Source organism: Pongo pygmaeus, chromosome 4, assembly GCF_028885625.2.
Source record: "Pongo pygmaeus isolate AG05252 chromosome 4, NHGRI_mPonPyg2-v2.0_pri, whole genome shotgun sequence".
Lineage (NCBI taxonomy): Eukaryota > Metazoa > Chordata > Mammalia > Primates > Hominidae > Pongo > Pongo pygmaeus.
Window position 1 is genome coordinate 161,888,933 of NC_072377.2, and position 52,381 is coordinate 161,941,313.

Below are 52,381 nucleotides of genomic sequence, written 5' to 3' on the forward strand. Positions count from 1 at the left end.
AGCACTTTGGGAGGTCTAGGCAGGCGGATCACCAGGTCAGAAGTTTGAGACCACCCTGACCAATATGGTGAAATCCCATCTCTACTAAAAATACAAAAATTAGCTGGGCATGGGGTGGCGCGTGCCTGTTATCCCAGCTACTCAGGAGCCTGAGGCAGGAGAATCACTTGAACCCGGGAGGCAGAGGATGCAGTGAGCTGAATCCCACCACTACACTCCAGCCTGGGTGATAAAGCAAGACTCTGTCTCAAAAAACAAAAAAATTAAAATTAAATAATAATACTAATAATATGCACATTTAAACAGATGAGCTCATACCACCACCACCACATGTGAATAGTTTAAATAGCCTTTTTTTTCCAGCCTCACTGCTCTCTTTGTAAAAAGAGTCACACCTTAAGCAGAACAAACTGGAATGTTAATTCACGAGAGATTCATGACTATGAGTAGGTGAGTTGCTTGGAATAACCGTTGTAAATGCAGTCTAAATGGCTGAGAAAAAGATACAAAGGCTCTATTAGGTTGGTGCAAAAGTTATTACGGTTTTTGCCATTACTTTCGATGGCAAAAACTGCAGTAATTTTTGCACCAACCTAATGGAAGCCTAAAATTAACATTTCTGATCGATATTCTCCCTTGAACAGCTTTTCCACTGAAAATCAAGCAAAATCCAAGCCCTCCTAAAACTTAAGGACCTCCCAGCCAAGTGGGTAGCTGCCTCTCTCCTCTGCCCCACTTTCCAACTGAGTTCCAGAAAATGATGATAGAAAATCTTGCAAATGACTACTCTAGGGCATCTCTACTTATCTCTAGAAGCATCCAGACTTTTTCAATCGAAATTAGGACACAAAATTAATTTGTGTTCCGTTTAATTTTTTAAATCAATAAATTATCATTGGAAGTAGACAGGAGGACCCTTTGAACTTCAAAATATATTTTGAGATGGTGGAAATGTTTTATATCTTGCTTGGGGTGGTATTTACATAGGTGTGTATTTGTGGAGTACAGAGTTCCTCCCTGTACTCTAGGTCATTCAAAGGAGGCAAGCTCCTTTGTCAAATCAGGAGCTCCATCAGCCGATCAGGAGCTCAGATGCCAGGGTGGGAGTTTCTTAGTGGGATCCAGTATTGCTAGAAAAGCCTTGCTTATACAGCAAAAGACAGGCACATGGGCCTCTTCCCTTAGAATGTATCTGTCTCACATGCTTGGGAACTGCTGTGCAGGAACACCTGGTGTGGCCTGAGGCAGTGTATACATGGCCCCCCAACACTGGTGTATATTGCACTGTTTTTAACTCTTTTTTTTTTTTTTTGAGACAGAGTTTACTCTTGTCCCCAGGTTGAAGTGCAATGGCACGATCTTGGCTCACTGCAGCCTCTGCCTCCCGGGTTCAAGCAATTCTCCTGCCTCAGCCTCCCAAGTAGCTGGGATTACGGGTGCCTGCCACCATGCCTGGCTAATTTTTGTATTTTTAATAGAGACGGGGTTTCATCATGTCGGCCAGGCTGGTCTCAAACTCCTGGCCTCAGGTGATCCACCCGCCTCGACCTCCCGAAGTGCTGAGATTACAGGCATGAGCCACCTCACCCAGCTGTTTTTAATTCTCTAAGTTATCATTTGCCATCTCCTTGGCCATTTGTAGTAATTCCCCTCCCTTTTTTGTTTTTCTGTGCCCATCTTTCCCATTCCAAATACTTGATGTAAAGGGAGATTCCACCTTGAAAACCAGGGTTCCAGTCCTGGCTTGCTGCTACACTCTACTGCTGACCTTGATCTTGACCTTGTCTTCATTTATTTCTTTGATGAGGAGGGCAGACAGAAAAACATTGCTATAGTGCTTAAATTTTTTTTATTACAAAAGAAAATGAAAATAATTCAAACTATAGCAGAAACATGAAAAAGGGAAAAGTGAGTCTTCCTTATTTGTCTTCATCAGTAACCATATTCATTTGGGTATATTCTTGCATGTTTTTAAGGCAAAAACAAATTCAACAGATATATATATATACTATTATGGAACCCTTTTTTTTTTTCCTTTGAACTTAACTACATAGCATTCTCTGATAAGTAATGTAAGCTCCATGACAGCAAGGATTTTTGACTGCTTCATTCACTGCTATATTTCTGGAGACTAGAATAGTGTTTGGCATAAAGTAGGTGCCAATAAATATTCACTGAATGCACCGGACGTGATGGCTCACGGCTGTAATCCTAGCACTTTGGGAGGCCAAGATGAGCAGATCACTTGAGGCCAGGAGTTCAAGACCAGACTGACCAACATGGTGAAACCCCGTCCCTATTAAAAATACAAAAATTAGCCAGGTATGGGGGCGCACGCCTGTAATTCCAGCTACTCCAGTGAGTATCTGGACAGGAGAATCGCTTAAACCCAGGAGGCGAAAGCTGCAGTGAGCCAAGATTGCACCACTGCACTCCAGCCTGAGCAACAGAGTGAGACTCTGTCTCAAAAAAGAAATTTAAAAATTTAAAAAAACAAAACAAAACAGAAGGGGACCAAATATACACATCCCTGGCTCCATGGAACTCCCAGTTGATCTGACAGGAAAAAAAAAAAAAAAAAAAAAGAAGAAGAAGTAGTGTATATATATATATATATATATATATATTTTTTTTTTTTTTTTTTTCACTGAATGAATGAAAAGACATGAATCCTCCTTCCTGTCAGATCAACTAGGAGTTCCATGGAATGGAGCCAGGAATGTGTCTATTTGGTCCCCTTCTGTGCTCCCAGCACCAAACAAAGTGCCTGGCACACAGTAAGCACTTAATAAGTATTTGTTGAATTAGCAAAAAAGCTTAATGATAAAACCACCTAATTCTTTTCACTTGCACCAGTGTATTGACATAACACTGTAATCAACAATTCCCTTATTGATTGTAAAAATCTCCGCAAACACCATTGCAATGATCAGCCTTGTACACATACCCTTATTTAAAGATTTTGGTAGGATAAGAATGTCTTTTGAGGGGGATCATTGGTCTGCTTCAAATGTGTCCTGAAGTTTCTTCTCACTAGGATTTCATGGCATTAAGACACTTATGGGCTGGGCACGATAACTCAACACCTGTAATCCCAGTACTTTGGGAGGCTGAGGTGAGTGGATCACCTGAGGTCAGGAGTTCGAGACCAGCCTGGTCAATATGGCAAAACCTCATCTCTACTAAAAATACAAAAAATTAGCTGAGTGTGGTGATGTGCACCTGTAATCCCAGCTATTTGGGAGGCTTTGGTAGGAGAATCGCTTGAACTCAGGAGGCGGAGGTTGCAGTGAGCCGAGATTGTACCATTGCACTCCAGCCTGGGCGACAGAGCAAGACTCTATGTCAAAAAATTTAAAAAGACACTTAAGATTAATTTTTTAGCCTGTATGAGAGTTGCTCCCTACAATTAATTTTGCAAAACGATCTCCCTTACGTATCTCCCTACAGAATGTCGGTCCCTCCCGAAACTATCTAGATGCAGCCCAACACTCGAATTCACACAAGACTGTCAGAAAGACTTCTAGAAACAAGCAGGCTGGGTACAGCCTTGCTGGCCAACATCTTCTGCATGCAACACAATCACAGCTTAGTCATCACCTGGGGAGGAGCAGTTTTTAGGCGGTGATAGGCCCATATTGTTAATTCATTCCTATGTGCTGAGGATGGCTCAGCAGAAAGAGGGAAATAGACAAAAGAGTAAGACCCCAACAAAGGCCTGAGCTGAACAATGTTGAGACTCAAAGGCCACTTTGGCCTGGATAAGAGTTTATATGGGGCTGGGCACAGTGGGTCACACCTGTAATCCCAGCACTTTGGGAGGTCGAGGCGGGCAGATCACACAGTCAGGAGTTTGAGACCAGCCTGGCCAACATAGTGAAACCCTGTCTCTACTAAAAATACAAAAATTAGCTGGGTGTGGTGGTGCACGCCTGTAGTCCCAGCTACTCGGCAGGCTGAGGCAGGAGAATCGCTTGAACCCAGGAGGCACAGGTTGTGATGAGCCGAGATTGTGCCACTGTACTCCAGCCTGGGCAACAGAGTGAGACTCTGTCTCAAAACAAACAAACAAACGAACAAAAGAGTGAATATGGGAGCTTCTGGGTATTTGTGAGTTCTCTAAGAAGTGAACTTGCAGAGTCACACTCTCTCTGAGCTGTCTAATGGAAGTCTTCCAGAAAGCTACCTCTCTGATTATTTATTTTCACTCCAAAAATATTTAGGCCAGGCACAGTGGCTCACGCCTAAAATCCCACCACTTTGGGAAGTCGAGGCAGGGGGGATTGCTTGAGCCCAGGAGTTTGAGACCAGCCTAGCCAACATGGTGAAACCTTGTCTCTACTAAAACTATGCAAATTAGCTTGGCATGGTGGTGCATGGCTATAGTCCCAGCTACTGGGGAGGCTGAGGCAGAAGGGTGAATTGTGCCCAGGAGGTCAAGGCTGCAGTGAGTGAAGATCATGCCACTGCACTCCAGCCTGGGCAACAGAGTGAGATTCTATCTCAAAAAACAAACAAACAAAGAAAAAACAGTAAAAAAATTTTTTTAGTAAGTTCCAATTGTGTGTCAGAATTGTGCTAGGCGCAGGGGGCAACAATAAGCAAGACAGATCAAGTCTATACCATCTTGAAATTTAACTATAGGGACCACTCTCTGTCAAAGGATCCAGCGCTGGCAATATAGATTGCTGAAGGCCTTTGCCTTCTTTCCACCAGGCAACAGAATTTGTGTCCCCGTCACTGCTTCTTCTTCTGTGAAAAATATAGCTTCAGTTTGGTCCATGAATACAGAGGTTGGTCAGAGATATTTTCTTTCAAGCACACAACAAGCAAAACTTGGCCAATACACACCAATTGAATGCACTTCCTTTTTCCCCAGGAGCTCCTGCCACATCTCAGCCCTGCAGGGCAGTCTTCATAAGGGAAACAAAAGAAGGGCTGTGCACTGGCACTGACAGTTGGACAGGTAGTGCTCAAATAAGCCTAAACCTCAACATTCCAAGGGAATCTTCAAGATCCAGGTAGACCTGGTCCAGTCATCTCTTAATCTTTTAAGGATCACTGGCTGGATGCGGTGGCTCACGCCTGTAATCCCAGTGCTTTGGGAGGCCGAGGTGGGCGAATCATGATGTCAGGAGTTCAAGACCACCCTGGCCAACATGGTGAAACCCTGTCTCTAATAAAACTACAAAAAATTAATTGGGCATTGTGGTGCATGCCTGTAATCCCAGCCACTCGGGAGACTGAGGCAGGAGAATCGCTTGAACCCAGGAGGCGGAGGTTACAGTGAGCCGAGATTGTGCCATTGCACTCCAGCCTGGGCAACAGAGCAAGACTCCGTCTCAAAAACAAAAAACAAAAAAGGGATCACAGACCTCTTTGAAAATCAGTGTCCCCTTTAGACTTTCTGTGCCAAAAAAGTTATGCTTTCACCTCAGCACCCAGTTTTCCCTAGTTTATCTGAAGTTTTATGGACATATGACGTGCCCAAATTTCCTGGAGCTCCAGAGACCCCACGTCAAGAATTCCTAGTGTATATAAAAGCCCGTTTGAGCTCTAACATCCATGATTAACAGTCTCTGGATTGAGTAACTCTGTTGGCTTAAATACAGAGGCAATGACATGCCTGTTTAAGTTCAGTGCAGGTCCCAGTTCAATTCCCATGTGAGTCATTATCTTCTGAAAATGGGAAAATTCTGCTCCATAGCAGTGGACAGAACCTCCAAAACCAGTCAGCTGACACAGCTCATAGTTTCTGAAAAAGACAACACCAAGCTCAAAAATAAGGTGGTTGGATCTATGGCATTGCAAAGCGACAACCCAAAGGTTGTGAGGGTTGCTGCCCGCTGCTGACATAGCAGTAATACTCATTGGGCTCCTCCACTTCATATACGTTCTCCTCAATGGTATAGATGTTTTCTTCTGAGCGAATTCCCTCTGCTACTGCATTTGCCAATCCTGAGGGAGGGAGGTTGGCCAAAGAGATGAGGCTGTGGAAATAAAGTGTTGCGGTTGAGTTAAGCGTTTCCCAGGTAACACGGAATAAAGTTAAGAGAATAGGCTTTCCCAAAGAGACAGCAACTAAATATAGTGCATGATCTTTGATCAGATGCTGAACAAGGGGAAAAGCCAAGAAACAGCAATAAAATACTATGGGGAAACAATTGAGAAAATGTCCACTAATTTTAATTTTCTTAGGTATAACAACAGCATTGTGATAGCTAAGAGAATATTTTTATTTCTAGGAGGTGCAGGCCGAAGTTTAGGTGAAGTGTCAAGATGTCTGCAATTATGTACACATTTAGATTTTTTAAAAATGGGCCGGGCGCCGTGGCTCACGCTTGTAATCCCAGCACTTTGGGAGGCTGAGCCTGGCGGATCACGAGGTCAGGAGTTTGAGACCAGCCTGGCCAACATAGTGAAACCCCGTCTCTACTAAAGATACAAAAAATTAGCCAGTGCGGTGGCATGCACCTGTAATTCCAGCTACTTGGGAGGCTGATGCAGAGAATCGCTTGAACCTGAGAGGTGGAGGTTGCAGTGAGCCGAGATTGCGCCACTGCACTCCAGCCTGGGTGACAGAGCCAAACTCCATCTCAAAAAAAAAAAAAAAATTATTAATGCTTTAGATAGCATTCAATGGACAGAGGTTTTGTTTTGTTTTGTTTGATGCTGGGTCTTTCTCTGTCACCCAGGTGGGACTGCAGTGGCACAATCATGGCTCATTGCAGCCTTCATCTCCTGTGCTCCAGCAATCCTTCCACCTAATGTTTCTATTTTTTGCAGAGAAGAGGTCTTATTATGTTGCCCAGGCTGGTCTCGAACTCCTGGGCTCATGTGATCCTCCCACCTCAGCCTCCCAAAGTGCTGGGCTTATAGGCATAGGTCACAGCACCTAGCCCAGAGTCATTTTTGTAATCCAAATATATTGCATTCCATTCATGTGCCAAACATCACTAAAAGTCTAAAATCTAGTAAGTTATGTAAGCCATACCTATTTGAAATGGATGTGTGTGTGTGCATAATCAGGAACGAAGGTCAAGACAGGAGTCTATAATAGACTAGCAGTTCTTAGCCCTGACTGTTCACTAGAATCACCTGGAGAGCTTTTAGAACAATTTCTATGCTTAGGCTTCATCCCCAGAGATTCTGATTCAGTTGCTCTGGGGTTGGCCCTGCATTAGTACACTTCAGTGCCCGGGTGATTCTAATAGGAAACCAAAGTTGAAAATGCCTGGGCTGGTTTACAGAAATGCTGAGAACAGATACTGGGTTTCTTGCTCACTTCTGTAATGCCTAAGTTCAGCCCAGACCCTGGATATAACAGGAGCTCAATCTGTTGACGTTTCAGTTCACTGGAAAAACCATTAATATCGAGATGAATAAGCATGTTGTATTATTAGGGTGATAAATTCTACACCTTAACTTTAGAACTAAAGACACTAGAGGTGTCAGGAAGTAAACACAGCAGCATGTTACATTTTCACTTCATAACTAGACCTAGAGAAAGAAGGAAGTATAAACTCAGATCTCAAAGCCCCAGGACAGGACTTCTCAGAGTAAAGATCAGACATGTTAGAGTAGGGACTTCCGAGATTCTCACCTTTTCCCAACCCCATTCCATTATTCGTACCTTAAATTCTGTATCTTCTCTTTGCTATGAGAATACCCTAGGTAAAAGGGGAAAGAAAAGCCAATAAAAATGCCTTCATAAAATAAATGAGACAAGAAATCAAATAGGATCACTGGAAGCACGCATTGTTTAGGGTAATCTGGTCTCACCTTAGATTGAGTTAAATGAAACTCTCAACGTGTGCCTTAGATAATTATATGGACTGTGCTAGAAAATAATAATAAAGATGCATTTTTCTTATTTAACAAATATTATGAGGCCTCTACTACGTGTCTGGCAGTTTGCTTCGCACGAGGAACACAGGAACATAAAAGTGAATTGTGAGACCTAATTTCATGAAGCTTGCGCTCTCCCGCGGGAGACCAAAGAAATAAAAGAAAACAGTACCCCAGACCCAAGACCAGCCTGACCAACATGGAGAAACCCCGTCTCTACTAAAAATACAAAATTAGCTGGATGTGGTGGCCCATGCCTGTAATCCCAGCTACTCAGGAGGCTGAGGCAGGAGAATCGCATGAACCCGGGAGACTGAGGTTGCGGTGAGCCAAGATTGCACCATTGCACTCCAGCCTGGGCAACGAGAGCGGAACTCCGTCTCAAAAAACAACAACAACAACGAAAAGGAAATAGTAAATAGGAAAACAAAATAATTTCAAATTATGATGTATTATAAAGGAAACCAACATCATATTGAAACAGATAATAGAGCGGGTGGTCAGGGAAGGACCCTCAGAGATGACCTTTAAGCTCGTTTCTGAAATGAGTCAGCCAAGCAAAGAGCCAGAAGGAGCATTCCAGGATGAGGGAACCCCTTGTAAAGATCTTGCTGAGTGCCTGAAACTGAAAACATGGCTGGATTAAGGGAGCGGCCCAAGATAAGGTCTGAAAGGTAGGCTGGGGCTAGGTCCAATAAGACCTTTCCAGCCATAATCAGGAGTCTGGATTTTATTCTAAGACCTGTAGGAAACCTTAGATTTCCTTGAAGGGCAGAGATGTGATCCTTATTTGTTTTGGGTTTCTTTTACCCGCTGAAAACAACTACATTATCTCATCATTTCTGTGTTGTGGGTCAGGAATCCAGGTGTGGCTTACTGGGTACCTCTGGATCAAGGTCTTTCAAGGTGTCTTCTGGGGATGCAGTTTCAAAAATTTGAAACTTAAAATTTTTCTTTTTTTTTTTTTTTGAGACAGGGTCTTGCTCTGTTGGCCAGGCTGAAATGCAGTGCAAGATCATATCTGATTGCAACTTTGAATTCCTGGGCTCAAGGGATCTACCCGTCTCAGCTTCTGAGTAGCTAGAACTATAGGTGCACACTACCACAGCTGGATAATTTTTTTAAATGTTTTTGGGCTGGATGCAGTGGCTCACGCCTGTAATCCTAGCACTTTGGGAGGCAAGGCAGGCAGATTTCTTGAGCTTGGAAGTTCGAGACCAGCCTGGGCAACATGGCGAAACCTCATCTCTACTAAAAATACAAAAACTAGCCAGGTATGCTGGCACATGCCCGTGGTCCTAGCTACTTGGAGGCTGAGGCAGGAGAGTTGCTTGAACTCGGGAGGTAGAGGTTGCAGTGAGCCGTGATCACACCACTGCACTCCAGCCTGGGTGAATCTCAATATGTTGCCCAGGCTAGTCTCAAACTCCTGGCCTCAAGTGACTCTCCTGTCTTGGCCTCCCAAAGTGTTAGGATTATAGGTGTGAGCCATTGTGCTCAGACATTGATTTGGGTTTTAATATTGGATTCGAAGGAGGAATAAAGAAATGAGAAGATAAATTAGGTAGAGATAATGGTGTCTTGGAGTAAGGAATGGCCAAAAGAGATGCAGAATAATGAAAAGACTTTAGATATATGTTGGAGGAAGACTGCAGGAATCTTTTGTTGTTTTTCTCTGACAGAGTATCCCTGTGCTGTGTCACCCAGGCTAGAATGCAGCAGCAAGATCATAGTTCACAGCCTCAAACTCCTGGGCTCAAGTGATCCTCCTGCTTCATTCTCCTGAGTAGCTGGGATGATAGGCGTGCACCACCATACCCAACCATAAGGAATCTCAACATCTAAGGATCAGGCAGAAGAAGAACTGAAAAGCAATGGATCAAATAGAAGAACGTCATTTCAGAAGCCAAGAAAAGGAAGACTTTCTAGAATGAGTGATCAATTTAAAAGGTTGACCATAATAAAGATAAAGTATCATGCCTATAATCCCAGCACTTTGGGAGGACAAGGCGGGTGGATCATCTGAGGTCAAGAGTTCGAGACCAGCCTGGCCAACGTGGTGAAACCCCCGTCTCTACTAAAAACACAAAATTAGCCAGGCATGGTGGTGCATGCATGAAATCCCAGCTACTCAGGAGGCTGAGAGGGGAGAATCACTTGAACCCGGGGAGGCAGAGGTTGCAGTGAGCCAAGATCGCACCACTGCACTCCAGCCTGAGCAACAAGAGTGAAACTCCGTCTCAAAAAAAAAAAAAAAAAAAAGGTATCTGTTAATATTTAATTTAGAAAACTTAAGGTCATTGGTGAGCTTGACCATTTCTGTCATGCTTTGGAGCAGAAACTAGATGATGGTGGGTCAAAGAGTGTAGATGGGTGAAAAGTAGAGACAACTCCTTTGAAAAATATGGCTGGGAGAACGAGTTGAGAAATGGGACTAGCTGGAGAGGAATGCATGGACTAGAACATATATTCTGCTAATGAAAATAGCATAAACAGAAAAGGAGAGAGATGACTCAGAAGAAAGGGATAAAAAGAAGGATGAAGTCTTGGCCTAGGCAATGGAGAATAAACAGCCCTTTCTTATTTCATCAGTTAGGAGAGGGGCAAAGAAGGTTTGAGCAGCAGTGAGGTATGGATGGTCATCTCAGAGAGTACACTAGAGAGATGGAAGATTGTGGGGCATTAGTGAGTGTCAGTTTGTTTTTGTGAGGTCATGACTTAAAAAGCTGTCACCTTGATTTTAATATTTTCTCCAGCAACTTCCAGGGAAAAGATTGGAAACTAAACAGGACTTTCTTATCTGTACTTCTCAGTAGCCATGTTTTTTGGAGTGGCATATATGTGTGTGTACAAAGCATCAGGTTTCCTCTAGATCCCGTTACTCTTTATACAAACTAGAATAATTGCTAATATGTATAAATTATGGTCATATATATATAAAGTGGCCTCTAAAATATATAATAGTAAAGTTCAAAGTTTTACTTTGAGCCATGGCAGAAGTCAAAAAAGTAGTGAGTGTTATCAATGCTCCTTAACATTCCCTAGTCTGTTTTGAAAATACTCAAGTGAGGCTAAGCACAATGACTCATGCCTATAATCCCAACATTTTGGGAGGCTAAGGTGGGAGGATTATTTAAGCCCAGGAGTTTGAGACCAGCCTTGGCAACATAGCAAGACCTCATCTCTATTTTTATTTTATTTTATTTTATTTATTTTTTGAGATGGAGTTTTGCTCTTGTTGCCCAGGCTGGAGTGCAATGGCACGATCTCAGCTCACTGCAACCTCCGCCTCCTGGGCTCAAGCGATTCTCCCACCTCAGTCTCCCGAGTAGCTAGAATTATAGGCATGTGCCCCCATGCCCAGCTAATTTTGTATTTTTAGTAGAGACAAGGTTTCTCCATGTTGGTCAGGCTGGTCTCGAACTCCCGACCTCAGGTGATCCACTCACCTCGGCCTCCCAAAGTGCTGGGATTACAGGCGTGAGCCACCGTGCTCAGCCTCTATTTTTAAATATGTATATATTCATCACACCTGTAATCCCAGCACTTTGGGAGGCTGAAGTAGGAGGATCGCTTGAGATCAGGAGTTTGAGACCAATCTGGGCAACATGGCAAAACCCCATCTCTACCAAAAAAAAAAAAAAAAAAAAAACTAGCCAGGTGTGGTGGCACCTGCCTGTAATCTCAGCTACTCAGGAGGCTGAGGCACAAGAATTGCTTGAACCCAGGAGACAGAGGCTGCAGTGAGCCAAGATCACACCACTGTAGTCCAGCTCCCAGGTGACAGAGTAAGACTCTGTCCCAATAATAATAATTATATATATATGTGTGCATACATATATACATTATATATATATAAAAATATATATATATATAAAAATATATATATTCATGTGATCAATTCAAAAATTCCATGGCTATCTCTGAATAAACCCAGGTAAGTGTGGGTGGGGTAGTTTCTTTTTCTGAATAATCCATTTAACAATAATAGCAGAAGCCATAATGATGAGGAGCAGGACAGTACTGGTTTCAAATCCTGTATCTATCAATTAACTGTGTAAATGCAGGCAAGTGACCTAACCTTTTAGCATGCTGATTCTCCATTAGAAACATATTAGTACCTATCTCATAGGGCAGTTACGAGAATTTAATGCACATAAAGCACCTGGCAGCTTCAGTCCACAGTTAGTGGGGTGACCAGCTCATCCCTGTTTTTCTTGGACTGTTCTAGTTTTAGCCCTAGAAGTCCCATATATCTTAGGAACACCCTTTAGTCTTGAGCCAGTCTGAGGTGATTGCTCACTCTACACGCACAGTCCCTATTTGTGTATTAGTAAGAAAGGCTGCTATGTTGTATTACGCTTTGGGGCATAAGGACTTGGTTTCTGCCCTAAAAGAAAATAAAATAGACACAATTATAAAAGGGTGTGAGTGGCCGGGCACAGTGGCTCACGCCTGTAATCCCAACACTTTTGGGAGGTCGAGGTGGATGGATCACAAGGTCAGGAGATCGAGAACATCTTGGCCAACATGGTGAAACCCTGTCTCTACTAAAAATACAAAAATTAGCCGGGCTTGGTAGTACATGCCTGTAGTCCCAGCTACTCTGGAAGCTGAGTCAGGAGAAACACTTGAACCCAGGAGGCAGAGGTTGCAGTGAGCTGAGATCGCGCCACTGCACTCCAGCCTCCATCTCCAAAAAAAAAAAAAAGTGTGTGAGGTTTTTGGGGTACTGGAAGTATTTAGATCTTGATTGTGATGATGGCTTCCTACTGTAATTCTCCATCAAAATTCATCAACTTGAACACACTTTTTTTTTTTTTTTTTTTTTGGAGACTGTCTTACTCTGTTGCCCAGGCTGGAGTGCAATGATGCAATCACAGCTCACTGCAGCCTCCTGGGCTCAAGTGATCCTCCCACCTCAGCCTCCTGAGTAGATGGGACTACAGGTGTGTGCCACCATGCTCAGCTCATTATTATTATTATTACATTGTAGAGGCAGGATCCTGCTTTGCTGCCCAGGCTGATCTTGGTCTCAAACTCCTGGGCTCAACTGATCTTCTTACCTCAGCTTCTGAAAGTGTTGAAAATACAGGCATGAGCCACTGCACCTGGCCATTGTATTTATTTATTTATTTGCTTATTTATTTATATTTTATTACTTTATTTTTTTAAGACAGTTTCACTCCGTCACCCAGGCTGGAGTGCAGTGGCACGATCTGAGCTCACTGCAACCTCCACCTACCAGGTTTGAGTGATTCTCCTGCCTCAGCCTCCTGAGTAGCTGGGATTACAGGCATGCGCCACCACACCCGGCTAATTTTGTATTTTTAGTAGAGATGGGGTCTCACCATGTTGGCCAAGCTGGTCTCGAACTCCTGACCTCAAATGATCCACCCCACTCAGCCTCCCAAAGTGCTGGGATTACAGGTGTGAGCCACCGCGCCGGGGCCTGTTTTTTTTGTTTTTGTTTGTTTGCTTGTTTTTAAAAAAAAAAAAAAAGGATAAGTAACTTAGAAAAAGCTATGTGCTAAGTACCGTGATGGAGCAAAACATTCTCTAACCCTAATCATGACCTAGTGTTAAAGGGACTTGCAGTCTACTCCCAAAGAGGTATGCCTGAGAAACCAATAACAGAAAAGTGCACAGAAGGAAGTGTTTTTTGTTGTTGTGTTTCCTAACAAATCTAGACATATTCATGAATTAAAGAAATTAGTTTACTGGAATCAGCCTGCCTGGATTTGAATTCCGGTTCTGCCAGGTACTGATGTTGAAACCTTGGGAAGGCAGCTTACTCTAAGCTTGACTTCCCTTCACTGTAAAATGGGGATGGTACTATTCCTTATCTCATAAGACAGTAATGATGATAAAATGTATGTAAAACATTTAACGCAGTGCCTGCCTGACACACAATAAATATTAAATAAAAATTAGCCATTATTGTTAGGATTTGGATGGACAAAAGGGTATTTAGTCTAATCATCTTTGGGTATAAACACGAATTTGCATTTCTATCTAGGTTTTTACTGGTTCTCACTGAAGAATTTGTTATCAGAGGGAGAGAGAAACAAAAACACTTACATTTGAAAATTAAAGCGCCGAAGATAAGAGCCAGAGCCAGCCCAGCAGAGATCCCTGCTCCGATGTAGATGCCTATTCTGATAGTTGCTCCAGAGTCCCGTAACTCATTGGCCAATCCAGAGTCCCGTAACTCCTTGTCCAATGTGGGTATTTGCTATGGAAACACAAACAGGATTTAAGCAGAAAACAGCTAGAAATCGCTTGTGTAATCAGTTTCAAGATTTGTGAATTGGACCATCCCTTTTACAACATCACAGGATGGCAGAGTCCTTCAAATCACCTTTGATCTGTCACCTTGTAGCCAACACTCAAGCCAACCCAAGAAAGGGACTCCCTTAACCTTTGGAGTTAGCAAGGAAACAAAATGTGCCCTTCTGTGTTGTGGTAGAGAAGGAGCTCTTAAGACCCTTTCCCTGCCCCTGCAAATATTGGCTTTAGAGTTGAGTCTTGTTGGTTCAAGATCCCCTAAGATTCCCCAGAGAGTTTTCGAGTAGTTTACATTTAGTGCCTTGCTATGAAACCTCTATTTTTCACAAAAAGACAGTGATTCAATAGCCAAGACTTTACAGCCAGACAGTCGTGGATTCAAATCCCAGCTCTGAGGCCAGGCGCGGTGGCTAATGCCTGTAATCCCAGCACTTTGGGAGGCCTAGGCAGGCAGATCACCTGACATCAGGAGTTTGAGACCAGCCTGGACAACATGGTGAAACCCTGTCTCTACTAAAAATACAAAACTTAGCCAGGCGTGGTGACACATGCCTGTAATCCTAGCTAGTGGGGAGGCTGAGGCAGGAGAATCACTTAAACCTAGGAGGCGAAGACTGGAGTACTCGAGTTGAGATCATGCCACTGCACGCCAATCTGGGCAACAGAGCGAGACTCCCATCTCAAAAAAAAAAAAAATATTCCCAGCTCTGACACTAAGGGCTGAGTAATCCTGTAGAGTTATCAGGAAAACTAAGTGAGAGAAAATATAAAATGCTTAGTACAGGGTCTGGTACATAATAAATGTTCAATCAATCATAGCTATTATTGCTATTGCTCTAGTTAACTTGATTTTCTGATAACTGAGAGCCACACAAAATAAATCCTGTTTCTAAAATTTCAGTCTATGGGTTCTTTCTTTTTCTCTCTTTAAAAACAATGATTAGGCCAGGCGCGGTGGCTCACGCCTGTAATCCCAGCACTTTGGGAGGCCAAGGTGGGCAGATCACAAGGTCAGGAGTTCAAGACCAGCCTGGCCAACATGGTGAAACCCCATCTCTACTAAAAATACAAAAATTAGCTGGGTGTGGTGGTGGGCACCTATAATCCCAGCTACTTGGGAGGCTGAGGCAGGACAATTGCTTGAACCCGGGAGGCGGAGATTGCAGTGAGCCAAGATCGCGCCATTGCACTCCAGCCTGGGCGACAACAGCAAAACTCCATCTCAAAAATAAATAATAAATTAATAAATAAATAATAATTATAGGCCAGGCTCACACCTATAATCCCAGCACTTTGGGAAGCTGAGATGGGAGGATCACTTGAGACCAGGAGTTAGGGACCAGCCTGGGCAACATATTGAGACCTCATTTATACAAAACACACACACACACACACACACACACACACACAAATAATTATAAGCATTTTTAAAACAATGAATTTAAGGAAGTTAAATCTTCCATTGATTCAATGTACATTTACAAATTGATTCAATATACCTTACTCCTGCAATAACAGGAGTCCTATATGCAAGATATTGTGCATTAAGCATTGTGAGCACATACAGGTCCTTAAAAAGCACTGTCTGATTGCAAAGAGAGAAGGAGCAAATACAAGATGCTGAGCATCAGTTGTGAATACACAAGCAAGAAACTGAGTCAAATAAATGTGGGCTCCTGAATATGTCCTCAAGTAATTTTTTTTTTTTTTGAGACAAGGCTTTGCCCTGTCACCCAGGATGGAGTGCAGGGGCATGATCACAGCTCATTGTAGCCTCAACCTCCTGGGCTCGAGTGATCCTCCTGCCTCAGCCTCCCAAGTAGCTGGAACTACAGGTTTGCAGCACCATGCCTGGCCAAATTTCAAAAAATATTTTTTGTAGAGACAGGGTGTCACTATGTGGCCCAGGCTGGTCTCAAACTCCTGGTCTCAAGCAATCCTTCCACCTTGGCCTCCTAAAGTGCTGGGATTACAGGCACGAGACACTGTGCCCGGCCTCCACAAAGAATTTTTAAGTCATTGCTACAAGCTTGCCTTCTAGTGGTTTTTCTTTTATGAGGGAGTTTCGCTCTTGTTGCCCAGGCTGGTGTGCAGTGGCGCGACCTCAGCTCACTGCAACCTCCAACTCCTGGATTCAAGCGATTCTCCTGTCTCAGCCTCCCGAGTAGCTGAGACTACACAGGCACACACCACCACACCTGGCTGATTTTTTGTATTTTTAGTAGAGATGGGGTTTCACCATGTTGGCCAGGCTGGTCTCAAACTCCTGACAGGTGATCCACCCTACTTAGCCTCCCAAAGTGCTGGGATTACAGACGTGAGCCACTGCACCTAGCCAGTTTTTCTTTTATTCTAAGAAGGTAGCAGGGAGAGTAAAATTGAGGTTAATTAAGGTATGGCTTTATTTATAGTTAAATACATAAAATCGGCTGGGCGCCATGGCTCATGCCTGTAATCCCAGCACTTTGGGAGGCCAAGTCGGGCGGATCACCTGAGGTCAGGAGTTCAAGACCAGCCTGACCAACATGGAGAAACCCTGTCTCTACTAAAAATACAAAATTAGGCCGGGGGCCGTGGCTCATGCCTGCAATCCCAGCACTTTGGGAGGCCGAGGCAGGCGGATCACCTGAGGTCAGGAGTTCAAGATCAGCCTGGCCAATGTGGTGAAACTCCATCTCTACTAAAAATAAAAAAATTAGCCGGGTGTGGTGGCTCATGCCTGTAATCCCAGCTACTCGGAAGGCTGAGGCAGGAGAATCGCTTGAACCTGGGAGGCGGAGGTTGAGGTGAGCCAAGATCACAGCATTGCACTCCAGCCTGGGCAACAAGAGCGAAATTCTGTCTAAAAAAAAAAACCTCTTCACTTTGAATATTCCTGACTGGTGTCTTGTCATATTTAAAGAGATAAATGTGAATACTTTTTCCCATTAGGGTTGCAATGGAAGCAAGAAGAATGGTATTCTAGGGAGATGAAGAATCTTTGAACCTTCCACAGGGTAGACAGTTGTGAAATTGAAGAATAAGAGGGACAAAATGCTGATGTTTCTTCTTTGTGGTTTTCAAGCTCTTACTATATGCCAGGCACTTTACACGCATCACCTCAGTCCTTCATTACAACAGGCCTATGAGGTTAGAACTGTCATCGTCAACATGTTACAGCCCAGGAATCTGAAGCTAAGGGAACTTAAGGCTTTTTACCCCAAGGACAAGGTGAGTATGAAGGAAGTCTAAAGCCATACTTTTCCCCTCCAAATTGAGCACAACATCGCTCACAAAAAAGTTACTTACTGTTAGATTTATATCACGGAGGCTCCACGGTGTCTGTGTCTCTGCTATAAAAAGAGAGAATGAGAGAGAGAGGAAAAATAGCCAATAGTATAGTTAAGAACATTTTCTTTTATCTAAGTTTTTAAAAAATCTTAATGGTGCCTATAATCCTATTTGAAATGAATTCTACTCCATACTTGTCACAATAATTAACAGAGAGACAGACAAAATTTACTGAACACCCAGGAATCAACTTTAGGATGGCCACATTTTTTCATCTAGATAATGAACCGTACTGTTTTCTGAAATAGAGACTTCTGCCAGGAAGTCCTACATTAAACATGTGCTTTGTTTTTTTCACAGGACCCTAATGAGTTCTACAAAAATCTAGGAATATTGATAAGACTCAGGCATTATTTATTTATTTATTTATTTAGAGACAGAATTTCACTCTGTCACCCAGGCTGGAGTGCAGTGGCATGATCTCAGCTCACTGCAACCTCTGCCTCCCTGGTTCAAGCAATTCTCATCCCTCATCCTCCCAAGTAGCTGGGACTACATGCATACACCACCATGCACAGCTAATTTTTGTATTTTTAGTAGAGACGAGGCCATGTTGGCCAGGCTGGTTGTGAACTCCTGACCTCAGGTGATCTGCCCACCTCAGCCTCCCAAAGTGCCGGGATTACAGGTGTGAATGACCAGGCTTGGCCTCAGGCATTATATTCTAATTAGATTTTAAAAGACAACAAAAATTCATTTCCTTCTTTTTTTTTGAGACAGAGTCTCACTCTGTTGCCCAGGCTGGAGTACAGTGGCACAATCTCAACTCACTGCAACCTCCATTTTCTTTTTCTTTTTTTTCTTTTTGTGAGACAGAATCTCACTCTATCACCCAGGCTGGAGTGCAGTAGCATGATCTCGGCTCACTGCAACCTCCGCCTCCTGAGTTCAAGCGATTCTCCTGCCTCAGTCTCCCTAGCAGCTGGGACTACAGGGGCGCACCACTGCACACAGCTAATTTTTGTATTTTTAGTAGAGACAGGGTTTCGCCATGTTGGCCAGGCTGGCCTCGAACTCCTGACCTCAAGTGATCCACCCGCCTCGGCCTCCCAAAGTTCTGGGATTACAGGTGTGAGCCACCGTGCAGTGCCCAGCCTCCATTTTCTTAAATAAGTTTTGCGTTTACTCATGAGAAGGGAGACACGGTTGCCTACAAATGAAAATAATCACTGTGGCCACAATGTAATAGGAGCCAGGCCTTGTGCTAAATAAACTCTTTCAGTGAAGAAGCTCATTTTAGAGATACTTAGAAGCACTTACTTTAGAACTACTCTTCTAAAGTAGAGACTGTTAGTCCCATTGCACAGATGAAGAAACTGAAAATTAGGGAAGTGAAGTGACTAACCCAAGGTCACACGACTTAGCAAATGACAAAATGGCCTTCCAATTTAGGTCTGCCTTAAATGCACATTCTTAATTATACTGCCTTCACCAGCCTTTACCTCAGTGCTGTCATTATGAAGAGGGTCACGTTGCCCAGCCACCCGCTCACCATCTTTCCTTCCTGTTCATTTGTTTATCTCTTCATCTGCTGATCCATTCCGTGAATATGCACTATGCCCGTACTCTAGGCACAGGGGTCAGAGCAGGGAACAAGAGGGGCACAGGCCCTGACCTCATGAACACTGAATTCTAAAAATAAGTACGTTGCCAGCTTTTGGGAAACTAAGCACGCTTACTCATTTTTATGGCAGAGTCAGAGATGTTGAAACTTCTTAAATGTCACTGTCACCTTCTGGAAGCCTTAATGTGTATAAAGGGTTTGACTAAATGCTGGTTTAACAAACTATAGTTTATCACGAAGGCATAGCCTCAGCCTAAAATCATTGAAGAAAAAAAGATTATGTTCCAATTACTTTTGCCCTAATTACCAGAAAAAAATTTAAAGTATAAAAACCACAGGCCTGACGCGGTGGCTCACACCTGTAATCCCAGCACTTTGGGAGGCCGAGGGCAGGTGGATCACAAGGTCAGGAGATCGAGACCATCCTGGCCAATATGGTGAAACCCCGTCTCTACTAAAATACAAAAAATTAGCCGGGCGTGGTGGTGTACGCCTGTAGTCCCAGCTACTCAGGAGGCTGAGGCAGTGGAATCACTTGAACCCAGGAGGTAGAGGTTGCGGTGAGCCGAGATCATACCATTGCACTCCAGCCTGGTGACAAAGCAAGACTCCATATCAAAAAAAAAAAAAAAACCCTCATCAGTACAACTGCTAAGTAAACACGAATCTTAAGTGCACATAAGATTTTCAAATGTAAATCTAGTTTCAGCCTCCTTATAATTATTTTTCTTGATAAAAATGGTAAAACTAACTTTTTAAAAACTTAATTTTGCTATGAAAATAATCAGTAAAATCAAGCACTGTTGTGTCATTACAGCTTTTTTACACACAGATTTGGCCACCAACCAAGATGGATGGGACAGTTGAAGGGAGTGGCAATGTTCTTTCTGGAGAAACCAAGATTTGCCTGGTGGGGCAGGAAGCAGTGGAGGTGAGATGTGATGGCCTTAACAGTGTATAAATTTAGTAGTTACCATCTATTTGGCACTTATTAGGTGCCAGACATGGTGCTTAGCACCGTATACATACAATCTCATTTAATCCTCAACCACAATAAGTAGGTACTACTATTTTCCCCATTTTTCAGATGAAGATACTGAGTCTGAGACAGCCACTTTGCCCAAGATCACACAGCTATTAATTAGGAAAGCTAGGATTTAAAGCAGATCTACTCTAGAGCTGAGGACTCACCTGTGACCCCGTCCTTACTCCTTCAGGTAGAAGGCAAGTTGCATTTGTTCTGTGTTCAAATTCCAGGCCCTTGGATCTCTTACTTTTAAAGGCTCTACTCCATTTTTTTTTTTTTTCTGAGAAAGGGTCTCGCTGTGTTGCCCAGGTTTGGAATACAGTGGCACCAACTCGGCTCAGTGAATCCTCAACCTCCTGAGTTCAAGCAATCTTCCTGCCTCAGCCCCGCCAAGTAACTGGGACTACAGGCACATGCCACCATGCCTGGCTATTTTTTTTTTTTTTTTTTTTGAGATGGAATCTCGCTCTCTTTTCCAGGCTTCAGGACAGTGGTGAGATCTTTGCTCACTGTTCCCAGGCTCAGACAATTCTCCTGCCTCAGCCTCCTGAGTAGCTGGAATTATAAGCATGCACCACCATGCCCAGCTAATTTTTGTATTTTTAGTAGAGACAGAGGTTTCGCCATCTTGGCCAGGCTGCCTTAAACTCCTGACCTCAGGTGATCCATCTGCCTTGGGCTCCCAAAGTGCTGGGATTACAGGTGTGAGCCACTGCACTCAGCCTAATTTTTTGTATTCTTAGTAGAGATGGGGTTTTGCCATGTTGCCCAGGCTGGTCTTGAACTCCTGAACTCCAGTGATCTGCCTGCCTTGGCCTCCCATAGTGCTGGGATTACAGGTGTGAGCCACTGTGCCTAGCCCCATTTTTATATTAAATGCTCCACATCCCACATTTAGAGTTGGTTTGCCAGCAGCCAATTTACATAATGTTACATATTATAGACAAACCATTAAATATTCATTCGTTTCAATTTTTTTATTTTATTTTCCTATTTAGGAGCTACTGACCTATTTTTGGTTGTTTCAATATTTTTTCTCAGTCAGGCCTTTGAGAAGCTCAGAGATTCGAGGTATTATTCCTATATTCCCATTTTTGTTGCCCTAGAGGGAAGGAACTAACAAGCAAAAACTAAAGGGAAGGCTGGGCGTAGTGGCTCACGCCTGTAATCCCAGCACTTTGGGAGGCTGAGGCAGAGGGATCACCTGAGGTTAGGAGTTTGAGACCAGCATGGCCACCATGGTGAAACCCCATCTCTAATAAAAATACAAAAATTAGCGGGGCATGGTGGCGCGTGTCTCTAATCCCAGCTACTTGGAAGGCTGAGGCAGGAGAATGGCATAAACCTGGGAGGCAGAGCTTGCAGTGAGCCAAAATCGTGTCACTGCACTCCAGCCTGGGTGAGAGAGTGAGACTCCGTCTCAAAAAAAAAAAAAAAAAGGAAAGAAAAACTAAAGGAAAGAAGACTTCTGTCTGTGGTAGAGACAAGTATAAGGAAATGCACCACCTCGACAGGGAGTAAACTCCGTCTACAGCAAATGCCCATTCAGTGGTGATATAGTAAAAAGTACTGGCTGGGCGCGGTGGCTCACGTGTGTAATCCCAGCGCTTTGGGAGGCCGAGGCAGGTGGATCACAAGGTCAGGAGATGGAGACCATCATGGCTAACACGGTGAAACCCTGTCTCTACTAAAAATACAAAAAAAAAAAAAAAAAATTAGCTGGGCTTGCTGGTGGGCGCCTGTAGTCCCAGCTACTCGGGAGGCTGAGGCAGGAGAATGGCGTGAACCCAGGAGGCGGAACTTGCAGTGAGCCAAGATTGAGCCACTGCACTCCAGTCTGGGTGACAGAGGAAGACTCCGTCTCAATTAAAAAAAAAAAAAAAATGTACTGAAGCACAGAATGGGAAAGTGAGACTAAATGACCCTTGAAGTCCCTTCTAGCACTACGGTTGTAAGATTCTTTAAAATATAACAATGGCATACAATAAGTGTCTGGTATAACTTTATTAGCCCACAATGTGGATGATCATCTGTCCCCACCATATTTAGTTTCCTCTCTAATTGCATAAAAGATGTTGGCTACCAATCACTAAAGACTAACCAAAGACTGAACCTTTGGAGAGCTAAAACTAGTAACTATAGTAATAATAAACAGTTGAGTGCTTTTTATGGGCCAGGTACTAGGCTGAGCATTTTACATACATTATCATGTTTATACATTACAACAACCTCATGACATGGGTGCTGGAATTATCCTCATTGTAGAGATGAGCAAACTGAGCTTCAGAGAATTTGAGCAACTTGACTGAGGTCACAGAGCTAGCAAGAACAGCTGAAATTAGAATCCATTCCACCTGTCACTGAAGTACTTTAACCACAATCTCACTCTGCCTCCTGATCTTATAATATTAACGACAACAGCTAACATGTACAAATTGTGGTCAGACATTGGGATAAACGTTTTAGACATTTTCTTATTTAAAGCCCATAAGGTGTGATTTATGAGATTTATGATATTATGAGGTGGGACTCACCTATTAACCTCATTTTACAGAAGAAAATAAAAAATGGAGCTCCAGAGAGATTAGGAGAGACCAGGACACTGACAAGAAATAACTTCAAATGAATCTTCATGATCAATGTGACGTGACTTCTGCTTTCTGCCCAGTGTTCTCTTCTGGAGCACCCTGAGTACGTCCTTGCTGAGTTACATGAAGAATTTAACTACTCCTTCTGTGGCTGGAATCCAGGGAAGCTGATGGGCTTTATTCTAGCTAGAAGGCATCCTAGAAATCACCTAATCCAATGTGTCAGTTCCCAAACACAGACTGGCACCAGTTCATGACGAAACATCACCAGTCCAGGGTCAATCAGAAAATGTGGACAAAGTAATGAGCATTTCGTTCAATTTAGTTAATATTTAAGTAAAATTAAAGACTCTTGCCGGGCGCAGTGGCTCACGCCTGTAATCCCAGCACTTTGGGAGGCTGAGGCGGGCAGATCATGAGGTCAGGAGATCGAGACCATCCTGGCTAACACGGTGAAACCCCGTCTCTACTAAAAATACAAAAAATTAGCCGGGCATGGTGGCGGGTGCCTGTAGTCCCAGCTACTCAGGAGGCTAGGGCAGGAGAATGGTGTGAACCCGGGAGGCGGAGCTTGCAGTGAGCAGAGAGATCGCGCCACTGCACGCCAGCCTGGGCGACAGAGCGAGACTCCGCCTCAAAATAAATAAATAAATAAATAAAGACTATAAAGTTTATTAACTTTTTTTTCAAGTTAAAATTTAAGTAAAATAATCCTAAGCCAGACCATCTTTTTCCCAGGTGTGTCTCCACCACTTCCCTCTTTTCAAACACTATTTCAGGTGCACAGAGACATCCATGCCTCCACTCTCACACTGTTTTCTCATCTTTTTTTCCCACATTCAAAATCCTCTGAATTCAGAGCCAGCTAAAGATTCCCTCCTCTGCTCCATGCATAGTTACCTGGGCCATGTCCCCCGGTGGTAAGCATCCTTGGAAAGGCTGCAGTAAAGTCTCTCTGCAGAGTCGGTGCAGGGGTGACCTTGGCTAATGTCAGAAACAACATAAGGATGAAAATTATCTGAGAGCAGAAAGCTTATTTTAGGGAATCAAAGGGGCAGCAAGTAAAAAATTCGAAAGACAATTAAGAAAGAGAAATACACCCTCAGCTTCCAAACCTGCCTGGATACCTACGTTGAGAGTGTATCACACACTTCAAATGTTTGACAAAGGTAAGATGCAGTCATCATTGTTACATTCTGATTATTAATAGCAGCAGAACTAACAGCCACACAAATGGCCATAATTACAGGTTGAAGACTCCTTATCTGAAATGCTTGAGATCAGAAATGTTTTAGATTTTGTATTTTTTTTTTTTTTTTGAAACGGAGTTTTGCTCTTGTTGCCCAGGCTGGAGTGCAATGGCATGATCTCGGCTCACTGCAACCTCCGCCTCCCGGGTTCAAGCAATTCTCCTGCCTCAGACTCCTGAGTAGCTGGGACTACAGGCATGTGCCACCACACCTGGCTGATTTTGTATTTTTAGTAGAGACAGGGTTTCTCCATGTTGGTCAGACTGGTCTCGAACTCCCGACCTCAGGTGATCCACCCACCTCAGCCTCCCAAAGTGCTGGGATTATAGGCATGAGCCACGGCGCCCAGCCATTTTTTAATTTTTTTATTTTTTAGTATCTGCACTATACTTATGCTCCAATGAGCATTTCCTTTGAATGTCATGTCAGTGTCCAAAAAGTTTTGGATTTTACAGCATTTCAGATTTTGGTGCATTTTAGGTTTTAGATTTTCAGATTTGGGATGCCCAACCTATAAAGGCTTTTAATAAAATATTATCACATAAAATCCTTCTAATGGCCCACATGATAGGTATTATTGTCATATTTTATAGAGGAGGAGGTCACAGCGTTTCAATAACTTGCTCAGGATTATATAGCTAGTAAGAGGCAGAGTTAGATTTAAACTCAGCTCTATCTGGGCACAAAGTACATGTTATAGAAATCTTAAGTCTGTTCACCTCCCAGCATACATGCATAACCCAGCAGTTCACCATGCTGGCTGCACCTGGGGTAAAATCACCTGAGGTAGACTCTGTAAAAAGCTAATGCTTAGCATCTACCTCCAGAGATGCTGATTTCTCTGGTTTTTGGTAGTGGGGTTTTTTCTTCTGCTTTTTAAGAGATAGGGGTAGCCACACTACATTGGCCAGGCTGGTCTCAAACTCCTGGCCTCAAGTGATCCTCCTGCTTCAGCCTCTCAAAGTATTGGGATTATAGGCATGAGCCACCATACCTGGCATCTATAGTTGTTTAAAAACTCCCTGTGATTCTAATGAGAGTCAGGGTCTCTAACCACTGATCTAGGCCTTTCTTCCCATCTATACATTCCACCCATGAGTTTTGGCTTTTCTGGTTTTTTTGAGACAGAGTTTCACTCTTATCAGCCAGGCTGGAGTACAATGGCGAGATCTTGGCTTACTGCAACCTCTGACTCCCAGGTTCAAGTGATTCTCCTGCTTCAGCCCCCCGAGTAGCTAGAATTCCAGGCTCCCGTCACCATGCCCGGCTAATTTTTTGTATTTTTAGTGGAGACAAGGTTTCACTATGTTGGCCAGGCTGGTCTCGAATTCCTGACCTTGTGATCCACCGGCCTCAGCCTCCCAAAGTGCTGGGATTAGAGGTGTGAACCACCACACCCAGGCACACCCATGAGTTTTAAAACAGAGAGAAGGTGTTAAGTATCACTGAGTATCACCGATGGGGCCTGTTAAACTTTAGGTCTTGGCGGCCCTCCTCCAGGGCTATAATTAGGGAAGTCAGAGGTGAGAACAATCAGTACCTTTAATATGATCCACAGATAAATCTTATTCATAAAGAAGGCATGCAAAGGTCCACTCACCTGGTTTGATGACCAACTTCAGGTTAAATTTTTCATCATTCATTATGCCTGGGATTTGGATCCGGCAGCAGTAGATCCCACTGTCTGCGAGAGTCACATTCTTTATGGTCAGGGACACATCTCCTTTGCGGAAATCCCCATTTAGCCAGTATCTGCTGGACGTCCGATGATTCACATCCCTTTCATCAGTCCTGAGCACCACGTTGCCACATTCAAACACAGGACAGGCTCCTTTGCCCCAGCAGACGGGCACGAGGTTCCCTGGGGCAGCTGGGGTGTAGAAGCAGGGCAGATAGGCATTCTGACCCACCTCCGCTATGTATTTCACTTCTGAGGACCCTGAATAGAGAGAGAAGGAGAGCCAAGACTCAGGTGGTGAGTGAGGTTACTCCATTTCAGGAAAGCTGCAAGCCATGTCTTACAGAATAAAGAGGAAGCTACTGCTGCAGTCCTGTTTGGAGGACGATTCGCTGTGACAATGCTTCTCAGATGTGAAGGCCATCAGAATCACTGGGAAGCCTTGCGAAAACACAGATTGCTGGGCTCAACTGCTAGAGTTCCTGACTCAGTTGGCCTGTGGTAGAGCCTGAGAACTTTTATTTTTAACAAGTTCTCAAGTGTTGCTGAAGTGGCTGGTCCCAGAACCTCACTTTCAGAAACACTGCCCTAGGAGAGAATTGTGGCCCAATTCTGTGAACACAGGAGAACAGGGCTGATGGAAACAGACAATCAGAAAATTGGTCATGGTCAGCCAGGAAATGGCCCGCCCATCTGGGCTACTTGCTTGTTCATCAACAAAGGGAGGCTCTCCTAACATACTTCTCTTTTTAAGCAGCAAGTGCACAGTAAATAAAAACCCTTGGTTAAACAAGAATCTTCTGTATTTGAAACTACTCATGGAGTTGTTTTAAGGTTTAAAGTTGTGAAAAGAAATTAAATTTTGGGACCCCAAACTCATTTAGTCAAAGGGAAAAGTCAAGCTGGGAACTGGGTCACAGAAACCTGCCTCCTCTTTTTCCTGAATAAGATGGCTACAGGATGAAAGGCTGCACGCCTCCCCCATATTTTGCCCACAAGGAAATTCCTGGTCAGCTGCACAATGCAGATTGATAGCTCATCTTTACTGGCGCGGTCACCCCGGCCAGAGACAAATGCGTATCTGATGGTTTCCCTACCCCATTTTGTCCGTGTTATCTAATGTAAAATGCAGATTCCCCACATTTTTCCTCTGCGTCCCTTTTTTTATGTGAAAACTAAGTGCTTCTCAATATCCCACCTTGTCCCCTTTAAATTTGGAGCCCTCAAAATCATCTTCTGAGAAAGTCATAGACCTGTCTCCCAGGTTCCTCCTTAACTTTGGCAAACAAATCTCCTAAAATGATTGAGACTTGTCTCGTCATTTTCCTCAATTGAGAAAGTTAATTCCATTAAAAAAAAAACTATACATATTTTATATATGATAAAACATTCATTATATATTTTCTTTTGACTTTTTTATGTCCCCTTTGTTTTCATCTGACTCAACTACAGTAAAAACATTCAAACACTATCAAAGGTGTATGAAAAAGTGGCCGGGCACGCGGTGGGTCACGCCTGTAATCCCAGCACTTCGGGAGGCCGAGATGGGCAGATTACTTGAGGCCATGAGTTTGAGACCAGCCTGGCCAACATGGTAAAACCCTGTCTCTACTAAAAATTAAAAACATTAGCTGGGTGTGGTGGTGCATGCCTGTGATCCCAGCTACTCGGGTGCCTAAGGCAGGAGAATCACTTGAACCTGGGAGGCGGAGATTGCAGTGATCTGAAATGGCGTCACCACTGCACTCCAGCCTGGGCAATAGAATGAGACTCCATCTCAATTAAAAAAAAAAAAAAAAAGAAAAGAAAAGAAAAGAAAAAGAAAAAAAAAGGAAGAAAAGAGAAAAGAAAAATATGCCTTACTCTCCCAACTCTTTACCATTCCCTGGTTCCTTTTCCTAGAGCCTATACATTAAGAAATGTCCACACATTCCTGCTCCCCGACAACGCACACACACAAGTAGAAGCCTAATATATGCATTATTCTGCAACTTTTTTTCTTTAATAACACTATAATTTTGAGACATTCTATACCAGTATGTTTTGTCAGACTCACTGTTTGTATCATGATTATATCACATTTATTTACCCACTCCCTCATTGACGAACATTTAGGTTGCTTCCAAGCTTTTGCTATTACAAACAACATTACAATGGCCATCCTTGTATCTCTCCCTTGTCCTCTGTACAGCACCATTATCTCATTGTAAATATCCATGCCGAGACTTACTTGTAAGTAGCAGCAGCAGCAGCAGCAGGACACAGTCAAAGGGAAGATGTGAAAACATGGAGCTTGCAGAAGAAAAGTCAGAGGACACCTCTGTAAGGCACAGTTTTAACTCTCCAAATGGACTGGGTACTTCTTCCAACTGTCTACTCCACAATCACATGAGCAGTGGCCGCCCCCGCTGAGTGCTAGCTCAGCACACCCGGGTGTCTGATTGCCAATGATTCTTATAGTAACACTGCCAGGTCTACAGTCACATTAAAGGAAACCAAAGTTCTCTGTCATGCCACACTACACACATCCTGTAAGTGTTCTGATATTTGTCCTGTGATATCAACAAAGAGGAAGCAATACTTCAGTGGAAGAAAACGCTACTCAGTCAAGGCACGTAAAGAGAACCCTCTAATAATATCTCAGATGAGATAGACTGGAAATGGAGCATGTCCGAGTCCATCTGACTAGCAGGGAACACAAAGTACAGATGCATCATCCATGGATTCATTCACTCAAATCAGTGCCTTCATCAGGCCTGTGACCAATGTTTATGAAGCCCCTACTTTGCACCAGGCACTGGACTAGGAGGTGGAACACAACAGTGAATGGCATGTTCCTTATTCTCACATTTACAGACCATCGCAACTCCCAGCATAAGCCTCACTCTCATCCTTCTTCTAACACAGATTAGGTTGTATCCTATAACCTTGCTGGGTCTCAGTTTCCTTATTTATATAATTTATAAAATGAGAAAATTGTATTAGATAATACATGCATGGCTCTCTGTTCTAATATTCTGACTTTGACCTTCAAACTTCCAACTCTTCAATTTAGAAAAAACATGTTCCTTTTGGCAACACTTCCTTTCTTCTACTCTGAGTGGAATTAAGGGGATCTTGGTATCCTGTTTCATCTCATGCATACATCTCCCCTACCCCAGGAGGCTTTGGCCACGAATGATCAGAAGGTGTTGAGTTCCAGCCACACTCCCATTACTGAGGTAACAGCTTAGACTCACATAGCCTCAGCTCTGGGAGTGTGACCTTTATCTGGACACCTTAAAAGCAAAAGCTTTTTTTCATAAAAGGGAAGTGAGCTCACAGGCTGAGTGGTTTCTGAAAAGCCAGTGGCCTTTCTCTATGTCTTGCCTTCCTGAGTTTCTTTGTCGTTCACTTTTATGCCATTAAATGCATTGGGTATAAATACCAAATTTGTTCAATATAAACAAATGGCATTTAATATAAATATGCAACTTGTTCAATGTGTGTACTTCCCATAGCATCGCAGAGTGGCAGTTACTCAAGAGATCATAATCAATTTCTCATTTTATTTCATTGTATTTTTATTTATTTATTTATTTATTTTGAGATGGAGTTTCGCTCTTTTTGCCCAGGCTGGAGGGCAATGGCACGATCTCGGCTCACTGCAACCTCTGCCTCCCGGGTTCAAGCGATTCTCCTGCCTCAGCCTCCTGAGTAGCTGGGATTACAAGCATGTGCCCCCACCCCGGATAATTGTGTATTTTTAGTAGAGACGGGGTTTCTCCATGTTGGTCAGGCTGTTCTTGAACTCCCGACCTCAGGTGATCCACCCGCCTCGGCCTCCCAAAGTGCTGGGTTTATAGGCATGAGCCACCGCACCAGGACAATTTCTCATTTTATAGACAAGGAATCTGAGACTTCAGAAAATTGATTTGCCGAAAGGCACGATTGGTGATTTAGAATGAGAGCATAAGCCCCCTAAGTGTCAGATTTTTTTCCACTATAAATTATGTTTTATTAATTTAATGTTTGTCTTTCCACATAACTAATAACCAGCAAATGCCCATATTTAAGTGTAAGGTAGAATAGATTAAATATGGGGTCTGGGGTTATGTTTATTAGCAGCATGAACTTGGTCAAGGCTCTTAAAAGCATCAGCCCTCAGTTTCTGTGTTTCATTTTGTTTTGTTTTTGTTTTTGTTTTGAGACGGAGTCTTGCTCTGTCGCCCAGGCTGGAGTGCAGTGGTGCGATCTTGGCTCACTGCAAACTCCGCCTCCTGGGTTCAAGCAATTCTCCTGTCTCAGCCTCCCAAGTAGCTGGGACTAAGGGCGCACACCACCAAGCCCGGCTAATTTTTGTATTTTTAGTAGAGACAGGGTTTCACCATATTGGTCAGGCTGGTCTCGAACTTCTGACTTCAGGTGATCCACCTGCCTCGGTCTCTCAAAATGCTGGGATTACAGGCATGAGCCACCGTGCCCAGCCATGTTTTGTTTTTACCAGTTTGTTTTCTGCTCATTTCTAGAATTGCTTTATAAAACATTAACAATTTATTAGTTCATTAAAGTCTAGATATGAAGGGGTCTAGAGATCTACTTTAACTCTTCTGTGTGTAGGGAGCTGGTTCTGAACATTTTCATGTTCACTTAACTTTTATTTCCTGTTTATTTTCTTAAAAACTTTAGATAATACATTCAAATAGTTAAAAAGTAAAAGGAATATAAAAAGCTCAAGAAGCCTTGATCCCATGATCCCATCCTTCCATGTTTACCCCCATTTCTCCCACCTATGCTACAGGTTTTCTTTTTTTTTTTTTTTGAGATAGAGTCTCGCCCTGTCTGTCATCCAGGCTGGAGTGCAGTGTCATGATCTCAGCTCACTGCAACCTGCACCTCCCAAGTTCAAGCGATTCTCCTGCCTCAGCCTCCTGAGTAGCTGACATTACAGGCACCTGCCACCACACCCGGCTAATTTTTGTATTTTTAGTAGAGACGGGGTTTCACCATGTTGGTCAGGCTGATCTCGAACTCCTGACCTTGCAATCCGCCCACTTCAGCCTCCCAAAGTGCTAGGATTACAGGCTTGAGCCACCGCACCCGACCAGGTTTTCATTTTCGTAAGTTTCTTGTGTATACTCCCAATGCAAACCCAAGAAAATAAAATATATATTCTCATACTCTCTTTTCTTAGACAAAATACCTTATACCTTTTTTGAACCTTGCATTTTCCTATTGTTATTTTATTTGCTGAAATATTTATTTTTTTAAATTGTATCTATTTTATTTTATTTTTATTTTTTATTATTATTATTATTATTATTTTTGAGATCGAGTTTCACTCTTGTCTCTCAGGCTGGAGTGCAATGGTGCTATCTCGGCTTACTGCAACCTCTGCCTCCCCTCAGCCTCCCAGGTAGTTGGGATTATAGGCAACTGTCACTATGCCCGGTTAATTTTTGTATTTTTAGTAGAGACAGGGTTTTACCATGTTGGCCAGGCTGGTCTCGAATTCCTGACCTCAGGTGATCTGCCCGTTCTGGCATCCCAAAGTGCTGATTACAGGCAGGAGCCACCGCACCTGGCCCTTTATTTATTTATTTTTAATTTGTTTTAGTTTATTTTTAGAGACAAGGGTCTCACTAGGTTACCCAGGCTGGTCTCAAACTCCTGCGCTCAAGGGATCCTCCTGCCTCAGCCTCCCAAAGTGCTGGGATTACAGGTGTTAGCCACCATGCCAAGTCTGCTGAAATATTTTTAAACGAATCCCAGACATCATGCTATTTCACTTTTACGTACTTTAGTGTGCAATCTTCCTTTAAAAAAATGGGCATTCTGAGGCCGGGTGTGGTGGCTCACGCCTGTAATCCCAGCACTTTGGGAGGCCGAGGCAGGTGGATCACCAGAGGTCAGAAGATCGAGACCAGCCTGGCTAACACGGTGAAAACCCCATCTCTACTAAAAATACAAAAAATTAGCCAGGCATGGTGGTGGGTGCCTGTAATCCCAGCTACTTGGGAGGCTGAGGCAGGAGAATCACTTGAACCAGGGAGGCAGAGGTTACAGTGAGCCAAGATCATGCCACTGCACTCCAGCCTGGACAAGCGCAAAATTTCGTCTCAAAACAAACAAACCAACAAACAAAAATGGACATTCTGCTAATATAATCATAATATCATTATCGCACATAACAAATTTAATGATGCCTTAGTAGCACCTAGTACTTCAGTCTATAGCCAAATCTCCCTGATTATCTAAAAAATGTCTTTTTTTCAATCAGTTTGTTTAAATCCAGACCCAAACAAGCCCTAGCATTGCATTCGTTTGCTATGTCTCTCAAGTCTCTTTTAATCGAATACAGTCTTCCCTCCACCCCCTTGCCATTGGTTATACAAACCAGTTATACAGACCAAGTTTTGTCCTGTGAAATGCTCCACATTCAGGGTTTGTCTGTTTCCCTGTGGGGTCATTTACATTATTCCTCTTTTCTTTGAATTTGCTGCAAATGAAACTTTGCTCTAGAGGTTTAGTTGGAACGTGGTTTGACTTCTTGGCAAAAACACGTCACAGCTGGTGCCCTGTGCTTCACATTTCATCACAATTGTCTGGTTGCTCCACAGCATGCAACTTTCTTTTTTAAATGTATTTAAATTTTTTTTTTTTTTTTGAGATGATGTCTTGCTCCGTCTTCCAGGTTGGAGCACAATGGTGCAATCTCGGTTCACTGTAAACTCTTCCTCAAGCAGTTCTCCTGCCTCAGCCTCCTGAGTAGCTGGGATTACAGACACGAGCCACCACGTCCAGCAAATTTTTTGTATTTTTAGTAGAGATGAGGTTTCACCGTGTTGGCCAGGCTGGTCTCGAACTCCTGACCTTAAGTGATTCAACTACCTCGGCCTCCCAAAGTTCTGGGATCACAGGCATGAGCAACCGCACCCAGCCTAAAATCTTTTGTTTCAGCTCATGTAGAAAGTCCTCATTCTTTTTTTTTTTTTTTTTTTTTTTTGCTCTGTCCCCAGGCTGGAGTGCAATGGCGCGATCTCAGCTCACTGCAAGCTCCGCCTCCCGCATTCATGCCATTCTTCAGCCTCAGCCTCCCGAGTAGCTGGGACTACAGGTGCCCACCACCACACCCAGCTAATTTTTTGTATTTTTAGTAGAGACTGGGTTTCACCGTGTTAGCCAGGATGGTCTCGATCTCCTGACCTCGTGATCCATCCACCTTGGCCTCCCAAAGTGCTGGGATTACAGGCATGAGCCACCACGCCCGGCCGAATGTCCTCATTTTTTATTACAGCTACATAGATTCCATTAGATGAACTCACTGGGCCAGGCACAGTGTGCATAGAGTGTAACTCTAATTATGCAAAATTAGAGTTACACCTTTATAGATAACTAAAGGGCTACTTGACAAAGTTCATAAAATGGAAGTTAGAGCCAGATCAGGAGACAGGAAAATATGGGTTATTTAGATGGCAGCACCCGGAAAATCTCAGTCCAACTAGAATCTTCCCTACACAATTGGGAAGTGCAGTGGAGTAGATACTGGGGAGTAACCACAATGACCACTTAAGGTGGGGACCCTATAAGTACTCAAATTGAGTTGATAATTAACTTAGTTAAATCACATCTCAGGTTACATAGACCTAACTGAGATTAGTTCAAAATTTTGCAAAGGAAGAAACTGAGGTTGAATATTAAGGGTAAGAGGTTAAATTAAGCAATTGTGAGCTAGATGTTCTGACTTCCAGATTGTAACTAGCCATGTGACTTCCCATGAAGCGTACTGTGTTTGTATAGTACTTTAAAAACCTTTTTTTTTTCGAGACGGAGTTTCGCTCTTGTTGCCCAGGCTGGAGTGCAATGGCGCGATCTTGGCTCACAGCAACCTCCGCCTCCCAGGTTCAAGGAATTCTCCTGCCTCAGCCTCCCAAGTAGCTGGGATTACAAGCATGCACCACCACGCCTGGCTAATTTTGTATTTTTAGTAGAGACAGGGTTTCTCCATGTTGAGGCTGGTCTCGAACTCCTGACCTCAGGTGATCCGCTCGCCTCGGCCTCCCAAAGTGCTGGGATTACAGGCGTGAGCCACCGCGCCCAGCCTTAAAAACCTTTTTAAAAAATTATATAAATCATATTCACTGCAGAAAATTTTGAAAAATATGAATTAAAAAATAAACAAAAGAAATGTCATAATCTCAGTACCATGAAATAGCCACTTTCAACTTAATGAGTCTTCTTTCAGTTTTTTTTTTTTTTTTTTTTTGTAGAGATGGGAATCTCACTATGTTGCCCAGGCTGGTCTTGAACTCCTGGGTTCAAGTGATCTGCCCATCTCAGCCTCCCAAAGTGCTGGGATTATAGGTGTGAGCTACTGGGCCCAGCTTAAGTTAACTTTCAACACTTTTGCCCTCCTCACCAGGTCCCAGCACTAAGAGGGCTACGTCAGACCACCAAGATCCTGGGCATACCTGGAAGAAACTTCAGATTTTTCAGGATCTTCAGAATAACGTGTTTACAAAGATAAATAAATTTCCCCTTTGCCATTGACTACCTCTCACAGCATGACTATGGCGTGTCCTTATACTGATTTTGATGCACCCATATGCCAACAAAATTCTCTTACCAAAGACCCCATACGTTATTATGCTGCCAATGAGAGAAAACCCAGCTCAAGCTGGCTTCAACTATAAAGTTAATTTATTAACTGACATGGAAAAATCCAGGTTCAGGCAAGGCTTGATTCAGTGGCTCTCAGGTCACCAAGAATCTAGTTTCTGACTGATGTTAACATTCAGTTGCCTCCAGGGCTGCCTCTTTTCTCAGATTCTACACAGTGCCCCTCTCTCGCACCCACAGAGCACACATCTGTGTGAGTCACTCCCCTATTGGTTAAGGGATGTATACTCTTTCAAAGGCCCAAGTCTGGGTCTGAGTCACAGACTCATTCCTGAAAAATCACTGTCCCCAAAGGGTCAAAAAACATTAATAGGCTTAGGCCTGGGTCACCTCCCCACACTTCATGTTCTGAAAGTGAGAGAAGAGTGATTCCCCCAAATAAAAACTGCAGTGCATTTCAGAAGGAGAGACAGAAGTTGGGCAACAAAAACAAACATCCACTAGAGACCCCTTACACAAAAAGGGATGAGGCAGGAGATGGGGAAAGAAACTTTCTCCTCCAAGTATATATGGTTCTTTTTCTTACCTAAAATTGACATTTTACTAATGCAGTGTTTTTTAAGTTACAAGGACATGCTCTTCACAACCCTGAAGAGACGATAAAGAGCTCCTGTGTTTACAGAGAGTTTTTTATTTAGTAACCATCAATGGATGCCAGAGAGATTAAGCTTGAGGTCACACTCAAGTGAGTGCAAGGCCAGCTTAAAGCCCCTTTCAATATAGAAAACAGTGGCCCAGGAAGGACAAGTCAGCATTCTGAGCTATCACAACATTTATCAAGCAAGTAATTCTTAAAAAATTATTTTAGAGACAGAATCTCTCTCTGTTGCCCATGCTGAAGTGCAGTGGTGCAAGCATTACTCACTGTAGCCTCAAACTCCTGGGCTTAAGTGCAATACTTACCGTTTATAAGTACTTACAAACTATAAATTTATGTTATGTAATGTTCTTTATTCTGTTATATTTTTCCATTAAACAATAGTTTAACCTTAAAGCCATATTGTGATATCTACATATCCATTGTTTTAGAAAAAATTAAAAAGTCTGATGGTAGTAATACTGGCAGTGGCATGGAGCAAGATAAATACTTATCTTCCCTATTCAGCCTCCTGAGCTGCTGAGACCACAGGCATGAGCTACCACACCCTGTTTGTTATTTTTATTTTTGTACAGAAGGGGTCTCACTTTGTTGCCCAAGCTGACCTTGAACTCCAGGATTCAAGCAATCCTCCCACCTCAGCCTCCCAAAGTGCTGGGATTACAGGCGTGATCCACCACACCCAGCCTTATCCATTAAGTAACTTCTAAGGGAGATTGATGCTGCTCCTGCCTGAGTAACTAAATGTCTTTAGAGCAGAGGAAATGGAGAGGGGTGTAGAAATACTACACCCTTAATAGCTCAGCTAGGCTCCCAATGATGAAAATGAAAAGAATGAAAAGGGGTTCCTCACCGAAAAAATTCAGCTGAGCTATGTGAGTCACGGTGGGAAATCTTATCTGCAGTCTCATCTTGAAAGTGAAGGTCCCACAACCTCCTACAGAAGCCCCACTGGTTGGGGAGCAGCATGAGTGGTCTCTCATTCTGAGCATGTTTTCCAGTGGGGCATCGCCCTCATCTTTCTGTTTGCTGATTATTAGCCTTTTACCCCGGGTTCAGATAGTTAAGCTTATCATAGTCTTCAATACATAGACGTACTCATTGTCCGTCCCTTGAGGTCCTTTGCTTGTTTTTTTTTATCTCTTTACTATTTCCCCTGCATTGTCTCTGACCCACATTCTCATTTTTCTCTTCTCAAAGGCATCCACCTTACAGGGGAATGTTGAGCAGCTTTCAAAAGCTCACATTCCCACCGACAGTGAGAACTCTTTTGATGTTCTATGCTGCTGCCAATATCAGTACCATAAGGCTTTTTCATTTTTTCCAAAACAATGGATATGTAATGATGTCACAATATGGCTTTAAGGTCAAACTACTATTTAATGGAAAATAACAGAATATAAGACGTTATATAAACATAAATTTATAGTTTATAAATAATTTGAAGCAAAAACTCAAGTAACTAGGATTCCAAAAAAAAAAATAAAACACTGCTAGTCTCCAAAAGTCTCTTCTATTCCCCATGCCAAGACCATGTACTTCTTCCTGATCACAAAATCCTCCCAGCTTGGCACAGTGGCTTATGCCTGGGAGGCTGAGGTAGGAGGATTGCTTGAAGCCAGGAGTTCAAGGCCAGCCTAGGCAACATGGCAAGACTGTCTCTCCAAAACAAAGTGGCTGGGTGCAATGGCTCACACCTGTAATCTCAGCACTTTGGGAAGCCAAAGTGGGAAGATTGCTTGAGGCCAGGAGTTCAAGACCTGGACAACAGAGTGAGATCCCATCTCTACCAAAAAAAAAATTATTTATAAAAATCTTCCCTCTCGAAGTGAGGAGCGCCTCTGCCCGGCCGCCACCCCATATGGGAAGTGAGGAGCGCCTCTGCCTGACCACTCCGTCTGGGAGGTGAGGAGCGCCTCTGCCCGGCCGCCCCGTCTGGGAGGTGAGGAGTGCCTCTGCCCGGCCGTCACCCCGTCTGGGAGGAAGTGAGGAGCACCTCTGCCCGGCTGCCCCGTCTGGGAGATGAGGAGCACCTCTGCCCGGCCGCCCCGTCTGGGAGATGAGGAGCACCTCTGCCCGGCCGCCCCGTCTGGGAGGTGAGGAGTGCCTCTGCCCGGCTGCCACCCCGTCTGGGAGGAAGTGAGGAGCACCTCTGCCCGGCCGCCCCCTCTGGGAAGTGAGGAGCGCCTCTGCCTGGCCGCCACCCCTTCTGGGAGGAAGTGAGGAGCGCCTCTGCCTGGCTGCCCCATCTGGGAAGGGAGGAGCACCTCTGCCCGGCCGCCACACCGTCTGGGAAGTGAGGAGCGCCTCTGCCTGGCTGCCCCATCTGGGAACGGAGGAGCACCTCTGCCCGGCCGCCACACCGTCTGGGAAGTGAGGAGCGCCTCTGCCTGGCTGCCCCATCTGGGAAGGGAGGAGCACCTCTGCCCAGCCGCCACACCGTCTGGGAAGTGAGGAGCGCCTCTGCCTGGTCGCCCCGTCTAGGAGGTGAGGAGCTCCTCTGCCCGGCCGCCCAGTCTGGGAAGTGAGGAGCGCCTCTGCCCGGCCGCCCTGTCTGGGAGGTGAGGAGCGCCTCTGCCTGGCCGCCACCCCATCTGGGAGGAAGTGAGGAGCGTCTCTGCCCGGCCGCCCCGTCTGGGAAGTGAGGAGCGCCTCTGCCCGGCCGCCCCCTCTGGGAAGTGAGGAGCGCCTCTGCTCGGCCGCCCCAGTGAGGAGCGCCTCTGATCGGCCGCCCCGTCGGGGAAGTGAGGAGCGCCTCTGCCCGGCCGCCCCGTCTGGGAGGTGAGGAGCGCCTCTGCCCGGCTGCCACCCGGTCTGGGAGGAACTGAGGAGCGCCTCTGCCCGGGCGGCCCCGTCTGGGAAGCGAGGAGCGCCTCTGCCCGGGCGGCCCCGTCGGGGAAGTGAGGAGCGCCTCTGCCCGGCCGCCCCGTCTGGGAGGAGAGGAGCGCCTCTGCCCGGGCGGCCCCGTCTGGGAAGCGAGGGGCGCCTCTGCCCAGCCGCCCTGTCTGGGAGGTGAGGAGCGCCTCTGCCCGGCTGCCCTGTCTGGGAGGTGTACCCAACAGCTCCGAAGAGACAGCGACCATCGGGAGCGGGCCATGAGGACGATGGCGGTTTTGTTGAAGAGAAGGGGAGGAAGTGTGGGGAAAGGAAGGAGAGATCAGATTGTTGCTGTGTCTGTGTAGAAAGGGGTGGGCATAGGAGACTCCATTTTGTTCTGACTAGGAGAAATTCTTCTGCCTTGGGATGCTGTTGATCTATGGCCTTTCCCCCAGCCCCCTGCTCTCTGAAACATGTGCTGTGTCAACTCAGGGTTAAATGGATTAAGGGTGGTGCAAGATGTGCTTTGTTAAACAGATGCTTGAAGGCAGCATGCTCTTTAAGAGTCATCACCACTCCCTAATCTCAAGTACTCAGGGGCACAAACACTGCAGAAGGCCGCAGGGTCCTCTGCCTAGGAAAACCAGAGACCTTTGTTCATGTGTTTATCTCCTGACCTTCTCTCCACTATTATCCTATGACCCTGCCATATCCCCCTCTCCGAGAAACACCCAAGAATGATCAATAAATACTTCAGAAATTAAAAAAATAAAATAAAAATAAAAAAAAAAAGATGCATCTAGATTGTGCAAGAATGCTAAATTGTGAAAAATTAAAAATCAATAAAACACAGAAGCTGAAAAAAAAAAAAAAAAAAAAAAGAAAAATCTTCCCTCTCTCCTACAGGAAATCACCCTGAATTTTGCAATTATAGTCTTTTTTATAGCTTTACCAGCTATGTGTGTATCCCAAAATTATATGTATAAGTTTTCCTTGGGTTTGAACATTATGTGAATAAAATCATATAGTCTGTAGTCTTTTGTGTTTTAACTCAATAGTATATTTGTGAAATCCATTCATGCTGTTTGTATCCCTGTAGGTTATGTATTTTTACTAAACAGTTTTTCTGGGAATGAATATACCTCATATTCTTTGTTCATTCTAATTTATTTATTTATTTAGAGACAGAATCTTGCTCTGTCTCCCAGGCTGCAGTGCAGTGGCTCAATCTTGGCTCAGCACTACCTCCACCTCCCAGGTTCAAAAGCAATTCTTCTGCCTCAGCCTCCCGAGTAGCTGGGATTACAGGTGCGTGCTACCACGCCCAGCTAATTTTTGTATTTTTGGTAGAGATAGGGTTTCACCATGTTGGCCAGTTGGTCTCAAACTCTTGACCTCAGGTGATCTGCCCACCTCGGCCTTCCAAAGTGCTGGGATTACAGGCGTGAGCCACCATACCCGGCTATGTTCATTCTACTTTAGAGGGACACTTTATCTTCTGTTTAGTTATCATAAACAATGCCATTCTGCACATTCTCGTAGATGAATCCTGGTACACAAACAGAGAAGCTTCTCTGGACTACATTTCTAAGAGCAGAATTACTGTGTCAGAAGGTATAAACATCTTGAACCTTACTAGAGAATGCCTAATTAGTTTCTAAGACTCCCAGCAGCAGTATACAGCAATTTCTTTTATCCTACATTCTCAGCAACACTTGGTATTATCAAAGTTGGCTTTTTTGTCTTTTTGTTTGTTTGTTTGTTGCCAAATTGGTAAGGGTATAATAACATCTCACTGTGGTTTTAATTTGAATTTTCATAGTTATTAATAAGTTAAGAATCTTTTATTTTTATTTTTTTAACTTTTTTCATTTTTTATTTTTTGAGACAGAGACTTACTCTTTTGTCTAGGCTGGAGTGCAGTGGCACTATCTCGGCTCACTGCAACCTCCACCTCCCAGATTCAAGCAATTCTCTTGCCTCAGCCTCCCAAGTAGCTGGGATTACAGGGGTGTGCCACCACATCCGGCTGGTTTTTATATTTTTACTAGAGACGTGGTTTCACCATGCTGGACAGGCAGGTCTCGAACTCCTGACCTCAGGTGATCCACCCACCTCGGCCTCCCAAAGTGCTGGGATTACAGGTGTGAGCCACTGTGTCTGGCCATTTTTTTTTTTCTTTTTGAGACAGAGTCTTGCTTTGTCACCCAGGTTGGAGTACAGTGGTGTAATCTTGGCTTATTGCAACCTCTGCCTCCTGGGTTCAAGCGATTCTCCTGCCTCTGCCTCCCAAGTAGCTGAGACTACAGGCACCCACCACTACACCTGGCTAATTTTTGTATTTTTAGTAGAGATGGGGTTTCGCCATGTTGGCTAGCCTGGTCTCGAACTTCTGACCTCAGGTGATCCACTCACCTTGGCCTCCCAAAGTGCTGGGATTACAGGCATGAGCCACCGTGCCCAGTCAGGATCCTTTATTTTGATTAGGAACTATTTGGACTTTTTTTGACAAATGCTTATTCAACTCTTTTGCCCATTTTCCCATTGAGTTTCTATATTTTTCTTATTATCTTATACAAATAATTTATATATTCTGGTACTAGTTATCTTCTGTTTTAATCCATTGCAAATATTTTCTCCCACACTGGGCTTTTCACTTTACACTGTGTTTTCTTTTCTTTCTTTTTTCCCTTTTTACACTATCCACTTGGAGATATACGATATGTTTTCTTGAACTTTCTTAATTTTAATATAGTAAAGTTGACTAATCTTTCCTTTTCTGAGTAGTACATTAGCACTTTTTAAGAAATTCCCCTCTTATCCAGAGATTATAAAAATATTTGCCTACATTAACTTAAATCTTTATAATTTTGTCTTCCATGCTTAAGCCTTTAATCTTCGTGGAATTTATTTTTGCATGTTTTATCCCAGCCCCATTTATTGGAAATTTCATCATTTTCCCACTACTTTGCAATGACATCTCTATCCTATTTCAGAAATCATATAGTGCAAGATGACTGACTAGAGATGCCTGGCACTCATCTCCCCCAAAAGAAAGGACCAAGGCAATAAATAATAGCTGAGATTTGACCAGATGTCAAAGGGAGAGCACTAGAGTATAGCGGGAAAGTAGAGAGGCACCTGTGATGACTAGAAACCCAGGAAGACACTATGGATGCACCCAGCTTCTGTAGCCCCCATCTCCCCAGCCCAGACTGGCCAAGAAACAGAAGAGACTTTCCCTTACAAGGAAACGGTAAGCAGAAGAACCCCAGCAGCCCCCACTGCCACCAAAAATACCTACAGTCTTTACTACAGGAGAAACCTACAAGGTCACCACAAGCCCTGAGCCCAGTTAGGAGAGGTGCAGGGAATTAATGCAGCTGTGTGCTCTGGATTAGGATACAAGGTATGCACTCCCCCACCCCCTACTCAGTCCCCCGACCTGGTGTGAGCCAAACTGGTGCAGCATAGTGCCATCTTCAGACCAGAGCCACATCTGGAGTGCATCCTCCTCTGCGGGCCAGTAGCCACTACATCTCTCCAGCTAGGGCTCCATCTTCATTCTGCCAAGCCCACACAGGTGACTAAATGTCACAACCCCAACTCTGCAGAGGCTGGGCCCAGGATTAGCTCTGACTATGGCCTTGCCCAGCAGGGAAACCAACCCCTGCTGCTCACATATTCAGCTAGAAAAATAGTCTGGCAGTCCTGCCCCTGGCAAACCCACCCTAAAGCCAGCCAAACGACTGTAGGCCCTCCCCTGAGCAAGAGAGGTCCCTGAGCCACCCAACAGCTGACACATCTGTAAGCTAGCAGGGTGGCTACATGCCTGCATCCAAAGCCTGAAAAACAGTCCTGTGGCATCTAGCACCCCCTCCTACAATTGCAGACATACCCCTAGCCTGCCCAAAGGCCCTGCACCCCAAATCAGGACCTCAGAAATAGCCCTGTTGACTGCCCATGGCAGGCACGTACCCAGGCAGGACAACCAGCTGCGTGACCATGTCTCAGGCTTAGAAAACAGCCCAATGAGCCACTCCTGGCAGGCAAGCCCCCAGACCAACTGAGCAGCTGTGCACCCACATCTTCGGCCAGAGAAACAGCCCCACAGGCCACTCCTTTCTGGCATGCTCCCAGGCTGATCAAGCTGTTATGTGCCCATGTCCGGGGCCTAAGAAATAGCCCTGCAGGCTGCTCCTGGCAGACACACCTCCAGGCCGGCCAAGCAACTGTGTGTCCCCTCACATCCTTGGCCTGAGAAACAGCCCCAAGGTCCACCCCCACCAGACACACACCCAGGCCAGCTGAGCAGCTATGCACCCCATCCTGGGCCTGAAAAACAGCCCTCTGGTCCACCTTTACCATACCATATGGCCAGCCAAAAAGCCATATGGCCACATCCCAGGCCTAAGAAACAGCCCTGTGGACCACCCTAAGGAAACACCCCCCAGACCAGCCCAAATAACCTTTACTCACTTCTCAGAACTAAAAAACAGCCCCAAGGACCATCCCCAGGAGACACACCCCCCAAGGCCAGCAAAACAGCCAGTGTATTGGACTCAAGAAGCAGCACCATGGGCCACTCCTGGATGATCGGCCTCAGGCTAGCCATGAAACAGCACACTGATGCCCTTAGTTAAAGTAAAAGCTCTGTGATCCCAACCCTGATGAGTGAGACCCAAGTTGGCCAACCTACCATGTACATGTAGACGCACTGACCTGAGAAATAACCTGAAATAACCTGAAAGCCCACTTCCAGCAGAGCTGTACCACCACTGCCACAAACTCTCTTATCCTATGCCACTGAGACACATGCAAACATCACCTGCATGGATTACAGCTGAAGAAACTACATGGACACTGCACTACTGCATCCACCTAGAACCAAAGCCAATGCACCCCATTGAACCAACACTCCAAGACCATCTATGAAAATAAGTCATTGCCTACTAAACCTACTGCATAGAATTGGAAGAGGCAAATGTTTCACTGACTTGCATAGAAATCAATGTAAGGAAAAGCAAGAAAACATGTCTCTTCCCAAAGAACACAATAATTCTCCAATAACAGACCCCAATACTAAGGAACTATTAAAAATGCAAGAAAAAGAATTCAAAATAATAATTCTAATAAAACTCAGTGAGATACAAGAGAATACAGATAGACAATTCAATGAAATCAGAAAAACAGTTCATAATTTGAATGAGAAATTCAACAGATATATATCATTTAAAAAAGAACCAAATAGAAATTCTAAAGCTAAAGAATTCAATGAATAAAATAAGAAATACAATTGAGAGTGTTGACAATAGAATGGACTGAGCAAAAGAAAAAAGAAAAAAAAAATCCCTGAATTTGAAGAAAGGTCTTTTGAAATAATATAAGCAGACAGAAAAACAAAACAAAACAAAAAAAAACAAAGAAGAAAGAAAGAATAGAAAGCTTACAGGTTTTATGAGCCATCACTAAGCAAACAAATATTTGCATTACAAGCATTCCAGAAGTAGAAGAAAAGGGAAAAGGTATATTAAAAAAACATATTTAATGAAATGATAGCTGAAAACATTCCAAGTCTTGGGAGAAAGATGGACATCCAGATCTAGGAATCTCAAAGAACCCCAAATACATTAGATTCAAACAGGTCCTCTCCAAGGCACATTATAGTCAAATTATCAAAAGTCAAAGATAAATACAGAATTCTAAAAATAGCAAGAGAGAAGTGTTGGGTCATATACAAGGGAATCTCTATAAGACTAACAGTGAATTTCTCAGCAGAAACTTTACGGACCAGGAGAGAATGATTTAAAGATTTGAAAGAAAAAAAAAAGCCTGCCAGCCAAAAATTTCATACCCAGCAAAGCTATCATTCAGAAATGAAAAAGAAATACAATCTTTCACAGACAAGCAAAAATTAAGGGAACTCATCACCACTAGATGAGCCTTATAAGAAATGTTCAAGGGAGTCTTACATCGGGAAGTGAAAGACAAGAACCACCATCATGGAAAGATACAAAAATATAAAACTCATTGGTAGAGCCAATACCCAAAGAAGAAATAGAAAGGAACAATACCTTATCACTAGAGAAAACCACTCAACTGCAAAATAGTAAGAGAGAAATTAAGGAACAAAAGATACACAAAACAAAAAAAAATCAATAAAATGGCAGGAATAAGTCCTCATCTATCAATAATAATCTTAAATGTAAACTAATTAAATTCCATATTTAAAAGATATAGACTGGCTGAACAGATAATAAAACAAGACCCAACTATAGGCTGCCTACAAGAAACTCACCTTATATGTAAAGACATAGATTGGAAACGAAAGGATTGAAAAAGATATTGTTTTGCTTTTGGACAAAGATTTTTGCTCATGGAAAAAGATATTCTTTTTCTTTTTTACTCCTGCTTGCTTTTGAAAAGCAAAAATATAAAACTCATTGGTAGAGTCAGTACCCAAAGAAGAAATAGAAAGGAATAATACCTTATCACTAGAGAAAACCACTCAACTGCAAAAATAGTAAGAGAGAAGTTAAGGATTTCTGATTTGGAAAGCAAAAGCAAGCGAGAGTAGCTATACTTAGACAAAACAGACTTGAAGTCAAAGCTGTATAAAGAGACAAAGAAGGACATTATATAATAATAAATGGATCAATTCAGCAAGAAAATCAAACAATTGTAAATATATATGCACCCAACACCATGCACCCAGATATATAAAGCAAATATTGTTAGATCTAAAGGGAGAGATCAATCTCAATACAAAGCAGTAGGGGACTTCAACACTATACTCTCAGCATTGGACAGACTTCTAGAAAGAAAATCAACAAAGGAACACTGGATATAAATTGCACCATAAACCAAATGGACCTAACAGACATTTACAGAACTTTTCACTAGATAGCTGCAGAATACACATTCTTCTCATCAGCACATGGAATATTCTCCAGGATTGTCACCCAGGCTGGAGTACAATGGCAAGATCTCGGTTTACTGCAACCTCCGACTCCCAGGTCCAAGCGATTCTTCTGCCTCAGCCTCCCAAGTAGCTGGGATTACAGGCACCTGCCACCACACCCAGCTACTTTTATTATTATTATTATTTTTAGTAGAGATGGGTTTTTGCCATGTTAGCCAGGCTGGTCTCGAACTCCTGACCTAAGGTTATCTAACTGCCTCGGGGTCCCAAAGTGCTGGGATTATAGGCATGAGCCACCACACCTGGCTAAAAAAAAATTTCAAAATCAAAATCATATCAAGTATCTTACCTGACATGGAATAAAACTAGAAATCAACAAAAAGAGGAATATTCAAAACTATACAAATAGAGGGAAACTAAAAGACATGCTCCTGAATGACTAATGCATGAAGAAGAAATTAAGAATAAAATTTTATTTATTTATTTATTTATGTATTTATTTATTTATTTATTTACAACCAGGTCTCCATCTGTCTCCCCGGCAGAAGTGCAGTGGTGTGATCATGGCTCACTGCAGCCTTTACCTCCCAGGCTCAGGGTATCCTCCTGCCTCAGCCCCCTGAGTACCTGGAAATACAGGTGTGCACCACCACACTTGGCTATTTTTGTAGAGACAGGGTCTTGCTATGTTACCTCAGCTGGTGTCAAACTCCTGGGCTCAAGCATCTCTTGCCTCAACCTCCCCAAGTGCTGGGATTACAGGCATGAGCCACCGCACCTGGCCAAGAATGAAATTGCAAAACAAATAAAACAAATTAAGGAGAAAGTAAAACAAATTAAGAGAGAAATTAAGGAACAAAAGATATATATAAAAGATATATCACTCTTTGCCGGGCACGGTAGCTCACGCCTGTAATCCCAGCACTTTGGGAGGCTGAGACAGGCAGATCACCTGAGGTCAGGAGTTCGAGACCAGCCTGACCAACATGGTGAAACCCCATCTCTACTAGAAATACAAAAAATTTAGCCAGGCATGGTGGTGCATGCCTGTAATCCCAGCTACTTGGGGGGCTGCGGTAGGAGAATCACTTGAACCCTGGAGGCAGAGGTTGCGGTGAGTTGAGATCATGCCACTGCATTCCAGCCTGGGCAACAGAGCGAGACTCCATCTCAAAAAAAAATATATATATATATATATGTAAAGATATATATATATTTGTTTCCTTGAAACAAATGAAAATAGAAACACAACATATCAAAACCTATGGAACACAGGTAAAGCAGTATTAAGAGACAAGTTTTTTGTTGTTTTTTGGGGGCTTTTTTGAAACGGAGTCTCCATTCTGTCACCAAGGCTAGAGTGCAGTGGTGTGATCTCGGCTCACTGCAACCTCCATTGAGAGGCAAGTTTATAGCAGTAAATGCCTACATTGAAATACTAGAAAGAGGGCCACGCATGGTGGCACACATCTGTAATCCTAACACGCTGGGAGGCCGAGGTGAGAGAATTGCTTGAGGCCAGGAGTTCAAGACCATCCTGGGCAACATAGTGAGACCCTATCTCTACAAAAATAAAAAACTTTATTAGCTGGGCATGGTGGTGCATACCTGTAGCACTGCTAGTCAGGAGGCTGAGGTGGAAGGATCCCTTGAGCCCAGGAATTTAAGGTTGCAATGAGCCATGATTGTGCCAACAATGGAGCCATGATTGACTCCAACCTGACAGAGTAAGAACCTGTCTCAAAAAAAAAAACCAATAATAAAAATTAAAAAAAAAAATTAAACTAGAAAGGTTTCAAATATGCTATCCTACAAAATAAATTCAAGAGAGAAAACAAAAAAAGAAGGATTTCAAATAAACAACTTCATGATATAGCTCAAAGAAATACTAAAGGAAGAACAAACCAAATCCAAAATTAGAAGGAAAGACATAATAAACACCAGAGCAGAAATAAAAATACAAAAGATTAATAAAACAAAAGGTGATTTTTTGAAAAGATAAACAAATTTAATGAACCAGTAGCTAGACCAACTAAGAAAAAGAGAGAAGACCCAGATAAAATCAGAAATAAAAAACGAGATGTCACAATGAATACCACAGAAATACAAAGGATCATTAGAGCCAGGTGTGGTGGCTCACACTGGTAATCCCAACACTTTGGGAGGCTGAGGTAGGACAATCACTTGTAGCTAGGAGTTTGAGAACAGCCTCCAGCCTGGGCAACAGAGTAAGACTCTATCTCTACAAAAAAATTAGTAAATTAAAAAAAAATATTTTGTTGTTGTTGTTGTTTTGAGATGGAGTCTCACTCTGTTTCCCTGGCTGGAGTGCAGTGGCACGATCTCAGCTCACTGCAACCTCCCCCTCCCAGGTTCAAGTGATTCTCCTGTCTCAGCCTCCCAAGTAGTTGGGATTTCAGGTGCCTGCCACCATGCCTGGCTAATTTTTGTATTTTTCATAGAGATGGGGTTTCACCATATTGGCCAGGCTGGTCTTGAACTCCTGACCTCAAGTGATCCGCCCGCCTCAGCCTTCCAAAGTGCTGAGATTACAGGCTTGTGCCACTGCACCGGGCCAAAATTTTTAAAAAGGATCATTAGAGACTACCATTAACAACTATATGCTCCTAAAAGCAAAGGCAAGCAGGAGTAACTATCCTTATACCAGACAAAACAGACTTCAAGTCAAAAGCTGTATAAAGAGACAAAAACCTAGAGGAAATGGATAAATTTCTGGACATATACAACCTATCAACATTGAACCAAGAAGAAACAGAAAACCTAAACAGACCATTAGCAGATTGAATCAGTAAGAAAAATTATCCCAACAGACTGGGCGTGGTGGCTCACATCTGTAATTCTATCACTTTGGGAGATTAAGATGGGAACATTGCTTGAAGCCAAGAGTTCAAGACCAGCCTGGGCCAACTAAGCAAAAGCCCATTTCTTTAAAAAAACAGAAGAAAGGAAAAAAGAAAGACAGAGGAAGGGCGGAGGGGAGGGGAGGGGAGGGGAGGGGAAGGGGAGCGGAAGGGGAAGGAAGGGAATTCTCCCAACAAAGAAAAGTCCAGGACCAGAGGGCTTTACCACTGAATTCTACAGAAATCTTTAAATGATCATTCAAACCAATTCTTCTCAAACTATTCCTAAAAATTAAAGCAGAGGGAACTCTTTCTAACTCATTGTATGAGGCTAGTGTAACTAATAACAAAACTAGACAAGGACACAACAAAAAAAGAAAACCACAGGCCAATATTCCTGATGAACACAGATCTAAAATCCTCAATAAAATACTAGCACACTGAATCCAACAATACATCAAAAAGATAATACACCATGATCAAGTGGGATTTACCCCAGGGATGCAAGGCTGGTTCAACATACGTAAATCAACAAATGTAATTATTACATTAAAAGAATGAAGGACAAAAACCACATGATCATCTAATAGAAGCAGAAAAAGCATCTGATAAAATTCGACACACCCTCATGACAAAAATTCTCAATAATTAGGTATAGTAGAAAAGTACCAGGCTGGGCATGGTGGCTCATGCCTGTAATCTCAGCACTTTCGGAGGGTGGATCATGTGAGTCCAGGAGTTTTAGACCAGCCTGGACAACATGGTGAAACCCCGTCTCTACAAAAAGTTTTCTAAAAGTTAGGTGAGCATGGTGGCCCATGCCTGTAGTCCCACTACTCAGGAGGCTGAGGTGGTAGGATTACCTGAGCCTAGGGGTAGGAGGTTGTAGTGAGCCAAGATTGTGCCCTTGCACTCCAGCCTGTTCAACAGAGCAAGACCCTGTCTCAAAAGAAAAATAAATAAAAGTACTTCAACACAATAAAGGCTATACATGACAAACCCACAGCTAACATCATACTGAATGGGGAAAAGCTGAAAGATTTTCCTCTAATAATTGGAAAAAAACAAGGATGCCCTTACTCAACATAGTGCTAAACACATTCAGTAAAGCTGCAGGATACAAATCAACATACAAAAATCTGTCACATTTCTATATAAAAACAACAAACTCATCAAAATATTAAAAAGTCAATCCCACTTACAGTAGTTACAAAAAAAAATACCTAGGATTAAATTTAACCACGGATATGAAAGACCTCTACAAGGAAAATGACAAAACATTGATGAAAAAAAGTGAAAAGGATAAAACAAATGTAAAGACATCCCATGGTAATGGATCAGAAGAATTTATATTGTTAAAATGATCATACTACCCAAAGCAACCTACAGATTCAATGCAATGCCTACCAAAATACCAATGACATTCTTCAGAGAAATTGTTTTGTTTTTGTTTTTTTTTTCTTGAGACGGAGTCTTGCTCTGTCACCCAGGCTGGAGTGCAGTGACACGATCTCAGCTCACTGCAACCTCTGCCTCCCAGGTTCAGGCCATTCTCCTGCCTTAGCCTCCCAAGTAGCTGGGACTACAGGTGCACACCACCACATCCGGCTAATTTTTTTGCATTTTCAGTGGAGACAGGGTTTCACCATGTCAGCCAGGATGGTGTTAATCTCCTGACCTTGTGATCCACCCGCCTTGGCCTCCCAAAGTGCTGGGATTACAGGCACGAGCCACCACACCCGGCTGAGAAATTGTTTTAAAAATCTTAAAATTTGCATGGAACCACAAAAGACACCCTGAGCAAAAAGAACAAAGCTGGAGGTATCACACTGCCAGACTTCAAAATATACTACAAAGCGGTTATAATCAAAACAGCATGATACTGTGTGTCAAAAACAGACACATAGACCAGTGGAAGGTAACGGAGAACCCAGAAATAAATCCATGTATCTATAGCCAACTGATTTTTGACAATACTCATTGGGGAACGGACAGTCTCTTCAATAAATGGTGCTGGGAAAACTGGATATCCATATGTAGAAGAATGAAACTAGACCCTCACCTATAACCCTATACAAAAATAAACTCAAAATAGATGAAAGACCTAGATGTAAGACCCCCAAACTATAAAACTACTAGAAGAAAACATAAGGGAATTGCTTCAAGGCGTTGGTCTGAGAAAATATTTTATGAATAAAACCTCAACCACACAGGCAACAAAAGCAAAATAAACAAATGGGGTTATATCAAACTAAAAAACTGTACATCAGGGCCAGGCATGGTGGCTCATGCCTGTAATCCCAGCAATTTGGGAGGCCAGGGGGTGTGGATCACCTGAGGTCAAGAGCTCGAGACAAGCCTGGCCAACATGGCAAAACCCTGTCTCTACTAAAAATACAAAAATTAGCCAGACATCATGGCATGAGCCTGTAATCCCAGCTACTCGGGAGGCTGAGGTGGGAGAATCACTTGAATCTGGGAGGCGGAGGTTGCAGTGAACCAAGATCGTGCCACTGCACTCCAGCCTGGGTGACAGAGTGAGACTCTGTCTCAAAAAACAAACAAACAAACAAAAACTGCACATCAAAAGAAACAATCAAAAGAATGAAAAGACAATCTACAGAATGGGAGAAATTGTTTGCAAGCTATTCATCTAGTGGAGGATTGATGTCCAGAATACACAAGGAACTCAAACATCTCAATAGCAAAAAATAAACAATCTGATTTTACAATGAGCAAATGATCTGTACAAACATTTCTCAAAAGAAAATATATAAAGATGGCCAACAAGTATATGAAAAAAATGCTCAACAACACTAATTATCAGAGAAATGCAGGCCGGGCTCGGTGGCTCATGCCTATAATCCCAGCACTTTGGGAGGCCAAAGCAGGTGGATCACTTGAGGTCAGGAGTTCGAGACCAGCCTGACCAACATGGTGAAATCCCATCTCTACTAAAAATACAAAATTAATCAGGTGTGGTGGCACACACCTACAATCCCAGAGGCAGAGGTTGCAGTTAGCTGAGGTCATGCCATTGCACTCCAGCCTAGGCAACAAAAGCGAAACTCCATCTCAAAAAAAAAGAAATGCAAACCAAAACTATAATGAGGTATCATCTCACCTCAAGACAGCAATTATGAGAAAAAGAAAACATAAATGCTAGTGAGGAAGTAGAGAAAAAAAACCTTTTTTTTTTTTTTTTGAGACGGAGTTTCACTCTTGTTGCCCAGGCTGGAGTGCAATGGTGCAATCTTGGCTCACCACAACCTCCACCTCCAAGGTTCAAGCGATTCTCCTGCCTCAGCCTCTTGAGTAGCTGGGATTACAGCGATGTGCCATGACGCCCAGCGAATTTTGTATTTTTAGTAGAGATGGGGTTTCTCCATGTTGGTCAGGCTGGTCTCAAACTCCTGACCTCAGGTGATCTTCCCGCCTTGGCCTCCAAACTGCTGGGATTACAGGAAAAAAGAACTCTTAAACACTTGGTGGGAATGTAAACTAGTAGAGCCACTATAGAATGCAGTATGGAGGTTTCTCAAAAAGCTAAAAATAGAACTACTATGTGATCCAACAATTTCACTACTGGGCGTTTATCCAAAGAAAGGGAAATCAGTATATCAGAGATAGCTGCACCCTCATGCTTACTGCAGCACAATCACAATAGACAAAATATGGAATCTACTTAGGTATCCAACAACAGATAAGTGGGTAAGAAAATGTGGTATATATACACAATGGAATACTATTCGATCATAAAAAAGAATTAAATCTTGTCATTTGCAGCAATGTGGATGGAACTGGATGACATTATGTTAAGTGAAATAAGCCAGTAATAGAAAATTAAACACTGCATTTTCTTTTCTTTTCTTTTCTTTCTTCCTTTTTCTTTTTTTTTTTTTTTGAGACGGAGTTTCGCTCTTGTTGCCTAGGCTGGAGTGCTATGGCACGATCTTAGCTCACCGCAACCTCCGCCTCCCAGGTTCAAGCAATTCTCCTGCCTCAGCCTCCCGAGAGCTGGGATTACAGGCATGCGCCATCACACCTGGCTCATTTTGTATTTTTATTAGAGACAGGGTTTCTCCATGTTGAGGTTGGTCTCGAACTCCTGACCTCAGGTGATCTTCCCGCCTCAGCCTCCCAAAGTGCTGGGATTACAGGTGTCAGCCACTGCACGCAGCCTAAACACTGCATTTCCTCATTCATATGTAGAAGCTAAAAAATGTTGATCTCATAAAAGTAAAACAGAGGATACTAGAGGCTGAGAATGACAGAGGGAAGAAGGATAGGGACAGATTCGTTAAAGGATAGAAAATTACAGTGAGATAGGAGGAGTAAGTTCTAGTGTTCTACACCACTGTAGAATTACTATAGTTAAGAATGTTATACAGCTTCAAATAGCTAGAAGGAGGATACTGAATGTTTCTAATAGAACAAAATGATAAATGTTTGAAATAATGGATACACCAATTATACTGATCTGATCACTATACCAGTGGTCCGCAACCTTTTTGATACCAGGAACCAGTATCGTGGACGACAGCTTTTCCATGGAAAACTGGGGTGGGGGGATGGTTTTGGGATGAAACTGTTCCGCCTCAGATCATCAGGCATTAGTTAGATTCTCATAAGGAGTGTCAAACCTAGATCCCTCACGTACACAGTTTATAATAGGGTTCGCACTCCTATAAGAATTTAATGCCACTGCTGATCTGACAGGAGGCAGAGCTCAGGAAGTAATGCTCACTCGCTTGCTGCTCACCTCGTGCTGTGTGGCCCAGTTCCTAACATACCATGAGCAAGTACCAGTCCACGGCCAGGGGTTTGAGGACCCCGCAGTATACAGTATATGCATCAAAACATCAATACATACCCCATGAATATGTATAATTACTGTGTTAATTAAAACATAAAATAAGCCTGTGCACAATAGCCTGTAATCCCAGCACTTT

General features: G+C 43.4%; 1 protein-coding gene across 4 annotated transcripts; it reads right to left on the minus strand.

The window, feature by feature from the left end:
* Positions 1-4,528: 4,528 nt before the first annotated feature.
* On the minus strand, positions 4,529-28,717 carry HAVCR2 (hepatitis A virus cellular receptor 2). Of its 4 annotated transcripts, none has more exons than XM_054488466.2 (7): positions 27,804-28,692; positions 25,496-25,834; positions 23,546-23,629; positions 17,425-17,468; positions 13,930-14,083; positions 7,634-7,670; positions 4,529-5,990 (listed from the first exon to the last, which is right to left on the minus strand). In XM_054488466.2, exons 1-7 carry the CDS (start codon positions 27,859-27,861, stop codon positions 5,798-5,800), a joined length of 909 nt encoding a protein of 302 aa, XP_054344441.1. In that variant the 5' UTR covers positions 27,862-28,692; the 3' UTR covers positions 4,529-5,797. The 4 variants fall into 4 exon arrangements, with proteins under 4 accessions (XP_054344441.1, XP_054344442.1, XP_054344443.1 ...); XM_054488469.2 differs by having other exon boundaries at positions 5,897-5,990; positions 7,604-7,670; positions 27,804-28,696; XM_054488467.2 differs by lacking the exon at positions 23,546-23,629 and having other exon boundaries at positions 27,804-28,717.
* Between the last annotated feature and the right edge of the window lie 23,664 nt (positions 28,718-52,381).

Coding starts and splice junctions, on each gene's coding strand:
- HAVCR2 (XM_054488466.2), bottom strand. CDS start 27,861: ATGTTTTCACATCTTCCCTTTGACTGTGTCCTGCTGCTGCTGCTGCTG. Junction 25,835..27,803: donor GCTGCTGCTGCTACTTACAA/GTAAGTCTCGGC, acceptor CTCTCTATTCAG/GGTCCTCAGAAGTGAAATAC. Junction 23,630..25,495: donor GAAGTTGGTCATCAAACCAG/GTGAGTGGACCT, acceptor TTCTGACATTAG/CCAAGGTCACCCCTGCACCG.